Source organism: Ctenopharyngodon idella, chromosome 1 (assembly GCF_019924925.1).
Source record: "Ctenopharyngodon idella isolate HZGC_01 chromosome 1, HZGC01, whole genome shotgun sequence".
NCBI lineage: Eukaryota > Metazoa > Chordata > Actinopteri > Cypriniformes > Xenocyprididae > Ctenopharyngodon > Ctenopharyngodon idella.
The window spans coordinates 39,561,504-39,622,672 of record NC_067220.1 but is presented as its reverse complement, the minus strand read 5'-3'; the positions used below and the strand labels follow the sequence as shown (position 1 = coordinate 39,622,672).

Below are 61,169 nucleotides of genomic sequence, written 5' to 3'. Positions count from 1 at the left end.
GAAAAAACATCCAGTTTTCTTGACGTTAGAGGAACGTTTTTTATAACGTATGATGTTCCTCAAACATTCTTTCAACTTCATTTTGATTTAAAATTCATCATTCTAGGAACGTTGATTTGATACATTCCAAGAACATAAGCTTCACTTATTACTAACCAGACTGACTTTATTTCTGTCAGATTTATTTCTGTCAGTTCTTATTGAGAATTAACAGAGGTTTAGATGTTTCGTTTGAGGACACCATCATGGAGATCAGCGTTTGCTTTAGTTGAGCTCTTGACTTTTGTTGTGTTACTTCTTTAACAGCAATTGCAGGTGTCGACATGGTTGTGTTCATTGGTCAAATGACTACATTAAAGTGGTTTACACAACTACTTTATGTGTAGTTTTGTTTACTTTTGGACTTGAAACATTATTTGAGAAGAAAATAAACTCAAATGAAGTGATTTGTGTAAGATTGTCCAAAACTATTTAGAAGTTTAAAAACGACACACTTAGACATCAGCACTCATCATACAAACCTCAACAATGGTGACAATAAAAAAAAATAACCCATCTACATAATTTATTCATGCTGGGAACCATGAATGTGTTTTGTATGCTGCCATGAAGCATGTCACCATTGTTGTGTTTTATATGCCAAATGTTGATGTCTGTGAGTGTATAAATGATGCAAAACATGTTTTTAACAAAAGTTAACAATGACAGTGTTATTTATATGCTCACAGACATCAACATTCAGCATCTGAAACAAAACAATGGTGTTACAAACTATCTTTTTCACATTGGTTGAGTTTCATACATTTCAATAACACTTCAATTCTTTAAATCAGCAATTACAGAAAAAGCAGATGTTTCAAGTCATTTGTCTGTTATTAAAAACAGACATGTTAATCTGCTTTATCAATGCATAAGCGTTTCCAAATACCCACAATTGCTGATAAAGAAGCAACTCAACAAAAGTCAAGGGTCAAGAGCAAACACTGATCTCCATGATGGTGGAACAAAACATTTTCAATAAAACATCAACATCTAAACCTCTGTTAATTCTCAATAAGAGGTTCTGTAGACGTGTGACAGAAATAAAGTCAGTCAGGTTAGTAATAAGTGAAGCTGGTAATGCTGTTTGTGGAGTTGTTTAATCAGATCTTCAGAGATTTAATGTCTTTTATCTTCAGTTCATCTAAGGCTGTGGCTGAAGAAAGTCGTAGTTTGTGTTCTTATTTCTCTTTCTTTCAGTGTTTGTTCACAGCAGGTGTTTGAATGCTTGAAAGAATGTTTCAGGAAACATCATACTAACCTTTAAATAACATTCTACTAACATTAAGGAAACTGGACATTTTTATGTTCTTGGAATGTTACAAATCAACGTTCCTAGAATGCTGAATTTTAAATCAAAATGAAGTTGAAAGAACGTTTGAGGAATATTATACCTTATAAAAAACGTTCCTCTAACGTCAAGAAAACTGGACATTTTTTACATTCCCAGAACCAACACTGAATATTTATTCTTATAAAAAAATTCTGTTAGCTGGGACATTGTCCTAAACACTGACCAATGGGTCTCTCGCAGACAGACCGACAACACACACATGCACCCTGAGGAGACGGGCGCCCATTCCTGCAGAAACACTTTCCCAGCGCAGCCACACCCATTTTAGAGTCAATAATTAGTTCCGTACCATGACTCAGCCTGCGAATGTGTGTGTGTGAGACAGCGAAACAGAGACACTGTGTGGGAACTTATGTGTCCACAGATGATGATGTCAACTTTCCTTTAGGCTGAAGAATGTGCAAAATAAATCGAGGAAAGGAGGAAGACAGGGAGATAACATCAGAAAGAACAGCAGCCGCCCCTTAGGCTTTAGTCAGCAATTTAGACTGCAGCTGCTTTGACAAATAGTTTATTTACAGACTAACAGAGGCAGTTTGCCACCGATTGTATAGTGATTTGCAAGCACATGATGTTGTTTTACAAGCTATTAACATGAAATCATAACTATTTACTTTCTTAATGTATGTTCCTGGTTTTATTGTGCATCAGTGCATGTGATATATAAAACCACATACATAAATATAGAAAACAACAATATTTGTTCTATCTATATAATCTATAAACTCAACCAATAATTAAATAAATAAATAATCACTCTTTTTCAACCCCACTCCTCCAATCACCTGGTTCATCTTTCATTTTATCAGTATTTTGTCAGTGATGAATATTCAGTTTCATGCAAAACTGTCAGATTATTATTATTATTGGTCACTTTACATTTTAGTCAGACAATTTCTTCATGTCTAAGTAGACGGTTCTTGGCCAGAATAATCTGTAACACTTGTGCAAACATAACTAACATCTTGTGAAGTCAAAATCGATATCACATGTTTACATGCTATAATAGAGATCAGTGGAAACATCCATTTTGAAGAAAGTGGGAGAAACGAATGTTTATAAATAATGTTAATTTAATACCTAATGCGTCAATTAAAACAGACCAATTTTTATGTGTGCGACGTTAGCTTAGCAACATGCTAAACATAAACACCACAGGCTTTCATGCTAATAGTATATGCTAATAATCATAGAGTCACAAAACCACACATACTCCCATGAACTGATCACACACACACACAACACAAACCCACTGACACACTCCTGTTTTCTCTTTAGTTCCTTTAATCACTCTGAAACATGAGAGTGTTTAAGAGAGGTCATAAAAACAACATACAGCCTTACAACAGAGAGAGAATTTGGCCTTTATCTAGAACGTTCCCGTGTCATGGTTTTTAAGGTCTCTTTTATCTGAGCCGAAAACAAAAGCTGGATCTTTGGTTTCGGGGGCAGGAAGTGTGTGATCAAACAGAGACGGCCGGTGTAAGACTAGATTTCTGGGCTTCACCGTTAGCGATTAGCTTATCTGCAAGGCGTAACTGCTGTGTTATTCTTCAGCGTGATAACGGTCTGATTTGCTTCTCTGATGTTGCAGATATTTCCCACAGTATCATATCCTTGGCATAGAGCTACACAGGGCTACTTAAACACTTCCCAAGTGGCTCATTGGCAAAGAGGTTACAGTGTGAGTTCTGTTTTCGAGTAGGTTTTGTCTTATTTTTCCCAGTATTAATTTTTAAACATCCATAAGAGAAGATAAATTTGCTTGAGAAGCATGAATTGCATGAGATGTTAAGCTTGTTTTCAGAAAACATAGCCTCTTATTTTAAAACAATGTAATTGTTTTAAAGACAGAAACTCAGCTAACAAAAATATGTTCTAAGAAAATTTTGCTAACCTTCCCATTATGTTATGAAAACGTTATTTCTAAATGTACTCTGAATGTTCAAAACATTCAAAAATGTTTTTAAAAATGTCCTTAGTTATTGCTAAACTTTAGTGAAAACTTTAAGAGAACATTCCATTTTAAAACATTATGGGAACATTTTTTTAATGGTATCTGAACATTCTGAAACAAGATAGTAACGTTTAAATAAAATTAGACAAACACTGTTGGGTGTTGTCTAATATTATTTAAACAATTCAGAAAAACACTCATGAATGATGTATAAATAACATTTTGAGAACATTATTAACCACTAGCGTTTTTCAAAAAAGTTGCCAGTCACCACCATTTTTGATAATTTTCACAAAACTTTCATTGTCCCCAGTATATTGTTGTATGAAAATCTGAACATAGACTACAATATATCAAAAGAAAGGACAAAGCCTCTGCTTTTAAACAAAAAAAGTTTTATTCTAGCATCATGCTTTCTTTTTTGAATGTGGGTAAGTTCAATTAAAAAACAAAAAAAAAAAATTTTGAACGAAATGTTTTTTTCTGCTTTTATCGCTTGTTTCTGCGCCTTTTTTCATGTTTTGATTCGGAGATTCACTACTCTTTCAGAAAATGCGTATTAGCGCCCCCTACTGTATAAATGTGAAAACAAGGAAAGCTGGAAAATCTGTCAATGGCGGGAAGAGTTGTCTCATAAACAGAGGTCAAATTGTAAAAAAAAAAAAAAAAAAAAATTCAAGGTGAATGGTGTGGTCATCGGTTTATATCACTGTAGTATTGGAGTGACCACCAGACTTACGCCTTGTTTAATCATTATCAACATATATTTTTATTAAAAATAACTATAAATGAGTTCCAAATGACACTTTCCAGATAGCAACTTTATGCTGGCCCAAATCCGGCCCACATCTGCCACGCGTGATGTAATGATCTGGGCCACATGTGGCGTGGAATGATGGCATGGGCGGATTGCTCCTGTTTACCAGATCTGAGCCACAAGCAGGCCATAGCAATGCCACATATCATCCAAGAATAAAGAAATAAATCAGAACTAATATTCATCATGAAATAGCATGAGTTACTGAAGTCATTTGAAAGTAATAATGGTACTTTGCAAGCAATGCATTTAAATTTCAATCCCTATTTTATTGCAATATGTATTTCAGGAATCAATCAGAAAATAGACAATAAAACCATGAGTAAAAAATAACAAACTATAATGACAAACACAGATATGAGCAAACACAGAATCTCAGCCATGGAGACAACAAAATATTCAGACAATCAGATCAACTCTGGACATCACAAAAAGCTACTAAAAGACAGAACAAAAACCACAGCAAAAAATAAAAGCAAATAATTAGAATGAAAGAAAATAATAGGACAATTCAGCAGCATAATTTATTCATGCTGTGATGCATGCTGGGAGTTTTATACTATTGTTCCCAGCATGCATCACAGCATGACACTTTTGATTGTCACCATTGTTGAGATTCGTGTGCTGATTCTTGATGTCTTTGTGTGTCATCTTAAAATAGCCTTCTTCTTCTTCTTTCTTCTTCTTCTTCTTCTTCTTCCTCTTCCACACTGTTTTTTTGATCGTGTAGATGTAATGCAGCTAATTTCAACTTAATAATAGTCTGTTATAGAATGTATTGCGGCATGAAGCATGTCACCATTGTTGAGATTTATATTGAGAAGCCCTGCAGCTGTCAACCTGAAGCTTTCACTTACAAACCCACTGAAGCTAAGCAGGGTTGAGCCCAGTCTTTATCTGGATGGAGACCTCCCTGGGAGACTAGGTAGCTGTGGGAAGAGGTGTTAGAGAGCTTAGTGGGTCCTAATGCCCCAGTACAGTTGCAATAAGCTGTACTGTATAAAGGGTTAAAATAAACCCCAGAAAACAAGGGGTGTAACCCTGGGGCAAAAGTAATCCTTACATACATCACAAATGATATAGTGCTTACAACTTACATGGAAGCACTCTATTTTTTTTCATTACTATTTTTAATGTTTTTGAAAGAAGACTTATATGCTCATGAAGCCTGCATTTATTTGATTAAAAAAAAAAAAGTAATATTGTGAAATATTATTGGCAATTTAAAATAAATAACGGTTTTCTATTTTAATATACTTTAAAATATTATTATTTATGTGACGCAAAGTTGAATTTTAATAGGCCATTACTCCAGTCTTTAGTGTCACATGATCCTTCAGAAATCATTCTAATATGCTGATTTATTATCAATGTTGGAAACAGCCTTTACTATCACTTGTAATCAGTTTAACACATCCTTACTGAATAAAGTTATTAATTTTGCTTTCAAAGAAGAAATAAAAAAATGACTGACCCTAAACTTTTGAACAGTAGTATATACTGTTACAAAATGTTTCTATTTTGGAAAGATTATATATTGTTACAAAATATTTCTAACCGCAGAAAGATTTCAATACACACCATGTTTTAAATGTATGTCTGTAACCTGTGCAGTCTGAACCGCTCCAAGTGGGATTCAAACCTGGGTCGCTGGCATGAAAGGTGGGCCCACTAACAAGAACACCAAAGACTGCAGTTTCTGTGCAACTTTACCTGCACAGTTCTCACTAGCTGAATAAACCCTCTGGGTTCTACTCGCACCCCCTCTGAGAGGGACTTGAACCCAGGTTGCCGGCATAGGAAGCGGGCGCAATAACATGGAGGCTAAAGCCCTGGGTATATTTCGTTTTTTTACGCGAACGCTAGTGTACCGTGCACAGTTGAACACACAGCTTTGGAAAGTATACGTCATTTGACTTGTACGCATACACAGGCTTTTGACGCATACGCAGTTTTGAGCAATCTCTATTCTTTCATGCGTGAGTTGTACAAATACTTTCTAACCTCTTTGCACAATCTTAGGCCTCCATCATGGCTGTAGCTTGCATGTGTTCCGGTCTGTTCTATTTATGCAGTTTTTCTTAGACTACCTTGTGAATTGACGCCCCCAGGGCACGGTTGCCACCTTGTGGATAAACTTATTATTGCAAAAAAATTGCCTCTTGAGGTCAGGGAGTGAGGTTTACCCTGTACAGCTCTTTACTATCTGGTCTTCATTACACTCACCCCCTTAAACCTCTTTCCCACCCAGGTCATGGCACTAACATAACCCCACCCAGTCCTAACCACCCCGCTCTGAGCGGACTCAAACGTGGATCACCAGCATAGGAGGTGGGCACACTAAAAAAAACTGACCGACATCTCGTAATCAAACATGACTGACATTAAGATCTCATAACTGAACAAAACTGATCATCATTGAGATCTTGTAATCAAATAAAACTGACCGTCATTGAGCCTTGTAAAGAAAAAAAACATCCATCATTGAGATCTCGTCACAGAAACCGACTGTCAATGAAATTTCAAAACTGACCATCTTTGAAATCTCACAACGGAACAAAATTAACTGTCATTGAAATCTTACAACGAAACAAAGCTGGCCATCATTGAAATCTTGTAATGGAAACAAACCGACTGTCTTTGAAATCTCATAAAGGAACAAAACCCACCATCATTAAAATCTCATAACAGGATAAAACCGCCCGTCTTTGAAATCTTGCATAGGAACAAAACAAACTGTCATTGAAATCTCATGAAGGAATAAAACTTGTTACGAAACAAAACTGTCTTTGAAATCTCGTAACAGAAGAAAACCGACCGTCATTGAAAACTGACAGTCATGGAAATCTCGTAACCGAACAAAATCGACTGTCACTGAAATCTTGTACAGGAACAAAACCAACTCTCACTGAGATCTCACAAAGGAATCAAACCGACCATCATTGAAATCTCAAAAAACAAAACAAAACCGACTGTCTTTGAAATCTCGTAAAAGAACGAATAAACAAAACCAGCCAACACTGAAATCTTGTTACGAAACAAAACCGATTGTCTTTGAAATCTCATAACAGCACAAAACCGACTAACACTGAAAATAGATTGTCATTGAGATCTCTTAACTGAACAAAACCAACCATTGTAGAAATACTGTAACGAAACAAAACCGTTTCAACTCTCGTAAAGGAACAAAACTAACCGTCATTGAGATCACGTAACCGGACAATCCGGCCGTCACTGAAATCTCATAATCGAATAAAACAGACGTCATTAAAATCTCGTAACCGAATAAACCTGACCATCATTGAAGTCTCGTAACAGAATGAAACCAACCATCAATGAAATCTCTTAACAAAACAAAACTGACTGTCTTTGAAATTTCATAAAGGAACAAAACTAACCGTCACTGAGATTACGTAACCGGAGAATCCGGCCTTCACTGAAACTTCAAGTCATTAAAGTCATTAAAATCTCTTAACCGAATAAATCTGACCGAATCTGATTGAAGTCTCTTAGCGAAATGAAACCAACCATCATTGAAATCTCGTAACGAAACAAAACGATTGTTTTTGAAATCTCGTAAAAGAACAAAAGAACAAAACCGACTGACAGTGAAAATCGATTGTCATTGAGATCTCATAACTGAACAAAATCACCCATCACTGAAATCTCGTAACGAAACAAAACCGATTGTCTTTGAAATTGCATAAAGGAACAAAACTAACCGTCACTGAGATCACGTAGCGGGACAAAACCGGCCGTCACTGAAATTTTATAACCAAATAAAAGAGACGTCATTAAAATCTCGTAACTGAATAAACCTGACCATCATTGAAGTCTTGTTACGGAACGAAACCAACCATCAATGAAATCTCATAACGAAACAAAACCGACTGTCTTTGAAATCTCATAAAGGAACAAAACTAACCGTCACTGAGATCACGTAACCGGACAAAACCGGCTGTCACTGAAATCTCATTACCAAATAAAAGAGACGTCATTAAAATCTCATAACCGAATAAACCTGACCGTCGTTGAAGTCTCTTAGCGGAATGAAACCAACCATCATTGAAATCTCGACAAAAACAAAACCGATTGTCTTTGAAATCTCATAACAAAACAAAACCGACTGACACTGAAAATCGATTGTCATTGAGATCTCTTAACTGAAAAAAACCAAACAAAAATATAAATATCGTAACGGAACAAAACCAAGTGGCATTGAAATCTCGTAAAGGAACAAACCCGACCGTCACTGAAATCTCATAACCGAATAAAACAGACGTCATTAAAATCTCGTAACTGAATAAACCTGACCGTCAATGAAGTCTCGTAACAAAACAAAACTGACTGTAACGAAACAAAACAGATTGTCTTTGAAATCTTGTAAAGAAACAAAACTAACTGTCATTGAGATCACATAACCAGACAAAACCGTCTATCACTGAAATCTCATAACCGAATAAACCTGATCGTCATTGAAGTCTCTTAGCGGAACAAAACAAATCATCATTGAAATCTGGACAAAAACAAAACTGATTGTCTTTGAAATCTTGTAAAAGAACAAAACCGACTGACACTGAAAATCGATTGTCATTGAGATCTCGTAACTGAAAAAAATCCAACCATCATATAAATATCATTGAAATCTCGTAAAGAAACAAAACCAATTGTCTTTGAAATCTCGTAAAAGAACAAAGGAACAATTCCGACTGTCTTTGAAAACTCTAAACAGAACAAAACCGACTGACACTGAAAATCGATTGTCATTGGGATCTCGTAACTGAACAAAACCAACCATCATAGAAATATCGTAAAGGAACAAAACCGAGTGGCATTGAAATCTCGTAAAGGAACAAACTTACCGTTATTGAGTTAACGTAACCGGACAAATCCGGCCGCCACTGAAAACAGACGTCATTAAAATCTCGTAACCGAATAAACCTGACCGTCTTTGAAGTCTCGTAACAGAACAAAACCAACCATCATTGAAATTTCGTAATGAAAGAAAACCGATTGTCTTTGAAATCGCATAAAGGAACAAAACTAACCGTCATTGAGATCACGTAACTGGACAAAACCGACCGCCACTGACAAAATGGAGCGCTCGAGCACTCAAAATTAATTGAGAAATCGTGAAATCTGGCTACAAATATCTTTACCATGGTTCAAAACCCAATACATAGCACATTAAAATATTGAAATTTTAGCTATGACAATAGCATTAATATCAGGCAGATGCTTTGGTGGTGGTCAAATCCTTAACTACGTTTAATTAATCTCACCCATTAACTACAATAATCAAAAATATAAAGTTTCACATGTATGTGATTATTCTTGTTTTCTTTTTCACTTCTCAGCGCCAGACTGCTGTTGTCAGTATGAGGTGGCGTGTTGCGTGTGCTTAAGTTACTGCATTCTCCATTTTTTTTTTTTAATATCTATGTTTCTGTTTACATTTATTTGAAAGTTAATATCACTATACAATAGTAATATTAATATATTACCTACACAATATTAGTTTATTTACATATTTAGACTTTTTTTGAGCAACGGCAGTTCTTAAAACACTAAACAAAGTAATATACCTTATGTTCTCTTCTTTTCAAGCCATATTGAATTTATTTCTGTCACATGTCTACAGAAGCTCTTATTGAGAATTAACAGAGGTTTAGATGTTGATGTCTTATTGAAAATGTTTCGTTTGAGGTCACCATCATGGTGATCAGTGTTTGCTTTAGTTGAGCTCTTGACCCTTGATTTCTGTTAAACTTCATTTTCTGCAATTGCAGGAAACATTTGTGTGTTGATAAAGCTGATCTCTGTTTTTAATAACAGGCAAATGATTACATCAAAGTGGTTTAAACAACTACTTTTTCTGTAGTTTTGTTTATGTTTGGAATTGAAATATTATTTGAGAAAAAAATAACAACTCAACCAATATGATGAAAATCATTTATAACACTGAAGTGATTTGTGTAAGATTGTCCAAAACTATTTAAAAGCTAGCTAAATGAAACACACTTAGACATCAGCACTCTTCATACAAACCTCAACAATGGTGACAATAAAAAAAAATAATTCAGCTGCATAATTTATTCATACCGCAATGCATGCTGGGAACCATGAATGTGTTTTGTATGCTGGCATGAAGCAGGTCACCATTGTTGTGTTTTATATGCCGAATATTCAACATCTGAAACGCAACAATGCTGTTACGATATTTTTTTTCCACATTGGTTGAGCTTTAAGCTTTTCATAACACATCAAGTCTTTAAGTGTTAATGCTTAATACAGTCACCTGTCTGTTATTAAAACCAACATGTTGATCTGCTTTATCAATGCAAAAAAGTTTTCTGAAAACACCTGCAAAGGCTGATAAAGAAACAACTCAACAAAAGTCAAAGGTCAAGAGCTCAACTAAAGCAAACGCTCATCCCCATGATGGTGACCTCAAACGAAACATTTTCAATAAGACATCAACATCTAAACCTCTGTTAATTCTCAATAAGAGGTTCTGTAGACATGTGACAGAAATAAAGTCAGTCAGGTTAGCAAGTGAAGTTGGTAATGCTGTTTGTGGAGTTGTTTAATCAGATCTTCAGAGATTTAAGGTCTTTTATCTGCAGTTCATCTAAGGCTGTGGCTGAAGAAAGTTGTAGTTTGTGCTCTTATTTCTCTTTCTTTCAGTGTTTGTTCACAGCAGGTGTTTGAATGATTGAAAGAATGTTTCAGGAACATCATACTAACCTTTAAATAACATTCTACTAACATTAAGGAAACTGGACATTTTTATGTTCTTGGAATGTTACAAATCAACGTTCCTAGAATGTTGAATTTTAAATCAAAATGAAGTTGAAAGAACGTTTGAGGAACATCATACCTTATAAAAACGTTCCTCTAGTGTCAAGAAAGCTGGAAATCTTTTAAATTCCCAGAACCAACACTGAATATTTAGAGAACGTTCTTATAATAAATTTCTGTTAGCTGGGCATAACACTTTTAATCTAAAGGGGATGGTAAGTTAGGATGGTGGCTTTACAGAAGGGGATGCTTTTTGTCATTTTTTTCAACACGGGGGATGCTATCCCCCCGCATCCCCCCTCAAATCAAGCCCTGCTCATAAGTGATGGAAAATTCCGTCAGTGGTGGGGAAAGACCAAATAACTTTTTAACGAACATTCTATGAACGTTATTGGATGAATGTTTGTTCGTGAGAGAACCTTGCCAGAATGTTAGCAAAAGTTCTGAGAACATTCCCTGTTTTCCTGGAAATCAAGACCAAAAAAATAAATAAAAAAAATCTGTGAACCAACCTCCAAGAAGGAACTATTGTAGACTGTACCTTTACTTTTAAGAGTGTGAAAGAGCTGATCCCGTTGCAGTGTTTTAGATGAAGTGTGAAGTATGGTGCTGAGAGTCTCTCTGTGGACTCACCACTGGGCTGTTTGTGTGTATTTCATTATCCTACAGTGCAAACTGTTGACAAACCACATGCTATTGCAGTGCACGAGGAATGTAGGTCAGGCACAAGTAAAACTAAAAGTCTGACCTGTTCAGTCCCTCTGAAGTTCAAAAACAAAGTGGCCAAAAGTCAAGATTCACAGATGTACTGCCAAGCACTTGAGAACACACTCACTCATTCATACACACTGCATCGCCTCAGCAGTTGTCATACATGCATATCCACACCTATATTCATTTCTAAGGTTTTTGTGAGGGAGAAAAGTTTTTGTCCAAGTTTTTTTTTTTTTTTTTAATGCAAATGCAAAAAAATGATGTGATGATAAATCATGTTTTAGTCAAGCAGTGATGTTCAATTCCCAGAACAGCAGAGAGTCATTTTGACTACGATTCATTCGTTCCTGTCAAACAATTACCACCTCTACCTTTGACGACATCATCAGTGCACCCTTTGTTACATCACATATAAAAGGCTACTGGAATAAGGTGTGTCCATGAAACACCCACACACACACTGTTATCTCCGTTTAGATACATCTACAGTTACAGGTAAAACGGGTGTGTCAGTGCTGAGATATAGTCCAAATGTTCTGGAACAATGTAAAAATCCAGAATGTTTTCTGTGAGGGTCGTGTTTAGGGTTAGGGGATAGAATATACAGTTTGTACACTATAAAAATCAATATGTTTATGAAAAATCCCTATAAAACGTGTGTGTGTGTACTGTAGGTCAAGGAAAATTACGCATGTTTCCTCTTAAAATTTCCTGGGAATGAGTCAGAGAGGAAAAAAAAGAGTGAAAAGTGGGTGAGAGAGGGGAAAGGTCTTGCACAAATGGGTGTAAATTATTACTGTCATCAAGGAAATTGCTTACTGAAGTAATAATAGAGAAACTACAGTACCAGGTGTTGCACTCACACAACACACCATGGCAGACACAAACACACACTTAATTTCTTCATTGGGATGTAGCCTGGAGGCTACCACCTTCAAAAGTGGTAGTCAATATGAAAATGAGGTGAAGTAATAATAACGCAACATTTCTGACTAACCACAACAAGTGTACATGTATTTGATCACACACAAGACTAGACTGAATAGTCACATGACATGTTTTTAATAGACATGTTTTTAAGAGACTGTTTAAGTGACAAGTAAAGCATCCAACCACAGTTTGCTTTGATATTATGTACCAAATACGAAATCCATGATACCACTATAATAGCAAAAAATTGGAAAAACACTAAGCAAATTAATAGTGTAATTAGTTATTTTAAAGTGCTCAGGGCAGTTGCTGATTGTAAAGCTATAGCCATAAATACCAGCAAAACCCACTGTGCCCCCATAAAGTCCATCCGTTTTGGGAAAGCTGGAGAGAAACACCAGGTACATGCTAAAACAAGGTGCTAAACCTCCTCTCTGAATGGCTGTTGAAAGTTGACCTGGGCAAAAAGTTCCCACCGCACATTGCAAAACATCACTCCGGCCAGACATGATCATTAGTTCTTCTGAGGCCACAGAACAACTGATCATGCAGTGTATGGGGAAGAGCAGATGGAAGAGGCAAATGAGCAGAAACATGCAAAGTACTAGTCAATTTAATTGGCCCAAAACCTAATTTAATGGAGTTGGACCAACTTAATTTAATTTGCTCAACACTTAATTAAACTGAGTTGGTCCAACTTAATTTAATTTGCCCAAAACTTAATTGAATTAAGTTGGACCAACTTAATTTAATTTGCCTAAAACTTAAATAAATTGAGTTCATTTAATTTGGCTAAAACTAAATTAAATTGAGTTGAACCAACTTAATTTAATTTGCCCAAAACTGAATTAAATTGAGTTGGGCCAACTTAATTTAATTTGCCCAAAACTAAATTAAATTGAGTTGGGCCAACTCAATTTAATTTGCCCACAACTTAATTAAATTGAGTTGGGCCAACTTAATTTAATTTGCCCAAAACTTAATTTAATTGAGTTGGACCAACTTAATTTAATTATGGCTAAAACTAAATTAAATTGAGTTGGACCAACTTAATTTAATTTGCCCAGAACTTAATTATATTGAGTTGGGCCAACTCAATTTTATTTGCCCAAAACTAAATTTAATTGAGTTGGGCCAACTTAATTTAATTTGCCCAAAACTAAACTAAATTGAGTTGGGCCAACTTAATTTAATTTGCCCAAAACTTAATTAAATTGAGTTGGACCAACTTAATTTAATTTGCCCAGAACTTAATTATATTGAGTTGGGCCAACTCAATTTAATTTGCCCAAAACTTAATTTAATTGAGTTGGACCAACTTAATTTAATTTGCCCAAAACTAAATTAAACTGAGTTGGTCCAACTTAATTTAATTTGCCCAAAACTTAATTGAATTCAGTTGGACCAACTTAATTTAATTTGCCTAAAACTTAATTAAATTGAGTTCATTTAATTTGGCTAAAACTAAATTAAATTGAGTTGAACCAACTTAATTTAATTTGCCCAAAACTGAATTAAATTGAGTTGGGCCAACTCAATTTAATTTGCCCAAAACTAAATTAAATTGAGTTGGGCCAACTTAATTTAATTTGCCCACAACTTAATTTAATTGAGTTGGACCAACTTAATTTAATTATGGCTAAAACTAAATTAAATTGAGTTGGACCAACTTAATTTAATTTGCCCAGAACTTAATTATATTGAGTTGGGCCAACTCAATTTAATTTGCCCAAAACTAAATTAAATTGAGTTGGGCCAACTTAATTTAATTTGCCCAAAACTTAATTTAATTGAGTTGGACCAACTTAATTTAATTATGGCTAAAACTAAATTAAATTGAGTTGGGCCAACTTAATTTAATTTGCCCGCAACTTAATTAAATTGAGTTGGGCCAACTTAATTTAATTTGCCCAGAACTTAATTATATTGAGTTGGGCCAACTCAATTTAATTTGCCCAAAACTGAATTTAATTGATTGGACCAACTTAATTTAATTTGGCTAAAACTAAATTAAATTGAGTTAGACCAACTTAATTTAATTCGCCCAGAACTAAATTAAATTGAGTTGGGCCAACTTAATTTAATTTGCCCAAAACTGAATTTGATTGAGTTGGACCAAATCAGTTTAATTTGCCAAAACTTAATTAAGTTGAGTTGGACCAACTTAACAAAAATAGATTTTTTTTTAATGTTGTAATTATGACTTTTTATGTCATAATTATATGATAATAATTATTTATAGACTTTTTGTGTCATAATTATGAGATAGTATGTCATATGTCATATGTCATACGAGAACTGATGTTTACCAAACGTTCTGGGAACCAAACGTTGTGCTTTTGGGAACCAAAATAGTTCAGACTTTTTATTTCATAATCATTACTTAGTATCTCATAATTTTCACTTTTTATGTCATAATTCTGATTTACCAAAGCATGATTTTTTTTCTTATGTTGGTTTCTTATATTGGTTGTCAATAGCAGGTGTAAACAGGACCTCTGTGTCTGCACAAGCCCAGACTGAATGGGTGCTGATTTGAGGATTTGCATGCATGTGTTTGTGTTTGGGGTGAGTGGGGGTGGGGGGTAGTTTAGGCATGTCACTGTAACACAGTAACTAGTTTCCCACACTAATTGCGTGTATGTGTGTGTGTGTGATAGATGACTGCCATATAGCCCTGAGCTCTTTAGCCAGTTTAAATTGTTATTACCCTCTGTCATTCCTTCAAAACCTGCCATTTCTCTTTCTCGGTCTCCTCACTGCATGGGAAGACTGGCAACTGTTTGAAGAGAGATGGAAATAAACAATCATCTTAATACAGGGAATGAGTCTGACACATGTTTTCTGTGAAGTGACTTTGTAGTGATCCATTACTACTGTCTGTTTCTGTGAATCTGAGACGTGAATGAAGGCTACAAACCAAAACTGAGACAGACACTCCCTCTCATTAATCTTTATTTAGCGTCTTATAGTAATCTAGTTGGTATAGATGTCGTCTCGACACACACATACACACACTGTGGGGGAACCTGGCACGCTCTTGGTGGGATTACTTGTGGAGTTACAGTATGTGTGTGAGGGCAAATTCTCATGGGAACTGCAGAGACTCTGGCCTGTTTTAACAAATACAGCGTGTTTACCACACATGCTAATTAGAGAGAAAGCCTGGTGTCGAAATGAGTGGGAATGCTGTATTGTGAAGGATATTTCAGTCCCACTTCACACACAAAGCTCAGAGGATTGGATTTATGGAAGCGTTAATGGAAGAGTTCACCCAGAAATGAAAATTCTGTCATTATTTTCTCACACTCATGTCATTCCCAACACATACGTTGTGATTTTTTTCTGTGGAACACAAAAGTTAAATTTTGAAGAATCTTCACGCAGCTCTTTTCCAAACATTCTGGGAACATTCTGAAAACCGAGAACTGATGTTTACCAAACGTTCTGGGAACCAAACGTTGTGCTTCTGGGAACCAAAAGAGCTGCTTGAAGATGTTTCTATTGTATAAAAGTTGAAATCAGTTGCGATTGAGTTTTCCTGTAATTCCTACAGTCATGTCAGTGGATCGGAACTGTGTGGAATGATTTTGTATTTAATGTTGGAGTATCAAATCCTCCGAAAGCTCCACACCCTATCATTAGTGTCTTTAAACAGATAAGACCCAGATGGTGCACATTCCGGGCATTATAAAAGATAGTTGCAGACTACAATACAAACAGCATAACACAGTAAAACTCAAATGCTCTGTGTTCCATGTCAGGTATGCATAATGTCATTACATTTTATATATGTTTTTGAAACATCTGTGCATTGGAGCAAAATGCAGCAACATCTTGTTACACAGGACACTGAGAAACAGATAGAGATTGTAAACAGTCAGTCAGCTTTGTTCTCAGATAGTGTCATGTCAAAGCAACAGTTTTGGCTTTTTAAAACGAATTCATAGTTCACACAATAACCTGAAACACATTATTCACTGTATAGCCTACTACATAATATGTTGTAAGCAGTTCACTAGTATTCCCGTCCAAACTACTGCTCTTTACTTTTAATGTGCATATGCTCACAAGTGTAATCCTGTGAACACTAACATGCTTAAATGAGGCTATACTATATGTGAGTAGCTCCCTCTGCTGGTGCTTCATAAGCGTGACAATTTTTTCCCAATGAAAACCCACTAGTTTGATTTTCTGTTGAACCAATAAAATCACGCCGCATGAAAAATTAAAAAAAAAAAAAAAAAAAAAAAAAAAATCCTAAAAGTCCTGTGATTTTGAGAGTTTAAAGCATTACTTTAAGGATAACTTACATTTGTGTAAATAAATCAAGCACAATATTATGACTAATAATAGAGTCGCCTGTTAAGAAAATTCAGTCTTTAAGTAGTTTTTTTTATAAATAATAGTGTAATACAAACCCCAAATGAGGGACCTAAAAGCAACTTTAGTAGGGAAATGCTTCCTAGGACTAATATTTTAATTTAAATGGATAGATTTCTACTTTATATTTTTAGGCAGGACAGTTATCGGCTACCTAAGTCTCCATCGTTAGGACCCAAAATGGTGGCGGCCTGAGTAAAAGCAAAAAGCTGAAGGTGAGTGAATACTAGTAAATAATATGCACATTTAACACTTTATTATCTACAGATATTTTATTTATCAACCAGTGTATTTACTTCTAAACATGTCAAAATAATAAACAAGACCGTTATATAATATTACTGCGTCTAAAGTGTATGAGAGGATTACTTAACACATATAGAGGAGGAGAGACCCGGGCAAGTTGTCACTTTTTAATTACAGTGAATGTGATGTCAACTGCCTAATTTAACCGTATTTTCCCGCTGGTCTGGCATTAGTTTATTCATGTGTTTCATGTCTTTTGGTGTCTATAGACATGAGTAAGCTCCGGAGCTTTTGGCATAACTATAAAGTGCTGATTGTTATGGGCTCTGGCCTTGGGTTGGTCCACTGGGGTTGGTACTCGATCAAATCCAATCCACTGCTGAAGAAGAGCAGGGAGGAATATATTCCCGAGCCGGGCATCGTGTCGTACGTCGCTCCGTCCCCGCCGCCTCTGCCTCCTCTGCCCGAGAAGAGTAAAAAGAGAGAGACCAAAGCCAAGGAGTAACTGCAGCTGCTGCTCAAGGTGGGAATTGTTTTACGTTAACTGATAGTTTACACTAAAAATTAATAATTACTCACCCTGAGAGGCGTTGCTGTCACTACAACCTTGAGCTCTAACTGTCATTGTGCTGCAAAAATATACTTCAAAGCTTTTGTTTCCCATGCAAGTAACGAAGTCATAAGGGTTTGGAAAGAAATGAGCGAGTAAATAATGACAGAATTCATTTTAACTGGCTCATAGATAAGTCTGTGCAATCTGTTATCAGTCACTTGGGTTCACGTCACTATTTGTAATTTACAAAAGAGTATGAAATCACACACTGCTCTTTACTCTGATGAAATGTTTGTGTGTTTAATCTTATCTGTGAAGTTTACAGGATTTTCTTGATAACGTCAGTTTTGGTCAAAGTGTGCAGTGTGCAATTATTTATGATGGCACTTCACTATTTCTACAGGGCAAAATTCCCATAGCATGTCTAAACAGTATATATATACACAACGATCAGGCATAACATTATGAACACCTTCCTAATATTGTGTTGGTCCGACTTTTGCTGCCAAACCAGACCTGATCCATTGAGGCATGGACTCCACTAGACCCTTGAAGGTGTGCTGTGGTATCTGACACCAAGATGTTAGCAGCAGATCCTTTAAGTCCTGTAAGTTGTGAGGTGGGGCCTCCATGGATCGGACTTGTTTGTTCAGCACATTCCACAGATGCTCCATTGGATTGAAATCTAGGGAATTTGGAGGCCAAGTCAATACCTCAAACTTGTTGTTGTGCTCCTCAAACCATTCCTGAACCATTTTTGCTTTGTGGCAGGGAGCATTATCCTGCTGAAAGAGGCCACAGCAACCCTGACTGGTCTGCAGCTATGCAGCCTCATACGCAACAAACTGCGATGCACTGTGTATTCTGACACCTTTCTATCAGAACCAGCATTAACTTCTTGAGCAATTTGAGCTACAGTAGCTCGTCTGTTGGATCGGACCACAAGGGCCAGCCTTCGCTCCCCACGTGCATCAATGAGCCTTGGCCGTGGACCCTGTCCACCACTGTTCCTTCCTTGGACCACTTTTGATAGATACTGACCACTGCAGACTGGGAACACCCCACAGGAGCTGCAGTTTTGGAGATGCTCTGACCCAGTCGTCTAGCCATCACAATTTGGCCCTTGTCAAACTCGCTCAAATTTTTACGCCTGCCCATTTTTCCTGCTTCTAACACATCAACTTTGAGGACAAAATGTTCACTTGCTGCCTAATATATCCCACCCACTAACAGCTGCCGTGATGAAGAGATAATCAGTGTTATTCACTTCACCTGTCAGTGCTCATAATGTTATGCCTGATCGGTGTATCAATATATGCGCACTCACTCACTGGCTACTTTATTAGGTCCACCTTGCTAGCCAAATTCTGACCATATCATCTAAATGTCGCAGTAGAAATCAAGACCCATCAGACTATAGGCAATGTTTTTCCAATCTTCTATTGTCCAATTTTGGTGAACCCGTGTGAATCGTAGCCTCAGTTTCCTGTTCTTAGCTGACAGGAGTGACACCAGTGTGGTCTTCTGCTGCTGTAGCCCATCTGCTTCAAGGTTTGATGTGTTTAGAGATGCTTTTCTACAGACCTCGGTTGTAACAAGCAATTATTTGAGTTACTGTTGCTTTTCTATCAGCTTGAACCAGTCTGGTCATTCTCCTCTGACCTCTGGCATCAACAAGGCATTTTCGCTCACAGAACTGCCGCTCACTTCCACTCATATTTTTTCTTTTTCAGACCATTCTCTGTAAACCCTAGAGACGGTTGTGTGTGAAATTGAATCCTGGTAGATTAGCAGTTTCTGAAATACTCAGACCAGCCCGTCTGAACCAACAGCCGTACCACAAAGTCATTGCTGTTTTAACTTGCCCTGGCTGCTAACATTTGAAAAAGATACATTTTATTTTTAGTTGAAACAAGAAAATCATATATAAAATATACAAATGTAAAAATATAGAATATATACCTTTTTAATTAGATATTCATAAATTAGAGATTATTCTATGTGCACAAATTTTGCTGCTTCTGACCCACTTCTTGTTGAGCAGGAAAGACTAAGTAAGCGTCATTTGAGTCAGTTCATGAGCGACACATCCCAGTTCATTCTGTTGTTCAGCTTGTTTAGCGCGTTCAGTAACAGGATGTCCAATCAATGAAATGCTTCTTGACAGCCTGATATAAGTAGCGTTCACACATACAATTTCTCAGAGTGATACAGTTCATTCATTTTCAATAAAGCAACAGCGACTGTTGGGTGAAGTTGAGCAAAGTTCAACTTTATGCAAATAACTAAAGATAACAACACTTCTATTGATTATCTTTTTCTTTCCTAACCTTCCACTTGCATTTGCAGGTCCTCTTCTAAAGACCTTAGTGTACAACGAGGACAGAGAAGATGAGAAGCCAGAGCTGGCTTAGGAAGAACTGGTTTTGGGTTGCTGGTGGTGCGTTTGCTGGTATCCATTTTGGCACATGGCTCCTGCAGAAGGCGATGAAGAGTTCGGTGCGCACAGAACGGCAGATCAAGAGCAAAACCGCTTCAGAGGAGTAACAGCAAATGATATATGCATTTGAGTGATTATGTGGGGTTGTGTGTGGTTTATCACAGTTAATACAAGTGCTTTCTTGTCTGTCTGGTGACTAATATTACACACTCTGTTTCTGATGCACACACATATTATGGAAATCAAAATAATTCTGTTTTCATTTTAATTCTGAAGTTTAATCTATCGCCATGAAGCACTTACTGAGTGGTGCATATCGACCACATTCAACGAAACGCTTCAGTGGACTTTGAACAGCAGCTTTGCTCAGTTTGCGTTTCATGTTTGAGCACCAGTGACACTTGACCGGTTATAATCATTTATGACTGATGAATTGTTTTATGACAAGTCTGTGCTTAAATGGGCATTTGTATATAAATGATCATTCTCCACTATGTACAGATGTAAACATAGGTTTTTAATGGTGTATTTAAAAAAATAAATACAAAACTTCAGTAATGTCCCCTTTGTGTGATATTTGTGTGTGAGCAGGACATGTGTTAACATCAGCACTTGCAGTTCTTATTTAGCTCAGGGCTTCAACTTGTTTTCATGAGCTGGAAACTTTGATTTTCCCTTTTAAGATTTTGTGTTGCTGCTGACTTTGTTATAGCAGAAAAGGGATCACAGCCTTTCTTGATTTGGGGTAATCTTTAAATTTCTCCAAGTAATACCTGTGAAGAAGACAAGCAGACATTTACTTCCAGGTTGTTAGCATAAGATAAAGACAAACCTTTATTACTTTATTATAATCCATAATGTAGCTTTGTGTGCCAGATGCTGGATTCTCGACTGATTTAAAAAGTCAGTCACCATTTAAATGTTATTTTAATGTCATGTACCCTAATAAATATAAGTATAAATATTTAAATTAAACTTTTTATCAGTATTTTTTGGTTTTGAATGAATGGTTTATTAATAAATAATATAATATAATCAATGTTTAAAATAAATAATAATAAAATATTAGAATCAATAGCCAAAAGCAGATATCTTTAGAAGGCAGCATTTTGGAACAGCCTTCACATCTGAGTGTGCCACCGTAGGGCACTGACTGGATTTAGGAAGAAAGTTTTGGAGTTGTTGGAGCACCTGTGATGGTGGTAGGCTCGTGGCCCAATGGAGCAGATGGTGAACAGAGCAAATGAGAAAGCAGGAAAGGACCAGCTGGCCACAGCGTATCCACACCATTCAATGATCTCCCCAAAGAAGTTTGCGCCAGAGACCAACTCAAACATTCCTCCTGAAGATAACAAATGTTTAGTGTACAATTGAATTAAGAAATAAGGAGGTTCAGTCCCACTCAGATAAATCTCAAGAAACCTTTTTAAGAACATGTCTGAGTCACATTTCACTCCAAAATCAAAATAAAGAAAAAAATACATATTTTTTAACACATTTTTTGAGACATAAAGAGACAATTATTAATTGTCTTTATGCAATAAATTATAAAAAATAATATATAAATACACAGTAATGTATTATATTTATATAAATGGCTATATTTCTTTTACAAGAAATAATTTATATATATGTATATATATATATATATATATATATATATATATATATAATACATAATAGATATAGTAGATATTCTTTTATAACTTTATAACTTTCTATTCTATTATTTTATGTATAAAATTTAAAATAATATATATACATAATACATAACTTTATTTTACAAGAAATTTAATTTATTCATTTTTTATGTAAATTTAATCAATTTTAAATATTAAATTTTAATATAAATGTATATGTATATGACTATATTTCTTTTACAAGGAATAAAATTTATTAATTTATAATAATTTATATATATAATTTCATATTATATAATAGATATAGTAGATATTCTTTTATAACTATATTTCTATTCTATTATTTTATATATAAAATTTAAAAAAAAATTATATATATATGTATAACTATTTTATTTAAAAAAAAATATTTATTATTTTTTTAATTAAATTTTTATAAATTTTATTTATTTATTTTTTACATTTTAATATACAAGAAATATAATTTATTAATTTATATATGTAACTATTTTTCTGTTCTATTTCACCATAACATAACTGAGCTCATCATATCAAATACTGACCTCTAGGGATTTTATAGCTGACCTCTCCTGGTTTCCTCAGGTTTCGTAAAATATAGTCGCTGTGGATGTTGATGGCCATTCCAGAGAAAAACATCAACACACCTGGAAGAAACATTCATTTCAACTGAGTGTTTTTATGATCTGTAACCAATGAAACAGCAGCATTAATTGATTCCATTCAAATCAATCTTATAGTTTATCAAAAAGATCCGTCACACTTTATATTAGGTGTCTTTACTTGCACAAAAATGTAGATGCCCTTATTGTGTTCATGTTGTATTGCAAACACTTGTGCTGCTATTGAGGTGGGATACAGGTAAGGTTAGGACAGGTTTAAGGGAGTGTTAAGGGGCAATTATAATTACATGCAGGTATTTTAAAAAAATATATATATATATAAGTACAATGTAAAAACATGTATGTACACAGTAAATGCATTGTGTCAAATGATTAATTTAAATAAAGGCATTTAATATAAAGTGGGACCAAAGCATCTAATGGTCTATTAGCACCATGTACCAGTTATGAAGCGTGTGTCTCTGTGCCATTCGGTGTGGTACCGAGTGCAGTGGAGCATATAGTGACCCTGCAGAAAGCCATTCACACAGCAGAAGATGACCGCACTCACCACAATGTGGAGAGGAGACGGTCTGCCTTTGGTCAGTAAGGAGTACACAAAGGTCCTGCAGAACAGCAAAGAGTGTGATGAAACAGTTGCCACAAATAAAAGTGAATTTGTTGGCAATGAGCATGCAAGAACAGTCTGGTTGGTTTAATTGAATGCAAGTGCAGTCCTGTTATGCAATTATGTTTCAGTAACATAGTGGCAGTTGAGCAATTAAATATGACAGCAATGGTATCTTAAATGTTGCTTCTTCATCTCAGACAAGGTCCCTTTCAAGGAAAGTCTGTTCACTCGGCGGCCATATTTGCAACGCCGGACATCCAAGACCATGTTCTATCTATTTGAATAGGGGAATCCTGAAATCTCAAAAACTGCTTGGCGAACTCCTAATTAAATTACATATTTCAAATCAGCAACAAAATCTGATATGAACCGTCCCATAAATGTTGTTTCTTATGCTAAAATAGCATTTAAAAAGCTTATTTTTAAGGCTAGACGAGCCAGTGCGCATGTACAGTCTTAGGGGCCGTTCACACAGAACGGGTTTTTCTATTCCAATGCGCTACTTTCCCATTGTTTTTATATGTAAACACGCGCTTGATGGACGTGCATGACCGTTACGCTCGCGTCTCGCATCTTTTGCAGCGCCTCGCACATGAGCGCCGCGTTTTTAAGACGCCGTTTCAAGTTAAAAGAATTTCAACTTTTACACGCAGCGCCGCTCATCACGGTCAGTTCCAAAACAGTGGACCAATCAGAAGAACTCGGAAGCGGGACAAGCGATGCCAGCTTCTGTTTACAGTAGCAAGTTGGCATGACAACTGTTTTATATGACGGCAACATGGCGGAGGAGGCGCTCATTATAATCTTATTTTCTTTTTTTCCATGTCAAAACTTGTATCTGTCAATTCTGCTATTTGCCTATTTCTATTATTTCCGTTATTGTTGTTATTGCATCACGTCTCAAAGGCGCGTCTCAAGACGCTCGCGTTCTACGCTGCGCTTTTTTAAAACCCTTCCTGAGCGCTGCGTCTCGCGTTTTTAGACGCGTTCTGTGTGAACAGCCCCTTATACGCGAGTCTCAGGTTTCTATGGGAATCGGAGCCTCTAACGGCAGCTACAGTGACGCAATGACTTTATCAATCAGCGATTGGCTCTTTTACTTAGAAGGCGGGACGTATTCCCATTTATAACTAGGAGTGACTAGATCAGGATAAAAAACGGTATTTTTCCAGCTGGCCAAGTTAATGAGGATGTGCATTTGAAAAAAAAAGTTAAATTGGATTATTTATTAATCATCCATCTTCATGTAAAAACAGCAGTAGTTCAATTGCTTTACGTGTGACAAAAAGATGTGAACGTGATATTTGCCTTTGCTGCTGTGAGAAGACAGTTGACCTAATTTCCTCAAAGGTGCGGTTACAAAACATTTTCCCTTCCTTTTCATTCTACTGAACCTTTACTGAAAAAGAAGCTACTTCTGCTTGTACACCGTTATCTAAACTGTCTAAAAACATAGAAACTTACACATTAAACAGCTAAAGAACTTGACTAACCCTACTTACTATACTAAAGTATTATGTTTGAGAGTTTGTACTTTAGACTTCCAAAGTACAAAGTACATCTGCACAGGTCATCATGACTTATTTTTTTTATTTGCCCAATGTTAGTATGCCAGTTTGCCAAATTATGCTAAAATTATACTGACTAAAGCAGGATATTTGAATTATAGCCACTGCTAAAGATGCACAATCTTAAATCAAGTGTAAATGTGGTCAATAAACAGTTTATAACAGCTATTTTCAATTGCTTGACTGTTATAAAATCAACATCTTAAAAATTCAGTTGGCAGGTGCCACCTAATTATAATATATACTTTGATTTTCACCCATTACTTAAACTTTCAGAGTAATTTTCAGTACATTTTACAACTTATTTGGACATGAAGATAGTGATTATACTTCTAGTGATACTACTAGTGATTATACTTATTTTGGACATGAAGATAGTGATTATACTTCATGCTCTTTCCTGTTCCAAAACTGAAAAACAATACAAAACCCAAAACCAGTTGGGTAATCTGATACAGGCATTCAAGTACAGTCTTGCTTATTTTAACTGGCCAAGCTGTGTCTGGATTATGTTTCAGTAACATAGTACCAGCAAAACTCCACTGTGCTTCTCACATTCAAGTTCCTTGTCTGTATTAAAATGTTGTGCTTGTTAATATTGTTGACATTAATGCACTAATCTATATATGAAATGTGAGTTATTACCTCTGAAAGTAGTGCAAGCAAAAGGTCCAGAGCAGTAAATGTCTTCCTATCCCTGGCAAACTTTCTGTTGTTAAAAACAACAGCACAGGAACAAGGAATGAAGGAAGCTCCTGAATAAACCAGCCTGCCCTGGCTGGGACCATAATCCCAGGAGATTTTGTATCCACGTAACGTCCGTATGGCGTGTATGTGGTCATTTGCCGCAAGAGGTAAAGTAATCCACCGACTACAAAAGCCCAGCTGCCACAGTGAATAGTGTTTTCCTGGCAAATCATTGCTGCTTCTGTTGTGTTTCTCAATGCTCTGCAGTGTGCCCTTCTTTTTGAAGAACCCAGCCTCATGTAAAACCTTTGGGTTCCTCCCACCACATTTTATTGGTTCTGCATGTGCGTGAAATGTACAAGAGCAAATAAACACCCGAAGTCAATTAGTAATGGCAGTCACACACTGACTGACCGAGAAACTGGGATCCTGTGAGTTTTCCTAAAATGCTCCTGAATTTTCTGAAAGAACTTATGAAATCCATTGGTACACTCTCAGAAAAAAAGTACAAAAGCTGTCACTGGGGCAATACCCTTACTCTTTCAAAATATGCATAATTTATTACTTTTAGGGTACTAATATGCACCTTTTAGGGGTAAATAAGATACAAAGGCGTATAGCTTTTTAAAGAGCCGCAGTGATAAATTTTGTAACCCTCAGTTGCAGTCATATAGGGAGAATTCGGGTAATCTGGGACATTTTTTGCAATTTTGACTACTGCAATTTATTTTATCTACACATTAGATCAACACATAAGACTTTTCTCAAATCCCTATGTGTTGTTTTATGTGATGTTTTCGAACCACACCAGAAGAAAGAATGTATTATACCCAGAAGAGACATGCCACACCTATTGGTGTTTTTGTGCCAAAAGAAAAGAAAAAATTTGCCTGAATTTGATCATCTGGGACATATGTATTATTCCTAAAAAAAGGCTATATTCACCATACTTTATGCATGTCAAACACAATATCACCAGTTTTTTAAAAAGCATTATGAAAAAATGACAAGTACAGAAATCTCAGTAAGAAAATGTATATTCATACACAGCAAATTTCCCAGTGTTAAATTAACACTGCTCAGAGTTTATATGAGTCCACACTGTTATAAGTGTTATAAGCAACACTGGAGCAGTGTTGATGTTGATTAGGTAATTAAGTGATTAATTAAATGATGATTGAGCATTATTGAAGACACCTGATGATAACAAGCAGAATCTGAAGGAAAGAGAAACACAAGAACTACAACTTTCAACCACAGCCTTAGATGAAATCAACTGAAGATAAAGTAGTTCTTGTGTTCCTCTGTCGTTCAATGATTCTTCTTGTTAACAGCAGATTAATGACTAATCATCACTTAATTAATCACTTAATTATCTACTTAACTTCAACACTGATTCAGTGTTACCTTTTCACAGTCTAAGTTACTTTTTCACACTCTGAGTGTGGACTCATATAAAACCCATCAGTGTTAATTTAACTGAGGATTTTGCTGTGTAGAAATTGTATTAATTCATATACACATATAGGCTAGTCATATTTTCTTCATAAAGGTCATGGATATTTTTTTATATTTTAGCTAAAGTGGGACAACAAAAAATGGTTGAAAGAAAAAACTAAAACACATTTTCAACACTTTAATACATATTGTGTTGCTTGAATAGATCATAAACATAATTCGACAACAATTAGGAACATTGTCTTATTTGTGACAGATTTATGTCCTTAACATTAATCTAGTCGGAATCCTATGTCACTGACCTTGTCATACAATTCCCAGGGGAGCTTCTTGATTGACAAGTGCCCTCCCAGATAGCAACTTTGTGTTGGCCCAGATCCGGCCCCGAACATGCGGAATGATGATCTGGGCCACATGTGGCAGGAATGATGGCACTTGGGCGGACCGCTCCTGTTTGCCAGATCTGGACCACAAGCAAGCCACAGCAATGCCACATGTCAGCCAAGAGCAAAGAAATAAACCAGAACTGGACCTTATCTGATCCACAAAATATTTATATATTATTTATAGACTCATCTCAGCATTAACAAGCCTGTTATCAAGCAGAATCACTGAAGGAAGGAAGTCTACAACTTTCTTCAACCACAGCCTTACAGGAAATCAACTGAAGATAAAAGACATTAAACCTCTGAAGATCTGATTAAACAACTCCACAAACAGCATTACCAACTTCACTTATTACTAACCAGACTGACTTTATTTCTGTTAGACGTCTACAGCAGTTTTTATTGAGAATTAACAGGAGTTTAACTCTCATGTTTGTTTCATTTAAGGTTACCATGATGGTGATTGGTGTTTCCATTGGTTGGCCTCTTAACTTTTTTTTTTTTTTTTTTTATAATATGTTTGTTTTCTCTGGCTGCTGTGGTAGTGTTTCTGTCAAACACATTAGCAGTAGCAAAGAAAACTCGTGTGATTGAGTGATGATAGTTAGCTATTGATGATTTTATTATAATCATGAAAGAGCCTGCTTCTCCGATTTCACTTGAACATAATAATTGAATATAAAAATTGTTACTGCAACATGAGATCTGAATGTATTGCAGGAATCAGAAGATTGAAGATGAAAAAGAATACAAAAAGGCAAGCTACAATGACAAACACAGATATCAGTAATCAGCATATGAATCTCAACAATGGTGACAATAAACAAAATATTCAGACAATCAGATCAGCTGCATAATGTATCCATGCTCTGATGCATTCTGGGAGTTTTGTACTATGGTACCCAGCATGCATTGCGGCTACATGACACTTTTGATTGTCACCATAGTTGAGATTCATGTGCTGATTCTTGATGTCTTTGTGTGGCACCTCAAAATACTTTTTTTTTTTTCAATTTCTGCAGTACAGCTGAATCTCATGTCACAGAAACGCAGGGTTTGTAATGTCGCAAAACAATTTTTACATTTAAACAACATCAGTGATTCAGGCCATTTCACAACGATTATAAAATCATCACTAGCTAACAGCCAACACAAATCTTGTTTCAATTTTTGTTGCTACTGCAAATGTGTTTGACAAACACACTATCATAGCAGCCAAAGAAGACAAATATATATATATATACATACATATGAAAAAAGTTAAGAGGCCAACTAATGGAAACATCAATCACCATCATGGTAATCTTAAATGAAACAAACATGATAAACTTCTAATAGAAGTTAAACTTCTGTTAATTCTCAATAAGAGCTTCTGTAGACGTGTGACAGAAATAAAGTCAGTCTGGTTAGTAATAAGTGAAGCTGGTAATGCTGTTTGTGGAGTTGTTTAATCAGATCTTCAGAGATTTAATGTCTTTTATCTTCAGTTGATTTCCTCTAAGGCTGTGGCTGAAGTCAGTTGTAGTTCTTGTGTTTCTGCTTGTCTCTTTTTTTCTGTTTCCTTTAGTGATTCTGCTTGATAACAGGCTTGTTAATGCTGAGATGACTCTATAAATAATATATAAGATTTTGTGGATCAGATAAGGTCCAGTTTAGGTTTATTTATTTGCTCTTGGCTGACATGCGGCATTTCTATGGCCTGCTTGTGGCCCAGATATGGCAAACAGGAGCGGTCCGCCCAAGTGCAATCATTCCTGCCACGTGTGGCCCAGATCATCATTCCGCATGTGCCAGATATGGGCTGGTTCTGGGCCGACACAAAGTTGCTATCTGGGCTGCCCCTTTGGCCCTGTCCCAAATGGCACACTTCATGTGCACTTTTGGTGCACATGACGAATGGGACACCCTACGGTCTTGTGGACTTAATGGACACGCGCACGCAGCGGCCATTGTAAGTCCACAAGACCGTATGGTCTCCCATTCGTCATTTAAGCTTAAAGAAGGGTGCTCGTGAGTGCCCCCTTTGCGGCTGCTATGCGCCCTCGGTGCGCACTTCTGCTGAGCCCGCAAGTCTGTGAGCTATGCAGAGGACTTCTACCCGGCAGTCAAAGCAGCATTACGTTGTGAAAGTGCAGACTCAGAGGAAGACCGTGAGGGTTTAGGGTGCCATTTGGGACAGGGCCTAACCCTGCGTTCCATTCGGAAGGGCTCATCACTATGCCCTAATCCCTTCAAAGGGTTTACCCTCCGGAGTGAGAGCTTCAAAGGGATGAAGGGTGTAGGGGTCAAAAAAACTCTTTTTTTGGAACGCACTTCTGCGTCATCTTAACGAGACAATCAAGGAGGCGCCTTCGTCGCACATTTTGTACGCTGGTTGACCCCCCAAAAAACACGATCTGAATGATGAGTAGACTGTGCAAGCTGTGCCTTTTGTTTAACGTTAGTTTATTTATTTATTTTTGGTTATTGCACCACATTGTATATTGTGTCTATGTATTTGAAACATTTGAATGGACTGATAAAGGGAGCTGTAAAGTATTTTTGTTGAAGTACAATGTCGTTTTGACCATAATAATGTGCCAAATCTAACTTGTATAAATATTACAGTAGTATAGAAAAATACTATAGTCTACATTTATAGGTAAAATCGAACTCCGAGCCTCCCGTACCCATTCTGATGCCAAACAACTTCCATGTGCAAAGGATCATGGGGGCCCGGAGTGTCTTTCAGTTGTATCCTTCGAAATCCTCCATTCCGAAGGGCCCTTTAAAGTGGCCAGTTTTGAGCACTTTGGTTTGGAACAACTCTTCAATATGGCGGCCATGATTGTTTTCACTCCGAAGTGCCCTTCGGAGGGTGATATATCCCATTTGAAACACACCACCAATTCTGTTAGAACAGGAAACACACTGGAGCTTAGGTGTCCCACATTACCCAGTGTCCCAGATTACCCGAATTCACCCTAGTTTGAATGGTCTGAAGAGATATTTCAAGGTTATTGCTGTAGTTGCAAGATTGTGTGTTTGCTAAAGATCTTCTAGATGGTTGATAGATGACAAACTTTCCTTCATTTCCTTTATCCACATAAATTGCATTTTATATAATACATTTATATAACGTCTCTTTAATCCTGTTAGAAGTGCTTTTTTTGCCAGAATGTAACCAGATTCTTCTCCAATGACCATTTAAAATAGAGTAAAACATAATTCATTTTTACGAACCGATATCGATTCTTAAATCCCAAGAATCGATTAATCTAGTCTGTTTTCAGTTGATGAATGAACAGAACATGTAGCGCAATAAAGCAATAAATCGCAATAATCTTTGTGCTTTGTTACTTTTGATATGAAGCAAAGTCTCAGATTTCAAATGACGTCCATCTTATTATGAGATTCAAAAAATAAATACCGTTTTGGCGCTGTTTAATGTGGCGTGACAGATCGCTTTAGCGCCTCAGTTAAAGAGAAGCGGCAACACGGAGCGAATGTGAACATCCTCTCCTCCGCTTTAATACCAGGTACAGCGCGAAATAAACATGACTAAACATCTGAAGGTATGTTAAAATATACAGTACAACTTACCGAAATCCGTACCATGTCACATGAAATAGCTCAGTGTTTCAACCTCGGAAAGACGTCAATAAAACAGCTTGTAAACAATGTCACGTAACGTCACATTTACCTCAGAAAAACATATTCAGTGACCATAAACTCATTAGTCAGCTAGAAAAGTGAACTCTAGAAAGCAGCATTCTTATAAATATAGCTATGCACCGTTACATATTCATTATAATGTTCTTCAATATTTAATGCATGTTTGAATAGTTATGACAGCCATGATTTTGTTATGTACAGTAACTGATATAGGCTACTAGGCTACATCCAAAATAATCGATATCGAATCGAATCGAATCGCAAGCATGTGAATAGAAATCGAATCGAGTCGTGAAAATTTTGTCAATACCCAGCCCTATATATATACTCTTATTGTAAGAGTATTAGTAAAAGTTATCAATATACTGAATAAGTGTCATTTCATTTACTATAAGGAATGTAAGTTAAAAACAGGTGAAATTTATGTAGACAATAATAGCGCTTGTCTGTATTTAATTTTCCATACAGAATATTAGATTAAGTTTGCCACCTAACCTACCATCTTGTTCTCATTATTATTGACAGTGTATTTCAGGGACTAACTATAATTAGTTGGGCCAGATAATGAGACAACCAAAATTACGATTACACATAAAATAGCCCAAATGTTTTCTTTCTCCTCATTTTTTAAATGTGACTTGTTGACACGAATGTGGTCAGTTGACGTCACGCGCTCGAGCGTCACGTGGGGTGAGGATCAGCTGATCGGCATCACTTCCTCATTGGGATTCGCGATGTTTTGACGGAGTCCTTTTGCAAATAACACTGGTGGATCATCCTTCATGTAAATAAATACCGTCACATCAAAGGTATTTCAGTCTTCTCACCTGTACGATTCGGCAGATGTTATTTTTCTTTAGATACGTGAAGGAACTGGCTGGGTTTCCAGACACATTAGGAGACGTTGGAAAATCATGGATCATGATGAATGCTTTCATCTGCGGAACATTATTAGAACATGACAGTATAATGAATAAGAGCAGTGGTGCAGCAGTCATTATAACTGGGGGAAACGCGTATATTTGTCCCAGAGATTATTATTTACTTTTTAAAGATCCATGTTTTCTGTTTTTTAAATGCATAATCAACTTACAGAGGTACTGTTGATACTATCATTATGGCAGTATCATATCACAATATAGTAATATTTAGAAATGCCCCGAAATAGAAATGTAGCCGATACAGATGGATATTATGAATCTATATTCTTTTGTATGTTGTATAAAATTGTTCACATTGAATATTCTATAACATTTCAACCTTAAAGTAACGTCAATAGGGAAACATGATATATCAGCACCATATCACTTACTGACTTACAGTTGACTTGTTTCTATAGCAGATTTCAAAAGGAATATTTTGTCTTTTTTAACATAAATGTATAACATAATCAGCCATTACATTAAAATATTTATTTGTGCATCACTAAAATTCACATCTCAAAACAGTTCAGTGCCTATTTTAGACACAGAAAAAGTTAAATACGCCCTGATAGTATCTGCTTCCTGTACTAACCGATTTAGGCAGATACGTATAATAACAACATTTTAAAGATGCTATTATTGGCCTATACCTATATTGTTGCTGAAATATTGTGCATTATATAATAGAAAGGAAAGTTTTCCCCTCATCTCTTTTATTTCTTTTTATAATTTATATACTTTTATTGCTCTATAGTGTTTACTGATTTCTTTTTTTGCAGTGGTTTACAGTGCTTATTTTTTTTTTGTTATGGAATGTGAAGCATTCACATAATATTAATGTTCTTATCATATTACTATATAACTGATCTCATATGGCAGGATATTTCAGTGCTGGGTGATAAAACTGAAAAAAAATCTCTATTTTTAGCCTTTCGACCATGTTTGATATACATATCTCAATGTTATTTATGTATATGTAAAATGCAGGAATATTTTACACTAAATGAACAAAAGAAAGAATGATATTTAATCATTATCATCTTTTTTTTAATCATTTTTACCTACTTTTTTATATTTAATGCACAATCTACACTGCAAGTTTATATAACAGTATGTGACAAATAAAAATCTTGAATCTTGTATAATTATTCATATACCATGGTACTAAAGGACTGTATGATATTACCATAATGCTGAGTTCCACAATAAAACAAACAAACTATGGTATTATGGCTTTTATGGTTATTGAGGGCTGTCAGTTATATTAATCTGGCGTGATGCATTTTTCAGCTCTGGGCATTTGGCTTCGGTCACATTCTCTTCATGAATACCTCGGACAGTGAAGAGGACTCTTACAACGAGAGGTCCGCTCTGGTCCAGTCCGAAAGCCCAACCATCCCCTCGTACAGCCAAGATCATGATATGTCTCTTCCCCAGGAAACAGATGCTAAACGAGTAAGTGGACATGAGGTCTCCCTACTGCCGTTTTCGTGTACATTTAGTGTACATGTTAGCTCAAAGAACTAAACCTGAAGTGTGCCAAAATAGAGATTTTACTTTGCATCTGATTTAAATCACATTTCAATCATGACAACTCTCGGAATAGTTTTAACATGTTATTGAAAATGCCAATGTTAATGTATTTGGTCTTGGAAGATTAGATCTGCTGCTACTGTTGATTATTGCTGCTGCAGATCAAGTATGGACTTACTACTGCTAATAGATACACAGACACGCTGCTGTGAGCATGTAAGATATGCTGCTGCTGCATAAACAGACATACATGAATCCTGTAGCAGATCTAGGCAGGTGGAGCTGGGGAGGTGGAGGGGTTCATAGGATCTCTGATAGCGCACTGCAGGACAAGTTTACAGCAAACACTGAACCAGACTATTTATATGTTGAGCAAGCAATCTTATTGGCTGCAGGATCAGCAGAGGCCAATCAGCTTGTGCCATGTGATAATGATGTGATCACTTGCAGATTGCATGTAAGGACCTATCAACCTGTGCCCTAGTTTCATGACTGAACTAGATATTTGCATGATTGAAGACATGATTATGCTCAACAGTTTTATGATATTTTAGTGGACATTATTATTGTCTACAAAACGTGTATATCTGCATCAACAAGTCCCATTTTTCTCATCCGCACCTTTAATTCCCGCAGCGACGGCCGGTCAGCTCAGGCTTGGATGAGCCCGTGCCAGTGGAGAGAGAGAGAGCGGCTACTCCTGACGGAGAGGAAGAGGAGCTGACCCTCAAATATGGAGCTAAGCATGTCATCATGCTCTTCATCCCCGTCACGCTCTGCATGGTGGTCGTCGTGGCAACAATCAAGTCTGTCAGTTTCTACACGGAGAAGAGCGGACAGCGGCTGTAAGGGTTTTGTTACCTTAAATTCAGCAAAAAATGAAAATTCTGTCTATTCACCCTCATGTTCTGTACCTGAATGCGGTTATTTTTCCATGGAACTGAAATTCTACTTTTGTGTTTCAAAAGGATTATTTATTTTTCTTTTTTTCTTTTTTATATATTTCTTAAATATATGTATACAGGTGCTGGTCATATAATTAGAATATCATCAAAAAGTTGATTTATTTCACTAATTCCATTCAAAAAGTGAAACTTTTATATTATATTCATTCATTACACACAGACTGATATATTTCAAATGTTTATTTCTTTTAATTTTGATGATTATAACTGACAACTAAGGAAAATCCCAAATTCAGTATCTCAGAAAATTAGAATATTGTGAAAAGGTTCAACTTTGAAGACACCTGGTGCCACACTCTAATCAGCTAATTAACTCAAAACACCTGCAAAGGCCTTTAAATGGTCTCTCAGTCTAGTTCTGTAGGCTACACAATCATGGGGAAGACTGCTGACTTGACAGTTGTCCAAAAGACGACCATTGACACCTTGCACAAGGAGGGCAAGACACAAAGGTCATTGCAAAAGAGGCTGGCTGTTCACAGAGCTCTGTGTCCAAGCACATTAATAGAGAGGCGAAGGGAAGGAAAAGATGTGGTAGAAAAAAGTGTACAAGCAATAGGGATAACCGCACCCTGGAGAGGATTGTGAAACAAAACCCATTCAAAAATGTGGGGGAGATTCACAAAGAGTGGACTGCAGCTGGAGTCAGTGCTTCAAGAACCACTACGCACAGACGTATGCAAGACATGGGTTTCAGCTGTCGTGTCAAGCCACTCTTGAACAGAAGCGTCTCGCCTGGGATAAAGACAAAAAGGACTGGACTGCTGCTGAGTGGTCCAAAGTTATGTTCTCTGATGAAAGTAAATTTTGCATTTCCTTTGGAAATCAGGGTCCCAGAGTCTGGAGGAAGAGAGGAGAGGCACACAATCCACATTGCTTGAGGTCCAGTGTAAAGTTTCCACGGTCAGTGATGGTTTGGGGTGCCATGTCATCTGCTGGTGTTGGTCCACTGTGTTTTCTGAGGTCCAAGGTCAATGTAGCCGTATACCAGGAAGTTTTAGAGCACTTCATGCTTCCTGCTGCTGACCAACTTTATGGAGATGCAAATTTCATTTTCCAACAGGACTTGGCACCTGCACACAGTGCCAAAGCTACCAGTACCTGGTTTAAGGACCATGGTATCCCTGTTCTTAATTGGCCAGCAAACTCACCTGACCTTAACCCCATAGAAAATCTATGGGGTATTGTGAAGAGGAAGATGCGATATGCCAGACCCAACAATGCAGAAGAGCTGAAGGCCACTATCAGAGCAACCTGGGCTCTAATAACACCTGAGCAGTGCCACAGACTGATCGACTCCATGCCACGCCGCATTGCTGCAGTAATTCAGGCAAAAGGAGCCCCAACTAAGTAATGAGTGCTGTACATGCTCATACTTTTCATGTTCATACTTTTCAGTTGGCCAAGATTTCTAAAAATACTTTCTTTGTATTGGTCATTAGTAATATTCTAATTTTCTGAGATACAGAATTTGGGATTTTCCTTAGTTGTCAGTTATAATCATCAAAATTAAAAGAAATAAACATTTGAAATATATCAGTCTGTGTGTAATGAATGAATATAATATACAAGTTTCACTTTTTGAATGGAATTAGTGAAATAAATCAACTTTTTGATGATATTCTAATTATATGACCAGCACCTGTATATATATAAAGATTTTGTAAAGTATTTTTTAAATATTTAAAAAAAAAAGAGGAAATATGAAACACAAAAGAGATTTCGAAAGAAATATTTCCTCTTTTTTGAATATTTTAAAAAACATGAAGTATTTTTTTAGTGTTTTTTTTAAATATTTTAAAATATTTTAAAAATGAACATTTTAATTCAAAAAGAGATTTCAAAAGGAATTTTAAAAAAAATTAAAAATTATTTAAAATATTTAAATTAAATCATAATATCAGCCATTTAGCGGTTATCAGCCATAACAATAAAATAACTGTTGGTGAGCACTAAAAAGCATGTAAAAACATTTTTTTTTAATGATAACAATTTAGTGACCATCTTAGCCACAGAAAAAGTATGCATGCAATATTAACTGATTTAGGCAGATAGATATAATAATTATTTTAAAGAAATGCTATTATTGTTACTGTTATATTGTGCATTATTTAATATTATCTAAATTCTTTTTTTAAAAAAGTGTAATTTTTATGCGTTTATTGTCTTTTATTACTGCTTTCTTTTTAAATTAAAGCTTTATTTTTATTTTTTTTAAATATCACATTCTATAATTTAATGTTCTTATATTATGATACTCACACAGCAGGACGCATCACAAAAAAGTAACAGATTTGAGGATGAATAAATGACAGAATTTTCATTTTTGAATCAATCCTTTAAAATGAAGCAGAATTTAATGAAGTAAAGTCATGCTTTGCAGCATCTACACTCCGTTCGAAGAGGATCCGAACTCTGTTGGTCAGAGGCTCCTGAACTCGCTCCTCAACACCATCGTCATGATCAGCGTCATTGTCTTCATGACCATAATACTGGTGGTGCTTTATAAGTATCGCTGCTATAAAGTGAGATCCTCTTTATTACTGTAACACTATATATGAAGTTCTGTGCTTTTGATTGTGACTTCATGATTGTAACACTAAAAATCATTACTGTATCTTCTAAGAGGTGTTTATTTTCTCTTTGTGTGCAGTTTATTCATGGCTGGCTGATTCTGTCGTCACTGATGTTGCTCTTCTGGTTCAGCTTCATGTATCTGGGGTGAGATTCTGCTTTCTTATCGTATTTCTACTGTATGTAACCCATCTCATACAGCAGGATGTGTCAATACTGGGCAATATAGCTGAACAAAATTATTTCTCTATATTTGTAGCCTTTTGATAGGGCTCCGAGATCAATCGTGGTCATGTTTTTTGCTTCTTTTGATTATTAAAGCATTAGCCGATGAAAATTGATTGGCCACTGGTGGCCATGATTTTTGAAGTATCCTAGTCATATTAAAAGGACACCCACCAAAGAAGATGCATACCAATTTTCAATTTCATGGATCATATGGCTGCAGAGTTATAATGTTTTTTTTTTGGATTTTTACAAAACTTGTGTCCTCAGAATATCCTTTCGTCTTTGTTTGTCAAATTTTGTTAAGCTTGGACATTGCGTTCAGCAGCTATAGGTCAACTCGTAAAAATGGGCGTTGCCTGACCAATTAATTAACTTAAACCTTTGCAATGCTTCGACAAATCAAAATTCTTTTGATAACTTTTTGCTAGCACTGTCCCTAGCTGCTGTGTGCCTATTTTGAAGCAGATCGGACCAACCTAGGAGAAGTTCAAAAAAGTATGTTTTTAGGAAAATTCAAAATGGCGGAAAAATTGTATCGGCGGATAAATACATTTTGTAGGGCTTGACTCGATGCTGGGCGAAAAGAATTTTGTTTCTAGCCCTTCGGGTTCCAAAGTTGTGATCCAAAATGCAAATTGCCTTATTATAGCTCCACCTAGTGTTGGACGGGCTTGTGTCTTTGCCGACAGAAATAATAATATTTAAGCATTTTTATTCATAGAGAAATACGTAGTAATTAACAGCAATATTTACCTACATAAAAAAATTTTTCTGCAGTATTTTAAAGTATGTAATATGACAGATTTCCATGAACAGTTTTGAGTGGGAATACAAACAAATCATTAAAAAGAACTGATTAGCGGAAATGAATCAATTAGATTCTACATAATATGGGTCATATTATGTAGAATCTAATTGATTCATTTCCGCTAATCAGTAAAAATTTTAATTAGATATTCTCCTGTATAAATATTTGGTCTTAGTTGATTTAAATGTGTTATAGTAATATTTTTGTCAAACCCTTTCTTTTTCAGGGAAGTGTTCAAGACATATAACGTCGCCATGGACTACCCAACGTTAGTGATGATCATCTGGAATTTTGGCGTTGTGGGAATGATCTGCATCCACTGGAAAGGGCCGTTACGGCTGCAGCAGGCGTACCTCATTGTCATCAGCGCCCTCATGGCTCTCATCTTCATCAAATACCTGCCCGAATGGTCAGCATGGGTCATACTGGGAGCCATCTCCATATATGGTATTTTGCCTGAAAGTTGATTGACAGTCCTCGAACCATCTGCTTCTGTATTTGTTCTTCAACTTCTCTGTCTCTTTCTAAACTGTGACTCTCATTCACATTTAAAAGAGGGAGTATTAGTTCTTTAAAGGTATAGTTCACCCAGAAATAAATCCTGTCATCAGTTACCCTCATGTTGTTCCAAACCTGTATGACTTTCTTTCTTCTGTGGAACATGAAACCATACTTTGAAGAATGTTGATAATTTCAGTTTCCATTGACTTCCATTGTATTTTTTGTCCATCCAATGAAAAACAATGGGAACTGAAACTGTTTGGCTACCAACATTCTTCAAACAAAATATCTTCTTTTATGTTCTGCAGAAGAAAGAAATGCATACAGATTTGGAATGACATGAGGGTGAGTAAATTATGACAAAATTTTCATTTTTGGGTGGATTATCCGTTTAATTTGTTTAATGTTAAAAATTCAGTTCTTAAAGGTACAGAACATAATTTCTGTAATAAATAAAACACAATTTTCCCAAGCCGGGTCTTTTTTGCAATAGTTGCACAAAAACTGCAAACTTGACTTTTAATCACTGAAAATGCTCATAACTCTGGGATTGGTGCACATGATAGTATCAGTAATATTGTGTGTTTGTTTTCCAGATCTGATAGCGGTGCTGTGTCCGAAAGGCCCATTGAGGATGCTGGTTGAGACAGCTCAGGAAAGAAATGAGCCAATTTTCCCTGCGCTCATATATTCATGTATGTCCTGAAAAAATGATCCCAGCACGTACAGCTTTGAGACTCAGAGCAAATGGGATTGTCTAAAATTCACGCCAGTTTCTATTACCACATTTTCTATTTCTATTATCACATTTTCTCAATTTAAGTCCAGTCAAGATGGGTCATGTACTAATAAAAGTTTCTCTTTCTCAGCTGCCATGGTTTGGATGGTTGGAATGGCTGATGCTAGTAATCCAGATACAGGTGAGCTGCTTTTTAGGTCTTTACTGGTGTTTTAGTACTTTTTAAAAGACTTTGTAGAGTTAAAGTAGACCCTGTGACCTAGATAATGGTCAATAAGCTGTTGTTGTCTTCTCAGCTGACGAAAGGCAGCGCGGTGAGGGTGGAGCCCGGGCACAGGAAGGGGTGGAGTCAGAAGATGATGTTGCTCAGGGAGGGAGGCGGCGGTATTCAGCAGAAGAGGACCTTGAGGAAGACCGTAAGTGCTCTCAGTGTCAAAAAGATCATATTCTTTGGTTGCTTACCAAACATGTAATTAGGGCTCATATGTACTGAATTACTAATGACAATGAGGTGAACTAGTAAAAAAGTGCCCCAGGAAATCAATACAAGTTTTACAAACAGGTTTAACAATTTTTCTTCCTAATGCTATGCTGAAATGCCGGTTGGTTGACTTTGACACAGGAGGGGTGAAGCTGGGTCTTGGGGACTTCATCTTCTATAGTGTCCTGGTGGGAAAGGCGGCGGCCACCGGAGGAGACTGGAACACCACACTGGCCTGTTTCGTGGCCATTCTTATTGTGAGTATTTCAGCCAGACTGTGAGCTTCATCAAGAACAGACTAACGTTCACTACTGTTCAAAAGTTTGGGGTCGATACGATTGTTATCAACGTTTTTTTAAAGTCTTAAGTTTGCATTTGTTTGATCAAAAATACAGCAAACATAATATTGTGAAATATTATTACAATTTAAAATAACAGCATTTTCTATTTTAATATATTTTAAAATGTCATTTATTTCTGTGATAAAAAGCTGAATTTTCAGCATCATTACTCCAGTCTTCAGTGTCACATGATCCTTCAGAAATCATTCTAATATGATGATTTGATGCTTAATATTTTTGTTAAAACTATAGTTCATTTTTTCTAAGATTGTTTTGTAAATAGAAGGTTCAAAAGAACAGCAATTAGATGAAATGGAAATCTTTTGTAACATTATAAATGTCTTTACTGTCACTTTTGATCAATTTAAAGTGTCCTCTCTGAATGCACGTTTTAATTTCTTTCAAATAAGAAGTCTTTTAAACTGTAGTGTAGTACAACTGTATGGACCAGTTAAATTTGTGTCAGAAAATGAACAGTCATTTTTTATCATTAAGCTATAAATTAAAAGTTAAATTATAGTGTTTTAAAACGCAAAAAAGGCTTTCAAAAAGCATATTCTGCTTTTTGCTGATCAGGATTTACAATGTGCTGCAGTTTTGCATTTAAGAAGTTTTAATTTGCAAAAAAACATTTGTGTGGATTGGCCTTACAGGAAAGTTCATCATTCACTAGTAAGTTTTGAGTAACTTGACTTGGAAGTAGGTAGTTCACAGTTATTACATAACTAGTTAACATAAACTTAAAATGTTTATAATTATAGGAAATCCCAAAATGCATTGTTGCAAGTATATACTTATTACATATACCTGTCCTTATATTATATTATATTAATTGCTGTCAAATCGATTAATCACAATGTTGAATGGTTGTAATTAATGGCTAAAATTAAGAGACATCAGTATCAGTGATACTGACCTTCATTCATAGTGCTTAATAAAAAGATGCCATTAAACAAATATTTAAAATATTCCTAATATTTATAATTTATTCAGTACTAACAGTATTGATAAAAATAGTTTAATCTAAGTAAACATTGACTGTCATACACATTATTTGTGTGTGCTATGTATTTTATGCATATTGTTGTGTATTGTGGTGTTCCCATCAAACATTTGGAGTTGCTGCCTGTGTTGAATGTTCCAAATCAGTGAATGATGCCTTAGTAGGGCACTAGAACTAGTGAGTAAGGCAGACAGCTCACTAGGCTTTGGAACAGAGCCTAAGAGTTTAATTTGGGTGAATCTCGAGCCATCAGATAACTTGAGGAAGTTGCTGTGGTTGTTTTGCAGGGACTGTGCCTGACGCTCCTCCTGCTGGCCATTTTCAAGAAGGCTCTGCCGGCTCTTCCCATCTCCATCACCTTCGGCCTGGTGTTCTACTTCTCCACAGACAATCTGGTTCGCCCCTTCATGGACAGCCTGGCAGCCCACCAGTACTACATCTGACAGAAAACCTCTGACACGTGAAGGACTTCATGATGAGCGCCCTTCATTCGTTCTGTTTCAGCAAAATGTTTTAGTTCTTATAATTCTAAGCTGGTTTCTGATATTTCTGAGACGCTCTCGGTGAGTCAGTGAACGTGTGAAATGCATCAAAACAAGCAAACCGATATCAGTTTTGAGTTGCCATGCATCTTTGCATTGGCATTTTGGTTTTTATCAAGCAGCTACACAGTAGCTCTTTGGAATATACAATAGTTTTACTAATTTTTTGTACTTACTGACAAGTTAAATGACTTAGGAGTGTGACCAGCATCCAGACAGGTGTCTTTTTCATCGCAAATAACGACTTGTAAAGAGAAGAACAGAATGCAGCTAGATTCAGCCCTAAGACAGATTCCTGTATATGTGGCCCACATGCAGCTGATGTTCTGTTTGCAGTGGTTACAGCATAATAAACTAATGACACAAATAGAGTTTTTCCTGTATACTTTCATTTTTAGAATCGCTAACATTGTGGCAGGTACAAAACACCAATGAAAGCGTATAATGTAAATTCAACATGATTTCGGAAAGTAGGATGTGATCCTGGATCAGCATGTTTGTTGGTCCTAGATAGGGCTAGGTGATATATATATATATAATCACAATAATTCACAACATTGTGATTTTTTTTAATGCGCTCTTTATTCGTCAATTTATAATTACATTTCACTATGTTGCATTTTGGTTGCAGTACAATGTTCTAGAAAACACCCCAAATTAAACATGTTAACATTAACATTTTACAACCAAAATAAAACGTTTTGGAAACATTGTGAAAATCCTACTTTTCTGGTAGCCTCAAAAACATCAATAGAACTTTTTACTATAAAAACAAAACCAGACCAAACTGCAACATTTGTAGAATGTTTTTGATAAGTTTTAGTGAAATTACAAGTCCTACAACTGAAGAGTATGAAAGTGTTAATGCAAAGATGTTTTAATAGTATCTCATTTACTTCACTGGCAAAAATGGCAGTATTTGTGTCCTTAAATCATATATATATATATATGTTAACACTTTACAATAAGGTCCCATTATTAAATAACATTAACATTAAATGAGTACAGTATTTATTGATCTTTGTTAATGTTGAATAAAAACTTTTCATTGTCGGTTTATGTTAGCTCAGGTCCTTTAAATATTAACAGATACAACTTTTAATTTTAATAATGTATTTGTAAATGTTGAAATTAACATTAATAAATGCTTTATAAGTATTTTTCATCATTAGTTCATGTTAAATAATGTTAACCGGCAGAACCTTATTGTAAAGTGCTACCAAAATAAATGCCTATATATATATATATATATATATATATAAACTGAATAACGTCAAGGATCTCAAATGACTGTAAAATATTATAAAATTGATGATTTATATGATATTATTTTCTAAGCTGTATCACCCAGCCCTAGTCCTGGAACAACGTAGCAAAATCATGGTCACTACTGTAACTTTTTCTTCTTTTGATTATATAGATGAAACGCACATTTGTAGTTATCAGTTTACGAATCTGACAAAATCTTTGGTTTACATTTTCATCTAGGAACTCTTGCAGACAATGTGACAGGTATTTAATGAAGTACACTGGGAACGTGAGCCTCGTTGCTCCATTTGTATCTAGGTTTTCTTCTAGACCCTTATCAGGTATACCAGCTCATAGAAGTTGTTGGTGCCTTGCTTTGTTGTTTTTCTGTGCCATCGAAATTGTGCATGAAAACTAGTGCACTGAAGCTGCAATATGTTACTGAGACACGTGGACACAGAAAGTAGAAAATTATTTATTTTACTATCGAGTTTCAGGTCAATATCAATGTATTTTTTTTTTTTCTAGCATCTTCAGTTTAACATCATACTCAATGTGAAGAGGCATCTATAATCACTTAATCTAAATTTTCTGAAACTAGTTGAAAACATGTTGGTTGTATATTGTGCTGAGAGTCGTTTGCTGTACAATGATCCCCTCTCAGTTTTATATATCTGTTCATTTTTTTATCAGCTGTTAACTGAATGAAACAAACCCTTGCTTTCACACGTTTTTATACTGCTTTATGAAAACTGAGAGCTTTAATGGACATGGTGATTTCAGCTGCTGAGAAACAGATCTGCTGTGAGCGGTTTATGGATTTTTTTTGCATATGCTGAGAGTGTCTAATCTTTATACAGAAGAAAGAAATTATATTTACTACAGATTCAAATTTGAATTGTTTTTATATGTTAAATGGAATTGTTTCCCTCGCCAGTTTTTGTTTGTTATTGTCATGCGCTGTGCTTGGTGTCGTGTAATAAAATATCAAGCAAATAAAAGGGGAATGAAGCCAAGCTGGATTTTTGTATATGAAAAGCCACATGTCGAACACAGTTTGTATATAAACTTGTCAATTTTTAAACAAAGAAAATCCACACCATTGAAACACATCACTGCTTGAACATTTTATTAGAGTTTAAAAAACTACAGTAACCTTGGCAAACAATCTGAAGAGTGTGACACCATTACATTTAAATTCACAACACAAAAAAAACCCAAAAATGAAATCCTAAGTCTTCCGCAGCACGCTGTGCCTTTAATTCCGTTCCTCAAACTGGGACTTGTTCTTCAGTAAGAATGCTGCTAAAAACTCTATGGGATTTGGAGGCCTGAAGGAAGATGGACAGTGAGATTAGATACATGTTCTTAATTTATACAAGGAAGAAAATTTAACTGCGATTAGACTAAATAGTTTAATTGTATATTCATGTATTATTCACATTATTTCATTATATATTCAGTCACAGTGTCTCAGAGCTAAATTTAAAAATGTCAATAAAAATTAACCATGGTTTTACTACAAATAATACCAAAAAACTGTAAGTAAACCATGATAACCACAAATTAACTATGGTTTTACTACACTAACCATAGTTTAATCATGGTATTTGTAGTAAAACTGTGGCTATACAAATGGTAATCCACCAAAAAAAACATGGCGTTTACTATAATAAACCTATGGTTAATTTTCGTATGGCAGATACTCCTTTGTTATTTTCCTTTATTTTATTTTATTTTTTTGTTGTGGTTCTCAACAACAGGACCTCAAGATGACTTTAATTTAGAGATGCACCGACATACTGGCCAATAATCGGTATTGGTCGATAAAAGCAGTTATTTTCTCCCCGTAGTTCAAGCCAGGGTTGCCAGGTCTGCGGTTTTTCCCAATACCAAACATTATTTGTAGCGCCTCCCATCCAATAATCACAAAAAGCTTTGTGCTTCGTTACTTCTGATAAAAATCAAAGTCTCAGCTTTCAAATTCTGTCCATTTTATGACAAAATTCAAATAATAAAGGGCGTTTTCATCAAAGACTACAGAATAACACAAGACGTGTCACTAGTATTGTTTTGAATGGGAGAAAGTGCAACGCGCAATATGGCGGCATAAGTCCCGCCTTCAAAAAAGAGCCAATCGCCGATTGGTAAAGTCATCGCGTCACTGCAGCGGCCGTTAGAAGCTCCGGTTTCTATAGAAACAGTCAGACGCTCGCTTCCTATAGAGACGCGCAGTTAGGACTGCGCATGCGCATTAGTTTGATCTAGCCTGAAAAAAATAACTTTTTTCTGTCATGATTCATGCGTTCAGAAACAAAATTTATGAGACAGTTGTTGTCAGATTTCACTGGTGATTTCAAATATGAAATTTAATCGAAAGCTTGGCAAACAGCTTTAGAGGATTTGATGTTTCCCCATTCAAAGAGATAGGAGCTACACTTGCATGCCTGAAAGGCGTTTCAAAGATGGCCGCCGAGTGAAATGTCTTGTTTCAAAGGGACTTTGGTTCTGATGCTCTTAAATGTGACGTCATAGATCGCTCTAGCACCTCAGTTCAAGCAACAGCGTCTTTTCTTCCACTTTAATACAAGTTACAGCGGAAAATTTTTTTTGTTATGTAATCGCTAAATTAAGTGTTTCAATAGCCGAAAGTCGTCAATAAAACAGGTTTTGAACAATATGTCATGTAACATTGCATTTACCTCAGTAAAGTTATCCAATGTTCACAGTTTATTAGTTAGCTATAAAAAAAACACTAGAGAGGAGACAAGTGTTTATAAAAACTACCTTATGTGCAACGGAGTTGTATAAGTTTTTTATGTGAGTGTAATTATCAGAAAATAAATAGCAGTTGAATACAATAGTTTGGACTCTGTTGTTAATTTTAACCTCTAATAGTATAGTAATGTACCAAATGAGAGGGTTCCCTGTATGGCATTAGTTAGGAGAATTTTTTTGCCTTAAGAAAATCGAACTATCGGTATCATCTGAAAAAATCAGCCATTGGTATAGGCGGACAGATTTAGTATTGTGCATTTATACTTAAAATTATTTCAAATAAGACAAAACAAGCATTAAAATAAGCTAAAACAACTAAAAATCAAGATATTTCTTAGTATTTGGTTATTTTTTTTATTATGAATATACATCTTTCTAGTTATGCCAAGATCTAAAATATTTTATTGCATAAATTGTGAGCGGGGGTGCTTGAATTCAAAAAGGTTGAGATCCACTGGTTTAAGGCAATCATAATCCATACAAGGAAATGAATTTTTACTTTTGGAAAGCGTTAACAAGAAGTCTGTGCACTGATGCAGACCTTTCCTTGGCCAGAACTGACAAGCCCTGCAGGAGAATAGGAACCACAGTCTGATCCAGATACGCTCGTGTAGGAAGCGTCTGCAGGGTCTGAGGGTCCACCTTCTGTTTGGTCACTTTTTCAGCAGTTGTTTTCTCATTCTCCACTATTCTCTAGAGGAACACACAGAAGCCTAGGAGTTATAATACAATCATAGGACTAATGCTTCATTCACATTGCAACCAATTCAGAACTGTTTATCGAGTAAGATTGTCAATGTAAATACAACTTCCTCGAATTTAAGCCTGTTAAAAACAAAGTACTGATGTTGTACCTGGATGTTTTCAGTGAGGCCATATTCTGCATGAGGATTTTCTGGGACCTAACATAAACAAGACACATCTTGTATATTGTTTATTGTCTATTGCTTGTTTATTTTGTTTTTATTTCTCTATCTTATTCCTTTTTAATTCATTGTGATTCTTTTATTCATTGTACAGCACTTCGGCTGTGTTTAAATGTGCTCTGTAAATAAACATTGATTGATTGACATCAGTTGATCAAGACAAACTGACAAAGTGCTTCACTAGTATTGAACCCAGAATGAAATTCAATTGTGCAATGTTACTCACAGGAGTGTGTCCCTCCATGCTCTGCTCAGCATCAGTGTGTTCTGTTGGGATCAAAACTAAATTACCACCCTAAATTAAAGTAGTTTGTTTATATATATATATATATATATATATACACACACATACATATATACACACACACATATACTAAAAGACACCAAATGTACAGTGGCAAACTGCAATACCATGTTTATAGGCATATAATACCATGATATTTTTGACGTACCTTGTAACTACCAGAGTGGTACAGGAATAAGATAATTTACTATGGTATAACCATCTGGTACCACCACAGCCATTTTTGAAATGGTAGGTTAAGAAATTACCATAATAGCAAGTTTAAGAATTCATGCACCGCACTACATTAGTCGTGCATATGTTGATGAAAAGTCATATACTGTAGTGAATGGCGGGATTCAATGAGCCACTTTGGAAAAGCCCAACGCTGCCAATAATAAACAATCAAACGGTTGCCAAGAACCACAGTTCTGCCTACAGTATATTAACATTGACGATGTCTAAAACTGCAGCAAATATAATTACTTTACAATTCATGAGCGTAAAATAAACCACAAAGCTCAGAAACGGCACTTACCGTCCGCCATAGTTTGTTGTTGGTTTCTACGCTGTTGGCGTTGCGCATGCGTGAAACACACGCTTGAATGACGTGAGAGTAGGTTCTAAAACGGGCGGGGCTTGTCGGCCAGACGTTGCCTCTGATTGGCCAGATACGATTGGTTTAATTTATTTAGACTATTGTCTGTGTATTTAATTGTGTACTGCGTTTCTCAGTATTATTATTGAGGTGTAAAATATTTCCTAACCGCTGCTGAAGCAAAACGTTAACGGTGTGGTCACGTGATTACTATTCAGACTGCGTACGAGATATGGATCCTTTCCGTTGTACAAATCTTCAATAATTAAAAAAGTTTTAAAATGATGAATCATATCCATATTAAAATAATGGCAAATATTCACAAATGAATGCTTTACTTACCAGTATTATATTTTTAAAAAGTTTTTTTTTTTCTAATAGCCTTTTCAAAAATCATACTTTTTAGTATTTGCTTAAGGTCATGAATAAAGTAAAAAAAAAAAAAAAAAAAAAAAAGGTTTGGAGTCAGACCATTTGATTTTATGTATGAAAATACAACATTTGTCGCCCAATGCCAGCGACGCGATATGGTGCACGTCATTAACGTGAGACCGTATTCACCAAACACACAACAGTGACTTCCGCGATCGATGCTGGCAGAAAACAAACCGGAGAACTGACATCGCAGAGAAGAAATAAAACTCTTCTTTGTCAAACACCTGCCCGTTATGGTATGGAGAGCCCGAATAGGGTGAATGCATTCTGGGGACAGAGCGAGACAAAGAGGATCAGCGCGTGCGGGAGGACGCACCTGCGTACAGGTGTCTGACGGAACCGGCCGGAGACCTCTGGACCGGCTGCGCTCTTTCATCCGAACCCTCTGCCGGCTCCCGCTGTCCCTGCTGCAAGCTCTGCTTCTGTTTCTCTTGTGGCTGTACCGGCCGATCCGCCGAACCATGGCGGCCAGTGCCAAAGATCCCGGATCGGATGTCTGCGATGACACCGGAGAGCTGATACGGAACTATCACAAACAAGCGTTTGAGTTCATTTCTCTGGCTCTGCAGATCGATGAGGATGATAAAGGTATGTTTTTTATTACTTTTATGGTGTATATATAAAATATATCTGTAAAACATTAACTGTCAACTTACAAATTATTAGCCTTCCTAAGTGGTTTGATCATGTACCATGGGATATAGAATTATGAATACTTTACAGTTGTTATTATTAATTATGAATAATCTATGATTATTATTATTATTATCATCATGCAAAGTTTTTATCTTTAGTTATATTAATTTTATTATTTATGCGCAGTATTTTCAACTGTTTTTGGTGTTCCTGGTTCTCATTTGCTATTGTAGTAAGTTACGTAACCTATAAACAGTGTTTGTTTACAGCACTGTGCAATGCTGTAATGTAAGGGAATTTTTTGGGTGCTATTTTTAGAGACCCAGCACAAGGCACTGTTTATCTGTAGACCTGATATTATAAAACTGAAAATCAATTAAGTAGAAAATGTTATACCATGCATATGTGTATATATATACTCATACATATACCATGGTAAATGAGCACAGTAATCATTAAGTATACCATCACTTTACCATTGTCTCGCCACAGGACTTTTTGTAAGGCTGCCGTATGTTTTGTACTACATTCCAGCACTGTAAAGTAGGTTTGGTGTTGGTTTTACTTTCACTTCATCTGTACAGAAGGATCCTGTACTTCATGTGACCCATTGGTTGACATTTCAGTAATTGGATGTAAACTAGTACTCAGAAGAAATGGGTGTCCAGTGCAGAAACCAAAAACTAGAGAGAGGCTGGATAATGGCCAATAAAATGCGAATTTATTATATAAATAATTTACATAAACCCTGCCCCGGGAACACGCAACAAGGGGGTGAGGCCGTGTTGGGCTGCTTTAGAGAAGAGGAAGAGTTGTTGTAGTAGAGTGTTGTTACCATCCGTCATTTTATGCCGGACTGCTTCACAAACGAGGATCAATTCAACGCTGGATTTGCACAAAACATTAACATGACGGCACATGCTAGTCGATGAGTTGAATCAACTCCACAGCAACTACATAAATTTATCCGCTAACCGTTCAGAAACGTCCAGATTCATTCTAAAAGTTGTAACTTCTTCCTGAGTCTCTCCATCAGTGTCCGACTCCGGTTTGAACAATGTAAGGCTGAACACCGTTACTGACAATCATCATTTTGGCTGCGTGAGATTCTCCAGTTTTGTTGTTGTTGAGCAACTGAAGCACGAGCTGTTAAAGCTCCGCCCTCTTCTGGAAAGCGGGCCGGGAACAGCAGCTCATTTGCATTTAAAGGGACACACACAAAAATGGCATGTTTTTGCTGAAACCCAAATAGGAGCAAATTTGACAAGCTATAATAAATGATCTGTGGAGTATTTTGAGCTGAAACTTCACAGACACATTCTGGGGACACCAGAGACTTATATTACATCTTGTGAAAAGGGGCATAATAGGTCCCCTTTAATACCTCCAGAAACTCCAGTCATTCAGAATCTCCACAGGTTTCTGTTTGAAGTGCTTAGACTCTTGACTGAGATGATCGGATCTTTGACATCAGTCACGATAACCCCGGTCCCAACGCTGTGTTTGCGGTCAGTAGAGCGGTTCAGAACACAGTGTTGTCAAGCCCAGATCAGCTTGAGGTCAGTAGAGTTCAGAGGCCTGATTCAGGTTGACATGGATTGTCCTCATCAGCAGTCGAGTGGAAAATGAGGCCCCATGTACTCACACTCTATTCAGAACCCAATCAGTGGCTCAGCTTTACATGTCTGTCCTTGTTTTTATAGCATTGCATCTGCTCATCATGTCTTTTCTTTAAGAGCTTTCACACTGCATTTAACCCTGAGTTAACGTCCTTAAACCTCTACTTTTTTTTTTTTTTTTACACAACATTTGTGGGTTAGCACCATGTAATGTTGTTTAGCAACAGACAACCAATCATAAACTGTCTTAGAGAAATCTCAGGGTCAAAAGTTTGGGGTCAGTAAGATTTTTTTTTTTTTTTTTTAAATGAATACTTTATTCATCAAGGATGCATTAAATTATCAAAAGAGACAGTAGAAACATTTATAATTTTACAAAAGCATTTCTTTTTCAAATAAATGCTTTTCTTTCTATTATAACTTTCTGTTCATCAAAGAATCCTGAAAAAAATGTTTTGGGTTCCACAAAAATATGAAGCAGCACAACTGTTTTCAACATTGATAATAAAAGTTTCTTGAGCAGCAAATCATCATATTAGAATGATTTCTGAAGGATCATGTGACACTGAAGACTGGAGTAATGATGCTGAAAATTCAGCTTTGATCACAGGAATAAATTACATTTTAAAATATATTACAATAGTTATTTTAAATTGTAATAATATTTCATAATATTACAGTTTTACTGTGTTTTTTGATCAAATAAGAGACTTCTTTCAAAAACATTAAAAAATCCTACCAACCCCAAACTTTTGAATGGTAGTTTATTAATATTATTTTATGTATAAATATTAATAAAAAGTGATTTATTGTGAACTGGATTCATTCCACTCGTCATATCATGATATTATGTTGTTTGTCGCTCTGTAGTCTCATTGTGTGCCAGCGGCATCAGTGAAAACAAAGAACTCTGTTCAATAGGTTCATCAGCTGTTTCTCAATCCCATCATGCCCAGGGTCATATGGTTGGGCCATGCATGACTGATAGCACGTACTGTTTTTATTATTTTAAGATTATTATTAACTTAAAGCTCCTTGTGGAGCTTTAACATCAAGCATTGACAACAAAATATAGACAGTACAAAACCTGTGATGTAAATTGTATCTGAAAGTTTGACAATGGTACTTTGAAACTTAGGTGTGTTGGTTTCGGGTTGCAGTATTAGTAGTATTTTGTATGTATAATAATCTCTACAGGATGAAGAATGATGTGTAATCTGTCTAACCTTCATGTGGTGTTGTAGGTGATAAAGACAAGGCGGTGCAGTGGTACAGAAAAGGCATCACAGAACTGGAGAAGGGCATCTGTATCCAGGTCACTGGAGCTGGTGAGATGATTGGGTCATATTGATTTCCGTTAGTGCGTAAACAAACTATGTGATGTGATGTGTTTTAATTACATTAGCTTTCGCTTTTTATTTCAAGATAGAGTGCAGCCTGTATTATTATACTTCAGTACAGTTAAAACCATTTCATTGTTTAAAAAATGATGTAAAAATTATTACAATGTAAAATAACTGTTTACTATTGTAATATATTTTAAAATATAATTTATTCCTGTGATCAAAGCTGAATTTTCAGCATCATTACTCCAGTCTTCAGTGTCACATGATCCTTCAGAAATCATTCTAATATGATGATTTTCTGCTCAAGAAACATTTCTGATTATTATCAATGTTGAAAACAGTTGTGATGCTTCATATTTTTGTGGAAACCATTTACAGGATTCTTGATGAAAAGAAAGAACAGTATTTAATTGAAAATCTTTTGTAACATTATAAATGTTTTTACTGTCAGTTTTGATCAATTTAATGCATCCTAGCTGAATAAAAATATTAATTTCTTTTAAAAAATCACGCAAAAATGTAATAAATTGTATTGTATTGTCATCATTTATTCACCATCATGCTGTTCCAGACTCATGTTACTTTCTTTTCTTTCTTTTTACACAAATTTGATTTAAAAAAAAAAAAAAAAAAAAAAATAAAAATATATATATATATATATATATATAATATTTATTTTTTATCAGAGTATCATAGAATTAGCCCATATGACTTGTGCAGCATTTCTAATTTCTGTATTTAAGAGTTACAGTCATTTAACAGCTTAAATTTTGATCCGTTAATCACACAAAGCTCTAAACTATGGCCACTTTTACGATGCTTTATTTGTTTCTCCCCTTCTACTTTCATTATATTGAAAAGAGATAAGGATATTCTTCTTGAATTCACCTTTTGTGTTAGATGGAAGAACAAAGAAAGTCAAACCGGTTTGGAACAACATGAGGGTGAGGAACATTTTTCATGTTTGTGTGAACTATCCCTTTAAGAAGTTTTTGTAGGACTTGATAGAAGGTCTTCATCTGGCTATTTTAGGTGAGAAGGCAAACAGAGCCAGAAAGCTTCAGGACAAAATGATCAAGAACCTCACCATGGCCAAAGACCGGCTGGAGCTTCTGGGTAAGCGGATACAGCGAGGTGACGACGCTGTCTGATGATTTGTGCTGCTGATTCATGAACTCTTATAAGAGATGATGTCATGTGTTGTGCTTGTGCTCCGTCCTCCACACGGGTGTGTTCACCTCACACTCTTCTGTGAAAGCCTCTGTGATTGGTCAATGATTCAAGTCAGTTTTATGTTTGATCATATAAAAGTGAAGTATTGTTTAATGTCGGTCCATTCACAGAAACTATGTGTTGAAGGTGTGGCTTACTTAGTTGTCTCTGCACATTAAAGTGGGATAGGAGAAAAAGCATGCTTAAAACACGCTACACTTTTATTGGATCAATCATTGTTTTTAATGCATACGCACTCTGTTCTTATTCCATTTAACTCTTTCTGTGTGTTTCTGCTTTGGTTCTTCTGTGAATCTGTCAAAAAATGTTTCCAGACCATGCCCAGATCACCTCAAAAACAAAAGAAATATGCAAAAAAAAAAAAAAAAAAAAAAAAGTAGCTCAAAGAATATGAAGACTATTTCATTTTATTTTATTATTTGTGACAGTTTTATGACAATATTTTAATTACAAGCACATTTTCCCCCAAAATTGTCATTTACTGTAAGGCCAAAAACAATTATCTAGTCAAACATCATGAATGTCTACATGTATATATATGTATGTTAGTATTTGTTGATTACTTTTTATTTATATTGCAATTTTTACTAAACAGTGAATTACTGTATTTTTACTGTACTATTACAGTAATGAAAAGAAAAATGTGCATAATTGTCATGAAATAATAAAATGATAGACTTAATTTTCTTTATGCAAAATAACATCTAACACCAATTACATATCTTCCTTTTTTTGTGTTTTGAGGTGAAATGTGATCTGGACATGTTTTTCACATTTTCTGTTCTGCTTTATTACTTTATTATTATTTTGGTTTCCCCTTATATGTCTTTCTCTCTGTCTGTTTCCTCTTCTGCAATCACAAAGGCAAACTGCTTTCAAAGTCCCCAACAGAGGGCTGCTCTGATCACACCAGCCTTTCTTTCTCCAATGGGAACCCAGGTGGGTGTTTTAGGGTTTACGAGGGGATGCTGGGAGATCTGTGTGCTGTGTAAGGTGGCGATCAGAGAGACTCTAGAGTGATATTTCTGTTTATGTACGAGCATGTGTTTGTAGTTACAGGCAGGGGAGCAGTTTCTAAAAAGAAGGACACTCTCACAATCACAAATCAAACCCATCAGCGCCCCAAAAACCCTCCCAGATCTGCCCAGAATGCAACTGCCCTGCACCGCACACCTTCGACCGGTCACGGTGGCAGGACCGGTCCTCAGAACAACCAGAAGGTTCGTCTCACAGGGGTCAGACTTCAGACTGTCATTGTAACTTCTTCTGGCCACCTTAAGATTCTGTAAGTAGGCAGCTCACTAGTTTTGGAACAGAGGCTGAACTTTATTGTTGTGTTTGGCTTTGTAGGGGCCCTCGGCTAAAGGAGGTAACAGACATAACGTGAGAGCCGGCAACACTGCCACTGCGTCACCTCAGAGGAAAAGAGACATGAAGAACTTTAAAAATGTGGACAGCAAACTGGCCAGCCTCATCCTCAACGAGATTGTAGACAGGTAGCATTAGAACCACTCAAGTTGAGCATGTTGAATATGGATCAATCATTGTCAGTATTTTTTTGTATATTAATTGTGTAGAAAAAAATATGTAGGCTAATATTTCTGTTTATGACTGTATTATTATATTGATGTACATACTGCATGTGTTTTTTTTTTCAATGGAAAAGATACATACATTTTTAAGTATATTGGATCTAAAAGTGATCTATTTAAACAATTTCAAAGCACACACACACACATACATATACATATACATATACATATATAAGATATTATTTTACATATAGTTTCCACAAAAATATTAAGCAGCAAAAACTTTCAAAATTGATATGAAATGTTTCTTGAATACCAAATCAGCATATTAGAATGATTTCTGAAGGATCATGTGACAAATATCTAAAAAATATTGAGAGATTTTTCGAGAAAATGCGAATGTTTTTCATTGAGGCTGATCGTTTGTGTGGATGTTTGTTCCAGCGGGGCAGCGGTGCAGTTTAATGACATAGCAGGGCAGGATTTGGCGAAGCAGGCGCTGCAGGAAATCGTTATCTTGCCTGCTCTTCGTCCAGAGGTCTGTCTCCACACCTGTACACATCTGTAGTTACTTTAGATAAAAGTATCTGTTGTATTACTAATTTTGCATTTAGTAGTCTCATGGTGGTTATTTCATCCCTAGAAATCTACAGATTTTTTTATTTCTGTCTACATTCTACAAACTTGGTATTCTGTATAGAAAAACTGGTATTGTTACATTTATAATTTACTTGCGTTATGTGTTTATCTTCTCAGCTGTTTACTGGTCTCAGGGCTCCTGCCAGAGGACTCCTGCTCTTCGGCCCCCCTGGCAATGGGAAGACCATGCTGGTAAAACTCAAAAAAAGACTATTTTTAGATGAATGTATATTTTTATACCAGAAGAACAGAACTATATTCGATCTTTTCCATTTCCTCACAGGCGAAAGCGGTTGCGATGGAATCTAACGCTACGTTTTTCAACATCAGTGCTGCCACTCTCACCTCCAAATACGTGAGTAATCATGAGATGTTGCATAGGGACTGTCAACAGTTAGACTTCTGAACTGGAATTGTTTATTTGGGGCCAAACGCCAAAGGGATCTTCTTCCTCTTCCTTTTCCTCTTCCTCCTATGGTAGCCATGGGAGTTTATGGCAGGCCATAGAACCGTTTGTAGGAAAATGTTGAAATTTGGCACACTTATTAGGGTGGCCCTGAATAATAAACTAACCAATTTTGGGGTCTCTAGCACCAACTTTATAGTGCCACCACCAGTTCAAATATGTACTTTGAACGCTTTGACATCAGCAAAAAATGAGTTGCAGTCATTAACAGTATGTTTGAAAAGTACCTGAGAAGTCTGAGGACAGCACCACCTAGTGTTTCAAGATATAAGGCTTTTTACTAAAAAAAAATGTTTTCTTGTCATTACATTCCTTGGTAATGATATCCCATTTTTATTTTACACAACTTTGCTTCTCTGCCATTTTGAAGTAAATGAAAAACGGTTATTTCGCTACTTCTCCAAATCTTGTCTATTTTTCTGCAGTATTGGCTCAGATGATCTTTAGAACAAGCTGCACAAAAAAAAACAGATTTTTGATATTCAAAACCATTACCGAGAAACACCTTTCTGGAGTCAACTAGGTCTGTGTTTGTTGTCCTGAGCTGAGCAAAAAATCATTTTTCAGTTGGTTCTAAATTTTGACACTATAAATGCTTTGACATATTGGCACCAAATTTAGGAGCGATTATCAACAGCATGTCCTGAAGGTACATGAGAAGTTTGAAGACAGCGCCACCTAGCATTCCAAAGATGTAAGGCTTCTTACAAAAATGCTAATAACTTCTGAAAATATTATCCAAAATTTGTTTTTCGTTCATATTGGTTTATACCGATTCTGACGATATCCCATTTGTCATTTTTCATAACTGCTTGCCCAGCATTTGAAGTATGTGAAAAACAGTTCTATTGCTATTCCTCCTACAAATGTTTTTGTTCAAAATTGGCTCAGATGATCTTTGGACCAATCTGCGCAGAAATGACCAGAAAGATTTTGATATTTGCTATCGTTACTGAGAAACACCTTTCCGAATTTGTCAGTGTTTGTTGTCCTGTAATATTTTTGCTTATGTATTCTAGTCAGCTAATTATATGGCTTGTGGTCATCAGGAAAACTTAGGGTACGTTAACAACTAAGTTAGCTAGCATGTGAAATAATTAGCATGTGACTAATGCTTTTGTGTGTTCATTCTCACATTGGAAGATCTCCTTGGCATCAGGGAAATAGTGTGGCACACCGTGATAAGCGAGCACCTGAAAGGAAGGTTGTCTGTAAACATCTCTATCTCATCTGTTCTTTTAGCATGCAAAATCTCTCCCCTTCATCAGAGCAAGCTTGTGTCCTGTATGTGGCACACTGCGTCAAGCAGGAGGCTTCTTAACTAGATGGTTGTGTGTTTGAATCCTGAGTTCTGCGACTTTACTGTACTTTACCATCATGCTAAATGTGTATTTTTTGTATTCTTTGGGCTTTACATTGCTTTTCTTCTGGCATTTGGGATTTTGGTGCTTGCTGAATATTTTTATTGTTATTGAATGCAACCATTTATCGGTTTCTGGATATTATTTATAGATGTTGTTTATCATATTACAGTTGCTGCCATTTGATACAAGTCAATAAGCCACTCAAAGCCATGTCTTACACTCAAATTTATTCTGTCTTACACTCTCAGAAAAATGTGTAAAGATTGTACCTTTAGGGGTACAACACCTTGTCACTGGTGCAGTACCCTTAAAAGGACGTCTTTGTACCTTTTTACCACTAAAAGGTGCATATTAGTACCTTAGAGTAGCATTATGTACCTTAAGGTACTACTATGAACCTTTAAGAGGTAAATAAGGTACAAAGATGTCCTTTTAAATAGTTTTTTCACATTTTTTTCTAAGAGTGTAAAAAACTCTTATTCATTCATGTTGTGCGTGTTTTCAGGTGGGAGAGGGTGAGAAACTGGTCCGAGCTTTGTTTGCGGTTGCTAGGGAACTGCAGCCGTCAATCATCTTCATCGGTAAGAGCTGTCAGTCAGACTCATTGGTGCTTCAGGAATTGTGTATTTTTTGTAATGTGTCATTAATGGTGATTTCGATGCAGATGAGATTGACAGTCTGCTGTGCGAGAGGAGAGAGGGCGAGCATGACGCCAGCAGAAGACTCAAAACTGAGTTTCTCATCGAGTTTGATGGAGTAAGTGTGTGTGCTTTGCTTTATATGAAAGAGTTTAACAGGTATTCAAATTCCCGATCACAGGTGACTGACGCTCCTGGTGTGTGTGTTGTAGGTGCAGTCAGGAGGAGATGAACGTGTGTTAGTAATGGGAGCCACTAACAGACCTCAGGAGCTTGACGAAGCTGTTCTTAGGTACCTTTGACCTGTCATCTTACACTTTCGTTCAAAGACTTCATAATTCTGCATCCTCTAATGGACTTGTTTTTCCCACAGGCGATTCGCTAAACGCATTTATGTGGCATTACCTACAGAGGAGGTACTGTGTTCACACCAGAGATGGGCAAAAGTCATTCTCTAAGTGCAGTATTTTTAAAACATTTGTCATGGACATCAATATTTTGCCATACAGAATCAAACTGCTCACATTATTTGTGACATCAACATTTTGAATAAATTATTCTGGGAAATTAAATATTTTCACACCATTTAAAAGTTTGGGTTGGTAAGATATTTGAATGTTTTTGAAAGAAATCTCTTTTGCTCACCAAGGCTGCATTTATTTGATAGAAAATACAGTACTATTCTGAAATAGGATTGCAGTTTCAAATAGCTGTTTTCTATTTGAATATATTTTAAAGTGTAATTTATTCCTGTGATCAAAGCTGAATTTTCAGCATCATTACTTCCTTACAATTCTTCAGAAATCATTCATATGATGATTTGATTTGAATCCTACTGAACCCAAACTTTTGTACAGTAATAATTCAATTATAATTCTATAAAATAAATTCTATAGGTAGAGTTTCAGATTCAGTTTCATATATTTTTTTTTATATTAACATTAAAATTGTTTGTGTGTAGGCTATGACTACATTTAATTCAGCAGGAATTATTTATAAATATGTTCAGTTTTTAATTAATTAGGGATAAATACAGACACTAATCAGCTGTGTGTGTTTCAGACTCGTTTGGAGCTGCTCAAGAACCTCCTCGGTAAACACAGAAACCCTTTATCTCAGAAAGAGCTGAGTCAGTTAGCCAGGTAAAATACAGCTTCATGTTTATGTAGAGTATGCAAATGAGACTAATGACTATTAATACTGGGTGTTTAAAAGGATGTTATATTGGACTGTGTTTTCAGGATGACTGAGGGTTACTCCGGCAGTGATCTGACCTCACTGGCTAAAGACGCTGCTCTTGGTCCGATACGAGGTACGGTTGTGAGATGCAGATATTCTATTAAAAAGTACTAAGACATTTTCTTTACTACACTGTTAGACAGTTTAGTTTAGAGTTGGACTTTTTGTCAGATAATCATGTCCTGTTCTTTCTGAACACAGAACTGAGGCCTGATCAAGTGAGGAACATGGATGCCAGTGAGGTAAAGAGTTTTCCACTGCTGAATATTAGTGTTATTTTATTATCATTCTATTGAGATTCTATTGTAGTTTTTTTTTTTTATCATTTTTGCTAGTTTTATAATTTTTATTTTATTTTTTAATCATCTTTATAACTATTTTTTTTTTTAAATATGTATTTTTATTTATTTTAGTTTGTTATTTTAGTGTTATTAGTTACTATTACTGTTGTTGTTTTTTTTATTAATTTAAACTAAATGAAAATGAGAAATGTTGCTTTGGCAACTAGCTGGTATAAAATAAGTAATTAAATTAACATGTATTTATTTATATTAGGGATGCACCGATACCGATATCAGTATATGTGTCGGGCCGATACCAAGCTCATGACTTGTACTCGTAAAAATACCCAAAGACCGATACCTCACGTGACGTAACTGACAGAATTTTCCGTGCACAGAGACACCAGCAGCAGAAACAGGGTCCTCAAGGGAGTGGAAATACTTCAAATTAATGATGACAACACACACATTGCGAACTGCATGCTTTCAATCACAATTCGTTATCGATTAGTGAAGGCGGGATAGGCGGAATCGCGCTGAATGACACAGACCAGAAGCGCTCCCTGTCTCGCGCGCGCGCTCTCTTTCTTGCGCGCGATTCCAAGACAGCGCGCGATCAGTTCTCCTCGCGCCTGAATGGTCAAATGCACACATAGTTGTCAAAATGTCCATCGTGTGGAGTATCTCACGTAAATACAGTCGGTTATGGCTTAAGTGGACGTAAACATTTGGGTAAAAACAGGATATGTGTCAGTATCCATGGATTCGGTCTTAAAGGGACCGTAGCCTATATTTGTCATTAATGTTAATAAAACAACAAAATATGTTAAATAAATGTATACATGGTAAATAAACCTCCTGTATCTTAAAAAAAAAGTTTATTTAATTTGTATTTCTATAGTATTTGTTGTATTGTTTGTAATTGTTTGTAAATTTCTTTTTATATAACAACAATTATATATATTGGTAATTATGCCCTTTGGTTATTGGACACTGTGACATTTTTGTTCTTTAAGTTTGTGACAAGCACATAAAAATTATTACTTTTTTCATTCGAGTAATAATAAAGAAGCTGTCCTACGTTCATTAGTCTCACTGTGTCGTGCTTGGAAAACTGCATCATCAGCAAAAAAAAAAAAAAAAAAAGAGAGAGAGAAATTAATAAATGTATCGGCGAGTACTAGAAAAAAGTATCGGTACTCGTACTCGGTCCTTAAAAAATGGTATCGGTGCATCCCTAATTTATATATTGTTTTTTAGATTTAGTTGACTATAATAACCGTAATATTAATTCTCTTATTAAAGGGATACTTAAACCAAAAATACAAATCTGTCACCATGTACTGCATATGATGTTTTCCTCATAAAAAAAAAAAAATAATAATAAAAAAACTAAGTAAAAAAACACTTACTTTTGAAAAAGTAAAATCCCATGCTATTTTTAAACAGCATGTAGCATGCAAAGTTTCTCCCTCATGGTCTTGTGTTTTCTTGTTCAGATGAGGGACATCCATTTTAATGACTTTGTGGATTCACTGAAGAGGATAAAGCGGAGCGTCAGTCCTCAAACGCTGGATCAGTACGTGCGCTGGAACAGAGAGTACGGCGACACCACGTCTGTATGACACCAACACGCACTTGGACCTCCTGGTCCTGCAGAACTGGGAGGAAGTGAAATGTTTGTTTTTTTACTTGGAATAAAAATTTTGTCTTTTCTATGACTATGCTTTTGCCTCTCACCTGGTGACAGTCGTTTGGAGCTCAGGTTGAGTTCTTGGTTTGACTGAATTATGCCCAGAGCTTGAGATCTCAGCTGATGTAAAGCATGACAAAAGATTTTTTCAACAGAACTGGGCAACTTTATCCATGCTAGTTTAAATCTGTACCTTGATTGGGTGTGTAAATTTGATTGATGTGTTGTGCTCCATGTAACCGGATAAACTGAATCCTTGAATGACTGTGTGACAGGAAACGATGCGTGCTAAAGTCAATCAAACGTGCTGAAGGATATACGTGATGATTGATTAAAGAATGTACTGCTTGATCTCGTTTTTACTGTATTTTTCAGATTTGAATTTACAAACACTCCTGAAGTTCCTTCCATTTGCAGACACTAGGGGGCATCAATTGAGAATGTATGTGAATGTCTCCCCAAAGAACTAAAACATGTTATTGCTCAATGTACTGATGTTTTTCAAGTCTGCTTCACCTTTAATAATGTCAAATTTTGAAATGTTTGCAGTAAGCCATTGAGCAACGATTTGATTCATTTGTAAAGCGCATTACAGATTTATATAAAGATTGTACTTACTGAATTGGTGTTGGTTTAAATTAAAAACACTTAACTTTTTAAAATTAGGCATACTTATAAATATACTTTATATTACAAAAT

The 61,169-nt window shown here is 35.9% G+C and overlaps 4 protein-coding genes across 6 annotated transcripts; 2 read left to right on the top strand and 2 right to left on the bottom strand.

Annotated features, from left to right (window-relative positions):
- Nucleotides 1-20,730: 20,730 nt before the first annotated feature.
- Nucleotides 20,731-31,801, bottom strand: srd5a2a (steroid-5-alpha-reductase, alpha polypeptide 2a). The gene is made up of 6 exons (XM_051892719.1): nt 31,706-31,801; nt 25,339-25,686; nt 23,066-23,120; nt 22,438-22,539; nt 21,426-21,576; nt 20,731-21,007 (listed from the first exon to the last, which is right to left on the bottom strand). The coding sequence occupies exons 1-6, from the start codon at nt 31,799-31,801 to the stop codon at nt 20,941-20,943; spliced, it is 819 nt and encodes a 272-aa protein (XP_051748679.1). The 3' UTR covers nt 20,731-20,940.
- Nucleotides 31,524-41,887, top strand: psen2 (presenilin 2). Its single transcript, XM_051910610.1, has 11 exons — nt 31,524-31,687; nt 33,092-33,256; nt 33,971-34,179; nt 36,683-36,824; nt 36,953-37,020; nt 38,136-38,356; nt 39,007-39,105; nt 39,280-39,330; nt 39,446-39,565; nt 39,772-39,887; nt 41,262-41,887. The coding sequence occupies exons 2-11, from the start codon at nt 33,125-33,127 to the stop codon at nt 41,415-41,417; spliced, it is 1,314 nt and encodes a 437-aa protein (XP_051766570.1). The 5' UTR covers nt 31,524-31,687; nt 33,092-33,124; the 3' UTR covers nt 41,418-41,887.
- Nucleotides 41,888-43,878: 1,991 nt separating this feature from the next.
- dpy30 (dpy-30 histone methyltransferase complex regulatory subunit) lies at nt 43,879-47,420 on the bottom strand. 2 transcript variants are annotated; one of them, XM_051910649.1, is made up of 5 exons: nt 47,290-47,402; nt 46,695-46,735; nt 46,397-46,444; nt 46,084-46,235; nt 43,879-44,095 (listed from the first exon to the last, which is right to left on the bottom strand). In XM_051910649.1, exons 1-5 carry the CDS (start codon nt 47,297-47,299, stop codon nt 44,023-44,025), a joined length of 324 nt encoding a protein of 107 aa, XP_051766609.1. In that variant the 5' UTR covers nt 47,300-47,402; the 3' UTR covers nt 43,879-44,022. The 2 variants fall into 2 exon arrangements, with proteins under 2 accessions (XP_051766609.1, XP_051766618.1); XM_051910658.1 differs by lacking the exon at nt 46,397-46,444 and having other exon boundaries at nt 47,290-47,420.
- A 448-nt stretch (nt 47,421-47,868) lies between these two features.
- spast (spastin) lies at nt 47,869-60,821 on the top strand. Of its 2 annotated transcripts, XM_051910585.1 has the most exons (17): nt 47,869-48,372; nt 51,284-51,367; nt 52,418-52,501; nt 53,483-53,557; nt 53,672-53,838; nt 53,969-54,114; nt 54,595-54,688; nt 54,907-54,981; nt 55,073-55,144; nt 57,125-57,200; nt 57,284-57,375; nt 57,470-57,549; nt 57,631-57,673; nt 58,320-58,399; nt 58,499-58,569; nt 58,698-58,738; nt 60,277-60,821. In XM_051910585.1, the coding sequence occupies exons 1-17, from the start codon at nt 48,045-48,047 to the stop codon at nt 60,400-60,402; spliced, it is 1,734 nt and encodes a 577-aa protein (XP_051766545.1). In that variant the 5' UTR covers nt 47,869-48,044; the 3' UTR covers nt 60,403-60,821. The 2 variants fall into 2 exon arrangements, with proteins under 2 accessions (XP_051766545.1, XP_051766553.1); XM_051910593.1 differs by lacking the exon at nt 53,483-53,557.
- The last annotated feature ends 348 nt before the right edge of the window (nt 60,822-61,169 follow it).

What these genes read in the sequence shown, in the direction of transcription:
- srd5a2a (XM_051892719.1), bottom strand. Translation starts at nt 31,801, where the DNA reads ATGATCCATGATTTTCCAACGTCTCCTAATGTGTCTGGAAACCCAGCC. An exon ending in CGTCTCCTCTCCACATTGTG is followed by an intron (nt 22,540 to 23,065) that starts GTGAGTGCGGTC and finishes TGTTTCTTCCAG; the next exon opens with GTGTGTTGATGTTTTTCTCT. An exon ending in CGAGCCTACCACCATCACAG is followed by an intron (nt 21,008 to 21,425) that starts GTGCTCCAACAA and finishes TCTTCTTCACAG; the next exon opens with GTATTACTTGGAGAAATTTA.
- psen2 (XM_051910610.1), top strand. Translation starts at nt 33,125, where the DNA reads ATGAATACCTCGGACAGTGAAGAGGACTCTTACAACGAGAGGTCCGCT. An exon ending in AGGAAACAGATGCTAAACGA is followed by an intron (nt 33,257 to 33,970) that starts GTAAGTGGACAT and finishes TAATTCCCGCAG; the next exon opens with CGACGGCCGGTCAGCTCAGG. An exon ending in GGGAGCCATCTCCATATATG is followed by an intron (nt 38,357 to 39,006) that starts GTATTTTGCCTG and finishes TTTGTTTTCCAG; the next exon opens with ATCTGATAGCGGTGCTGTGT.
- dpy30 (XM_051910649.1), bottom strand. An exon ending in GCATGGAGGGACACACTCCT is followed by an intron (nt 46,445 to 46,694) that starts GTGAGTAACATT and finishes TGTTTATGTTAG; the next exon opens with GTCCCAGAAAATCCTCATGC. An exon ending in TCAGTTCTGGCCAAGGAAAG is followed by an intron (nt 44,096 to 46,083) that starts GTCTGCATCAGT and finishes ATCTTCCTTCAG; the next exon opens with GCCTCCAAATCCCATAGAGT.
- spast (XM_051910585.1), top strand. Translation starts at nt 48,045, where the DNA reads ATGCATTCTGGGGACAGAGCGAGACAAAGAGGATCAGCGCGTGCGGGA. An exon ending in AGACCGGCTGGAGCTTCTGG is followed by an intron (nt 52,502 to 53,482) that starts GTAAGCGGATAC and finishes GCAATCACAAAG; the next exon opens with GCAAACTGCTTTCAAAGTCC. An exon ending in TGGCATTACCTACAGAGGAG is followed by an intron (nt 57,674 to 58,319) that starts GTACTGTGTTCA and finishes TGTGTGTTTCAG; the next exon opens with ACTCGTTTGGAGCTGCTCAA.